The 72,089-nt window shown below is 41.2% G+C and overlaps 1 protein-coding gene across 1 annotated transcript; it reads right to left on the bottom strand.

Moving 5' to 3' along the window:
• Window positions 1-30,254: 30,254 nt before the first annotated feature.
• LOC311041197 (uncharacterized protein) lies at window positions 30,255-57,653 on the bottom strand (the record flags this gene model as incomplete). Its single annotated transcript, XM_084086101.1, has 5 exons — window positions 57,565-57,653; window positions 56,575-56,667; window positions 37,905-37,997; window positions 30,779-30,871; window positions 30,255-30,427 (listed from the first exon to the last, which is right to left on the bottom strand). Exons 1-5 carry the CDS (start codon window positions 57,632-57,634, stop codon window positions 30,255-30,257), a joined length of 522 nt encoding a protein of 173 aa, XP_083942227.1. The 5' UTR covers window positions 57,635-57,653.
• Window positions 57,654-72,089: the final 14,436 nt, after the last annotated feature.

Below are 72,089 nucleotides of genomic sequence, written 5' to 3' on the forward strand. Positions count from 1 at the left end.
AACATAAAAACAACAACAACAATAGGGAAAATAGGGTTTTCAGAAAGAGGCCTGTGTTTCAATGCAGGAAAACACCCCAGCATCATTATATAGTGGCTGATAGAGGGGGAAAAATGCAAAAAAAATATATATAAATATTTTTTAAATTTAGGCTTAATGTTCCCTACAATGCCTTTAAGGTGACATTTCAATGCTCTTAAATGAACACAGGATCAAGGCAACAATGGCCGCCGTTCGAAAATGTTCAGAGCAGAGAGGGGGCGTCTCCCTGCATGAATCCAAGTTGCAGCAACCAATCGGTGGCAACCAAGCAATGATGACGTGTTCCAGACCCTTTTTTAACAAACCTGCCCCTTTTTCCCACAAACAGAGAGTTCCTTACCAAACCCCGCCCCCTTTTCACCTATGCCCCGCCTCTCTTTAAATAGCTTCAGAGGTTAACTCCCCCTTTTGCTCAGATGCCTGACATCTCTTCCTTGGACTCGTGGTGGCGCTAAAACAGCCCACTTTGCGTTTTGAACCGTAGGTCGTACAATAAAACTTTCTTCTTCCCTGGATTCCTTGCTTCACTACGCAACCCCCCATACAGGCCAGAACCATTTGCCTCCAGATAGATTTCTCGCCATTTTTGCCCCTCCTCCTACAGATTTTGTCTAGTATAATAATAAGCATTTAAGTACTTTTAAGGTCGGGTATCATAATACTTCAGAAATGCTAGTCATTCACACACACACACACACACACACACACACACACACACACACACACACACACACATTGTTATTTAGTTGTGTCCGCCAGGCCGGACGGCCCTGCTGTGAAACTTTGCACTGATTTAAGGAAAAAAATGAAAAAGCTGAAAAACAGGGTTGTTGCAATCTTTTGAGCTTTTCATGCATTTTGAACGTCTACCCACCCGACCACCCTTTTACAATTTTGTCCTGTCTCGTGTCTTCAATGAAAACCACACACGTCTCGTTATGCTTTAGTAATCAAAGCGCTATATTTAGCGTGTGACCGCCTCGTCTTCGTCATAAAAAAAAGAGGCATTAACGAAATCACATGGTCATTATCGTCAACATCAACGAAAACAACACTGGCCACATGTTGCCAAAGGCACACCGTTGCTCCAATCTTCACTAAACTTGGCACAAACATTGTTCAGGTGCCTGCCATGACAATATTCCCACAGGGGGCCACATGCGGCCAAGGCACACTGTAAGTCCAATCCGCACCAAACTTGGCCCAAACACTGTTCATGGGTCTGCCATGAGAATATACACCAAAACAAAAATAAATTGACACAAATGGGGAAAAAACAACAGTGTTACAGCAGTGTTTAACACTTCAAATGGACATATACTCTGTGAACATTTCTCTGATTGGCACAATGTAGGTATGGGTGATATAAAAGAACACTCACCAGCAGTAGCAGGAACACCTTGGGAATGCAATGTTGATTCTGGTTGAGTTCCCCCTGTAGCTGGGTCAGCTTGAGTAGAAGGACCTAAGCAGGCATACAGCATAAGAAACAATAAAGTATAGCCGTATAATGCTGGCATAGTGTATCATAGCTGGACAATGGGTATGTGGCTATGTATATGTTTTTGTCTCAAGTTTCCTTGTTGCAGTGTTCCTTTGGCATTTTATCCTTGACGTTTCCGTGAGAAGCATTTACCATGCAATTATTATGTCTAATAAATCAAAACAAATCAAGTGTAGCTTGTAGGGTGTGTCTTACATGTGCATGCCTTGGACTTTCTCATCAACAGAGAATACCTGATCACCTTAATGGAATGCACTACCATAGGCTACCTTGCCAAACCAAATGGTTTAGCTGGTAGAACTTGATCTCTTTCTGTCCTCAAGTAAAACTGTCTTCTGAAAAGCCAGCAATCTCTATATTAGCCATATGATGTATAATACGCACCCACTCACCTTTGCAGCCAAGTGGCCCTTTTGAGGTTGAAGCACTGTCTGTACTGATGAGACTCAACTATTATAATCCAAAATAATTAGGATTTAATTTGTTGGTCGCTCAGTAGTTAAAGCAAACATACTGTACTATTGTTTTAAAATGTGCAGCACATTGGAATAGACCCTATGACACATTAGGAGTCCATTAGTATACATTTAGGGCTAGGCCACTGTGTTTTTGGTACAATGATTATTTTGCATGTCCGTGGCAAAAATGAAATATTAATGAAAATGTCCATCACAATTGCTGCCATGGTGATGACCCCTGCTCCCACCTCATTATCCTTGCAGCTGCAAACAACTTGATTTGATACAGGCAGCAAGCATGTTAAGTTCACTCCCCCATCAATACATTGTTGCTTTAAGTTTTACACTTTCTGTTCTGTGCAGATTAGCTAGCTTTTGTTAGCTTAGATTGTACAGAGTCAGGTTCATTGTTTCTCCCTATTTCCAATCTATGTGATAATTAAGTAAACTGGCTCCTGGCTGTAGCTAGAGAATTATTCCTCCCTGGTCTGCTACTGCTGAAGCATGCATGTTACTGCATGCTGCATTAGTTTCTCACCTCAAATGTTTTGCAGGTACATATTTTAGTACATTTTGATCTTCACCTGCCTAACTGCCTTATCTGTTTTATTTGATCATTAGTATTGAAGAATGCAAATGGGAATGATGGCCAATAGGCTACATAGAGACATGTTAATTATTTAAATTTGTACATGGCAATGAGAACGTAATGCTTATTTTACTGAAATTTGCACTGATGAAAGTCCCACATGGACTGAAGCTGTCAAATGAAAGTGTAGTTACTTTGCCCTCATCTTAAAGTTAACGTGTTAGGCTGTTTGTGGTATGATGCAGGGATAACGGGATAGCTGGGCACTAGGGACATCTGGGCACCTCGATGTAAAATTGGCTATTCTGTCCAACATGTTAAACAAGTAAAATATTTGGAAAATGTTTTAAAATAAAGTGTACATGATTAGAATATGCTTAAACATTCGTCAATTAAGGTCTAACATTTCTACAATTGCTACAAATTGCTACAAAACAGATCCAGCCATTTTGGGGCATAAACAAGAAGTTGAAAGATAATCTGATAGTGATGTACCATGCATGTTCACATCATATACTTTACATTACTTTCAAATATATAAACTTTTAAAATGTTGGTCAAAATAACATGGCCCATGTCATTACTGCCATTACCCTCAATGAGGGTACTGGCAGTAATGACATGGGCCATGTTATTGTGGAACATCTTGCTTTATTAGCACAAGACATCCAACATACTACATTTCTGGTGTGAAATGGCACGAGGGACACCCACAAAAACACCACCCCAAAAATCGGCGTGCGCATATGTGCCCTTTCGTGGACATTTTGAGCAGGACATTGATTAGAACATTACAGTAGCCAGTCTTGTGCACAGTGTAGTGTGTCTGTAGTAGTGGTGGCATAATGGATAGTGTTCTCAACTTACATGTGGTAAACCCATTGAATCCTGGTCAGATTGAAGAAAGTTGAGTATTTGGTAACCAGTAGTTTACAATTTTTTGTCACTCTGCCCTTTTAATTATTAACTACACTGTTGCCTAACATAAAACAAATGAGTCTATCAATTATGGCCAGATTATTCTGGTTTTATTTGTGGAGCTAGGCTGGCATCTATACACAACTGTCCATATGATTATGAATATCCAGTTATAAATTGGTCATTGTAACCTACCTGGTGTATGTAATTCTATGAGCAACAAAAACACACTTAAAAGAGGATATCTCTGTGTTGGAAAATGGGATAATGCATCTCTCCAATATGCCTAACGCCTGTTGAAGTTTTGCTTAATTGTTCAACCACCATCGTTAAGACGCTGATATATTTGACTGGGCTATTTCACACTGGCTGTGCATTGATGGCTTGTTAACGACCGTCATTGATTCTAAACAGACCAAGGTGTACTTGATTTGAATCCTTTGTATCCTTTGAAATAGAGAGGGGTCATTGACCAGAGTTTCTGCATACCGACCACTAGGAGGCTAGCCCAACTAGTTTGCAACATCAATCAACTTTAAACAGTACTGACCTGGGTAGGAAGTATTTGCTCCTTTGGGTTGTTGTGGTGGAGGAGAAGGCTGAGGGCACCTGGCGAGAGATGCAAAATGTTATACTGACTATATGTAAATCTACCAATTCAAATGAATGTTTGGTGTAAATACCAAACATGTGTCAGTAACTCAAATCAACATGTTTTGTCACTTGAAGACCACTTCACATGCACCTCACGTAAGGTTTGCACCACAATAAAATAAACAAACAAGCAAATTTAAAACATTCCTGTCATAATAATGAGGAAGTCCTGGGTAATTCAAATTTGTAAGAATTAGAAACAGAAAGAGGATACTTCAGAATGATACATGATATTTATAGTATAATGGCCTGAAAAGGTGCATTATCTTGTACTAATACAATATTTAGCCTAAACATGAATTTAAATGTACATTACTTACAGTTCATCAAGAAGTAACGGCTCATGTTTCTCAAGACCTTGGTAGAAAATGTCTTTGGCCTTTTTTGTGTTCAGGAGAATATAGAGTTCCCTCATCTTCGCCGGATTGTTGCCCTCTTTTCTCACAGTTTGTTGGTCCTCTTGGTTGATGATATTCTTGTCAAAGAGCTCATCCAGGATGTTATCGACCTTGTTCACTTTCTTAATCAGTTTAAGTCGGTGTTGATCAACAAAGTGTTTCTCTGGAGCTAAGTGGAATGAACATTGAGTTTTGGGTGAGACTATGTGGGCAAAAAGCATTTAAACACGTTTCTGAACATTCTGTGTGAGTGGTAGGACCCTAGGACCTGGGAGCCTAGAGCAGGCAGCGGCAGTATAGTATAGGGCATAGCAGTGGTGGACATTTTGTGGTGCCACTGATGGAAAACCCATATTTTTTTTCCATAGAGATTTCCGAAAATATTTATATAAATGATGTTAATGCTGGAACCAAGCCATCCAGGCTCCTGGTGAATCATGACCATAAAACATTTGATGCTGTGTCATTTTTTTTTTGTGGAAAAGGGTATTTATTAATAGGCATGGGACAAAATATCGATATTGCGATGTGTCACAATACTTCCCCTCGCGATAACTATATCGATATTACACAGCCGGCAAATATCAATATTTTATTACACCATGCATTTGGCTGCCATAACCTATTAAATGTGTCATTATTTTGTTTTCACTGATATCCGGAAGGTCCGGAAGTTGTGTTCTTACGACTTCCGGCCGCCGCCTTATATGGTAGTGTGCCGGTTGAGAGCTCACTATCTCAGAGCGAGTTGCGCTTCCGTGAGGACGGATGTGTTTGTATTTGTTTGTAAGCAGTGTGTCGCATTTTTCCCCTGTAAATTGTATTTGCAATATTTTAGAGAGGGGTTATTTTGTATAATTTCTTGTTTGCAGTCAGTGTTGCATGCATATTTGTGTACTTTTTACTAGGCCAGTTCGTTATGCACAAAAATGTAATACGATTTTGGGATAAATGCATAATTCCAGATTTATGCCTTTAATGGGTATTTTTTTCTTTTTCAGTTACAGATATCGGGATATAATTGTCGATAAAAACCTTTTGCAATATATCGAGTATCGCAGATATCAAGTATCATGATATTATCGTTATCGAGGGCAAAATATTGCCATTATCGTATTGTGAGCTATATCCTTATCGTCCCACCCCATCCATCTTCAACCGCCGGAATCGGGTCCTGGTCCCACCCCTATTAGTATATATTATAATTCAATATTCAAACATTTTTTGACACAGAATAAAATGTTTTATGGTCATATTTCACCAGGAAAAGAGGGGAAGTCTACTCTGCACACCTTTAGCTCCCAGTAGAAAATGATTTAATAGATTCAGCCTGAAACTATTAAATCATTTTCATCATGTAAATCATGTACGTACATATATATATATATATATATACAGTATATATATATATACAGTATATATATATATATATATATATATATATATATATATATATATATATATATATATATATATATATATATATATATATATATATATATATATATATATATATATATATATATATATATATATATATATATATATAAAATATGTTTTTCTCTGAAAGCTCTATGGGGGAAATTAATGGGTTTTCTATCTGTGGCACTACAAAATTTCCGCCACTGCTGTGCCCTATAGTGCGTACCAAATAATCCTGAAGGGGGCGTCAACAAGTGTCATTTGGTAGCGCAGACATCTTTGTGGGGTATAAACCAGGTTGACTTAACATTGCCCCCCCAAGTATGTCTGCAGCTACTATGCCACGCCCCCCGTGGTGACGAGACGTTGGCACGCACTATATGGGAAGGGCCGATCCCGTGTGATCAAACTACTTACTGTAAACAGCGGCGGCCATAGCTGAGTGGTCAGTGAGCACGCCTGGGCAGCCAGAGGCCTTGGTTGTCGCAGGTTCCATTCCAGGCCAGCGATGTGTCCCTGAGCAAGATTCGTAACCACTAATTGCTCCGCACGATGGCTGCTCACTGCTCCTAGTTGTTATAGGATGGGTAAATGCAGATGACAAATCTCACATATGTGCATATTATGTGCAAATATACAGTGACAAAAAAACACCCCAGGGAGTGGGCCCTATATTATTGCAATTTAGAATCTTCACTTCCTCACTTGTGCTGTGCATTGTTCCAGAGGAGATCTACGGTTTGGAAACTACCATTAGTTTTTGGTTACGATGTGGCGAAAAGGGTAATCTACGGACCCTTTGCGGCCGTTCCACAAATTCCAGTAGAGCTCACAGTGGAACCTCATCTCGGAGCTGTATAGCGGAGTGATAGGTTCGTAATAGCCTGGGCAGCATTCCATTTTCGGGTATATGATCCGGTCGGGAGCGGAAGTAAAAAAAAAGAAAAAGTGGCCGGATGGGCAGAACCGGAAAAACGTCTCACCCCAAAATAGGTCCGTGCTAATAAAATCCTTGATGCGGCATTGTTTAATTTATTTTTTAAATGTAAATGTACGTGCACTATCTGGAGACTATTTAGCGTCGGTATTATCCCACGGGGAAATTCTATTCCATTTAAATAGGGATTGGGGAACCAAAACAAAGCGGCACCGCAAAACCGGATAGGCAGAACCGGAAAGAGGATTCTTTTTTCATTTTTTTTTTTCAGTAGGCGTGGTCTAGACCGGATCATATGTTGTCTTCTGGAACGCAGACCAGGCTTTCCTCCGAGGTGGAAAGACTGGTGATGCGAGGTTAGGTTCGTAATGGGGCTAGTAACATTAACAAGCGTCAATGAGCATCAGCTGGACCCAGACACACACACACCTACCCTCTGCAGTGCTTTAAAGGTTTGATGACATTCAGTTTTACAACACATTAAAAGTCTTGGTCATGGTCCTTCAAACGGGTATAAAAAGTTTTAACTGAAAATTCCACTCCAGTTAGCCATTGCAGGTGTTTTTCTCTCACATTTCTGTGAGATTATGATAAGCTTACATTTCATGAAATCATACAACATACAGTAAGAACTCCTATAACTTTCACCGGCATAGTTTAATTAATAATAAAACATTAATAATGAAACAAGACAAAATCAATGTCATGATGTATGACATCATGTATAATGCGTTATACACATGGGATGCATAACAAGTGCTACCTATGCATCCTACAGTATGTGTATAATGCATCATGAACATACTTATAAGGCATTATAATCTGCACATAACCCTGTATAATCATATTTATAAGAGCTCATAAATACTCATAATGCTTTATAACCATAACCATAACACAATTTAAGTCATTTTATAATGACTTATAAGTATCAAGTGTTATAATACTTCATAATTGCTGCCAAATTGGTAACATTTGCTGTGCATCCCAAAGTAATTATCATAGTTATAATCTATTATAATCAATTGATAATGCTTTATTATCACTGTGATAATGTGTCATCATTATTATAATGCAATATACTACGATTAAAGGTCTGTTACTTTATGATCATTTGATAAGGCTTTATTATCACGTTTTTACTTATTATTACTTATAAGGCGTTATACTGTGATAATAAGTTATTATAAAGTGAACATTTGTAACATTATGATCATTTTATAAGGTGTTATTATTACAATTTTATCACCTTTAAATCACTGTTATAATGCATTATAATTACTGTTATAATGCATTACACTATGCATTTATACTTGAACTTATAAATCATTATAATAAGCTTTACAATGTGTTATGGTAATGGTTATAAAGCATTATGATTATTTATGAGCTCTTATAAATATGTTTATAAAGGATTATGATCAGATTATAATGCCTTATAAGTATGTGTATAATGTGTTATGCACAGGGGATGCATAGCAAGTGCTACCAAACTGTTTTTTTCTTAGATGCAACTTTTTAGCCTCAATTATTATAATTATTATTATTTTTATTTTAGGGTTAGGTTTTTTTTTTGTTTTACTTTTTTACTTTTTATCTTTTACCCCGCCAAAATCTACCACCCAAAAACCAGTTAGTTAGGAGCAAGTTTCAGGCCATTTGGAGTCGATTGGTGGTACTTTGTAGTGACACTATTTTGGGTTCATAACATTTCACTGAGTTAAGGACTTTAGAGAAAAGTTTTTTTTTCTCTCTGGGGTGGTGGGCAGGCACTTTACCACTACGCCACCTGAGCGCCCCTCCGTATCATTCTATAGGTTACCATACACCATATGTGTGGCTGACAATCACATACGCACAACACAGCCACCATTTCTACATTCCTGAGCATAACGATCGGCTATGAATCATATTTACACTAAAGCTCGAGTTATACTTGTAGTTCTTGCTGACGAGACAAATACAATTTTAAAATACTGCGTACCGCACATTATAGTTGAGGGTATTCATAAAAAACTCTGGATAACTCGGGGCTTGGCACTGAGAGAGTTAAGACTCTGCAGGGAGTATCTGAGGTCATAGTCACTCTCTGCCAACCGCTGTACATTCCTCTCCTATCGCCACAAATAACTTGTCTTGTTGTGTGTTTGTGTTGTTATGGTACGTGTTGTGTGTCTGTATGACCCTGTTAGAAACTGGGCTATAAGTACAGATATCGTCACATTCATCTAGTTTCAAAATGCAGTAATAATGGAGGAAGCAAATGGCTTCCAAACTGGCCCAAAACTGTAAAAGAATATGAAAGAAATTGCATTTAATGTTCCTATAAAGCAGTGCACGGTTCAAGCACCTTAAAAGCCAGTAACACTAGAAGTCTGTCAACACACATATAACACAACATCAGGGGTCATCACCATGCCAGCTTGTGATGGACATTTTCATTAATACTTTATTTTTGCCACAGACAGACAAAATAAGTGATCAATAATTTTACCAGAAATACATAATGAACTCCTAATATGCCTTAGTGTCTATGGCATAGACACTGAGGCATATTAGGTTCATTTCATTTATATTATTTATACTAGTCCATACCCACAGTAATATGCAGTTGGGTTATGCACTATACCCGTGGGGGGATATGCGCACATGATCTGGCGACCCGGAATGGATTCTTTTTGTCTGGGTTTTCAAATGATCAAACAAATGGTAGCCTACAGCAGAATCTGCTGGTCCATCTTCCATACATGGTTGCTCACCTCTGGTAAGGTGCTTTAAAGACCTGCTTTAAACCCTAGCTCATGTCATTATCTAACTGTTAGAGAGGTTCTACATGTATACTGCCTGGTTGTTGAAGACCCTGTCCATTTGGCTGTTTTAACAATGGCTATCACAATGCTATGCCTTCCGCTGATTCAACTTAAAATATGATGTCATTAATAGAAATATATAAGATGTGTAAACTCCTTTATTTCGTGGTGGATTGTATCCCTGCTGATGAAGGCAAAAATGTATATAATAGGGCCCTGATGCAGTCTGATGCCCAGGGGCCTATGCATGGACTCAGGATCCAGATTTGGTGGATGTGTGTTATGTGTACAGTATGTGATTGCTAGCCACACATATTGCCTATGGTAACCTATCCACCTGTTTCCTAGGCTTTTCACTGTGTTCCACTTCCTGTCTTTTGATCCAATGAAATCCAATGAAACCGGTCAGATGACTAATGATATCCAATGAAATCCGACAGGAAGTGGAAAACACACAGCCAAGAAACAGGTGGATAGCAAGGGTTCCCAAACTTTTCAGGCAGTGACTCCCCAAAATAATCATATATGAACTGGGGACCCCCCCAAAATAATCATATTTGAACTGGGGACCCCCCAAAATAATCATATTTGAACTGGGGACCCCCCAAAATAATCATATGTGAACTGGGGATCCCCCAAAATAATTATATTTGAACTGGGGACCCCCCAAAATAATCATATTTGAACTGGGGACCCCCCAAAATAATCATATGTGAACTGGGGATCCCCCAAAATAATCATATTTGAACTGGGGACCCCCCAAAATAATCATATTTGAACTGGGGACCCCCCAAAACAATCATATGTGAACTGGGGATCCCCCAAAATAATTATATTTGAACTGGGGACGCCCCACACTGACAAGCACTACATATTGTGAAAAAATAGCCGATCTACAAGCTCACAGTGCCTCGCATTGCAAGTTGTTGTGAGCTTGTAGATCGTAAATAAAAAAATAAAAAAACGTCTAACAACTTATAACAAAGGTAATGTTTTTTTTTTAATAATTTGTATTGTACTTTTGACATAGTAGCCTAATGGTCTTATTAATTGTTAGTTTTTTCCTTTTAGAGGAATTAAAAAGGTTTTACAAGTCCTTAAATCAGGGATGTCAAACATACGGCCCGCGGGCCGGATCAGGCCCGCTAACTAGTTTAATCCGGCCCGCGAGATGATTTTGAAAAGCATTAAAAAAAAAAGAAAAGAAAAAAAAATCCAAAAAAAAAAAAAAAAAAATCGGGGGGAAAATGGAACGCTCGTCCAAAAACACACTGCCCCATTTTTTTCGCGGACCGTGGCCGCCGGATTAGACCCGGGGCGATGGTGTTTTGGGACGAGGCTTTCGCCGAAAAACGTCGCCACAAAACACACTCGCCCCATTTATTTCGCCAACCGAGCCACGCGGAAATACCCGGGGCGAGCGTGTTTAGGGACGAGGCGTTCGAATACATCTCACACCGCTGCTTCCAGCGAACACATGTGGACCGGTGGGAACTAACTTGTCAACATTAGCTTACGACCCAACGTGCTTTGGCTCCCAGACTCAATGCTGGCCCAAAATGGCCTTATCAAAGAAGAGAAAAGTGGACTCGGAGTGCAGAGTGTTTCAAGAAAAATGGACATCCTCATATTTATTCACGGAAGTTAATGGGAAAGCTGTGTGTTTGGTTTGTTCAAAAGATATTGCAGTTATGAAAGAATATAACATTCGTCGCCACTACTACACTACGAAGCATCATGCCGACAAATACCAAAACATTCAAGGAGAAATGAGAAAAGAGAAGGTGAAATAATTGTTGGCGGGTCTGAAAAAACAGCAGTCAGCATTTACTCGTAGCCGAGAAATAAGTGACGCTGCAGTGAGAGCCAGCTATGTTATTGCTAATGAAATAGCTGCGTCCTCAAAGCCATTTAGTGATGGGGAATTTGTGAAAACATGCATGCTCAAGGCTGCAGAGATCGTGTGCCCTGAAAAGCGCCAGACTTTTGCAAATATCAGCCTGGCAAGAAACACAGTTGCAGACAGGATTACTGATCTTTCAGCGGATTTGGACAGCCAATTGAAGCGCAAAGTACAGTCATTCATTGCGTTTTCAGTCGCAATTGACGAAAGCACCGACATTACAGATATTGCTCAACTGGCTGTATTCATCCGTGGAGTTGATGACACTATGACAGTCACCGAAGAGTTTGTTGAATTGGTCCCAATGACGGATACAACCACAGCTGCTGATATTTTCACTGCACTCGTCGGGGCCCTGGACAGGGTCGGAGTGGACTGGGCTCGTGCTGTCAGCCTGGCTACAGATGGTTGCCCCTCAATGGTCGGGAGAAAAGCAGGTGTTGTGACAAAGTTCAGGGAGAAAGTGCAGACTGCAAATGGAGGACGTGATTTTTGGACTTTTCACTGTGTTTTGCACCAGGAGGCTTTGTGTTGCAAGTCATTAAAGATGGATAACGTCATGAAGTTGGTCATCCAAACGGTTAATTTCATCCGGTCCAGAGGCCTAAATCACCGTCAGTTTGACAGCCTTCTCAGAGAGAATGACATCAACCATGGGCTTCCATACCACACCGAGGTAAGATGGTTAAGCCGAGGCAATGTGCTGAAGCGTTTCTTTGAATTGCGAGGGGAAATTGAACAGTTCATGGAAAAAAAGGGCAAACCAGTGTTAGAATTCCAATCCACAGAATGGATGCAGGACCTTGCATTTATGGTGGATGTTACAGAGCACTTGAATAAGTTGAATACAATGCTGCAAGGGCGCAACAAAGCTGTCACACAGTATTATGACAACATATGTGCGTTCAAGTTGAAGCTGTCTTTGTGGGAAACACAACTCGCACGTGGTGATGCTGCTCACTTTCCTTGTCTGAAAGATGTGTGCGCGAGCAGCGCGACACGTCGCGGCGCAGACATGAAGCGGTTCAAAGAGAAAATAGCGGGGCTATCCCAGGAATTTGAGCAACGCTTTCAGATTTTTGTTGAACTGGAGAAAGACTTCAAAGTTTTTTCCTCTCCATTCACCGCTAATGCCTCTGATCTACCCGTAAACATCCAACTTGAGATAATAGACTTGCAGTGTGACTCAGATTTGAAGGACAAGTTTGCCACGGCTGGCTTGGACACATTTTATCAGTATCTCTTGCCTGCGCGTTACCCCAACTTGACAGCCCATGCTGCAAAAGTGTTGTGTATGTTTGGAACCACATATGTTTGTGAGCAAGTGTTCTCTATTATGAACATCAATAAAACAAAGCTGCGCTCTCGGCTCACGACCGAACACTTGAGTAACATTCTGAAATTTGCTGCCACTCAGGATGTGACGCCTGATATTGACGCACTTGTGAAAGCTAAAAGATGCCAGGTTTCAGGAGTGAAATAAACAATGTGTAACACCCCACTTAAAATGTTGCATGAGAGACTGCACCCTGCCCTGATATAGTTCTGTGAAAAGTATTGCCTTCTGTGGACATGTAAAGACAGTTAACAGTGTGTGATTTACTGTAATGATGTGATGTCAGTCACCTAATTTCATAAGTTTGGTTTGTTGAAATTGTTCATGCAATGCACAGCTTTTAGTTTTCTAGTGTTGCCTACAAGGCAGGGAGTACTCAAACCTCTTTAATTGTTTCTACCTCAGTTTGTACTTTGTATGGTTTGTTGAGTTAGCACAGGATTAATACCTTTGATACCTAGAGTTATTCATTTATTATTTATTTTGTATTTTTGTTCAATCCCAGATAGGCTGTGACTTAAAGTTTTATGGATTATCATTTGTAGATACACTGACTGAGATGAAGTCTAAGTTTCAATCACTGAGGCATTGTGTTCTTGATATTGCACTTTTTTGCCTACAAGGCAGGGGGTACTCAACCCTCTTTAATTGTTCCTACCTCAGTTTGTACTTTGTATGGTTTGTTGAGTTAGCACAGGATTAATATGAGGTATTTGATACCTAGAAGAGTTGTTTTATTCATTTATTATTTATTTTGTATTTTTGTTCAATCCCAGATAGGCTGTGACTTAAAGTTTTATGGATTTGTAGATACACTGAGATGAAGTCTAAGTTTCAATCACTGAGGCATTGTGTTCTTGATATTGCACTTTTTTGCCTACAACTTAAGGCAGGGGGTACTCAACCCTCTTTAATTGTTCCTACCTCAGTTTGTACTTTGTATGGTTTGTTGAGTTAGCGCAGGATTAATATGAGGTATTTGATACCTAGAAGAGTGTGTTCTTGATATTGCCCTTTTTTTTCCCAAATTATTTGTGAAGTTTACATTTTCAGAATGTGCTTGTACTAACTAAGACTAAGTAAAGTAAACAAAGAAAACTATCTGAAGTTGTTGTTATTGTTATTATTAGTTATTATGCCATGATTTTACCGGTCCGGTACCGGTCCGGCCCTCTGGCCCTCTGGCCCTCCTCTATGTGGCCCCTGAGCTAAAATTAGTTTGACATCCCTGCCTTAAATTGTCACTTTATAAATGTGCAGATATCCTGTATACACTTATACTGCATGTTGTTATGGGGCCAGGCTTCCAGCATGGACCCATATTGTTATTGGCATTATTCCGTTTCTTCTTCTTCTTCTTCCGCCATTTTTGCCAGTTCTGGCTGAACCGTGCAGTCGCTTTTTATAAAACTCGGCCATATGGTAGATGGTCATGAAAAACGATCAAAAAATAAATCTCACAATCTTTCGTCAAAAGGTGGCGCTATAGCACTCAGTTGAAAATGCCAACTTCGAACAGGTACAACTCATGCCCTGTTTCACCTACAGCCATGAAACTTCGATGCACACATGCGTCTCCTCATGCTGAACAACTTTCACACTCTGACTTTTGACCTCTGACCTTTAGATCTCCCACTATTTTGAATTATATGAAAAACAGTTAAAACCTATCTCCTCCTGGGATTTTTGAGTAATCTGCACGAAACTTTTTACACATGAACTTTGGACCTATACCAAAAAACGTTTGCAAAATATCTTCCATAAGTGAAAAAATGAAGCTTTAATGAGCCAATGAATATTGCAGTTTTATGACAATTATTCATCTGCCCCTAACACATACATGCAGACTTACCATTCTTTGAAACTTTGCAGAAATGTAAAGGGCCATTCCAAATATCACTGAAACCAATCTTACTCCAATTGGTCAAACGGGGGCGCTATAGCAATTTTTTGAAAATTGAAACTTTAAACAGGCAAAAGTCATGCCTCGTTTGGCCGACAGCCATTAGACCTGCTTACACATGTGCCTTGACTAATGAGGAACACATCTATCACGTTGACCAGTAAGCACCGCCCTTAGATTGTCCGCAATCTTGAGCAGTTTGAAAAACACTTAAACCCAGGATTTTTCAGCTATTTGCGTGAAACTGTATGATCTGTGTGATCTCCTTTTTCACAGGTTCTTGTCTGTTGGTGGCTTCTCGCTTAAATGTGTGCCCCACAACCTGAAGGTCACCAGTTCAAGCCTCACTTGGTGCAGACTTCATCTGAGTTGCATTTCACACAACATGACTATCAATGAATACATCTGCAATTGTTAAAAATAACATGAAATACTTAATTGAGTGTTTTTTACATACAGCTGATCTACAATCTCACAACTTTTCAGATAGCAATGAGAGTATGTTTTTTCAATGTATAACATACTTCATTGTGAAAATAGCCAATGTACAATCTGACAACTTTTAATGGTTTGTGAGCTTGTAGATCGGCTACTTTCACTAATTTTGGTTCTGAGGAGATGTACAATTTCTTCATTGGTAAATGGTTTGTGAACGAGTGATCTTAGTGTTAGTGAAACAGGGGCTTGGGTCATGACAGAAGGCAAGAGTTTGTGATCCTCAACAGACAATATCAGCCTGGACAAAGATATAGCACTATAGGTAGTGTTGCAGCTACCTAAGAGTGCTTCATGACCGTAAGGTTGCCGGTTCAAGCCTCACTTGATGCAGACTCATTTAAGTTGAAATGCAAAAAACATGACTCAATCTATTCCGTTTCCATGGCGCTCTGTCTCTCTCTTCAATCTATTCCATTTCCATGTCTTTCTTTTCAATCTATTCCGTTTCCATGTCTCTCTCTCTGTCTCTTCAATCTATTCCATTTGTCTCTCTCTATGTCTCTTCAATCTATTCCGTATCTCTCTCTCTCTCTCTCTCTCTCTCTCTCTCTCTCTCTCTCTCTCTCTCTCTCTCTCTCTCTCTCTCTCTCTTAGTGAGCCTGCCTAGGGAGCCAGAGACTCTGGTTGCCCCAGGTACGATTCCAGGCCAGGTCAGCAAATGTGTCGATGAAATGAAATTTGTCCCTGAGCAAGACTCTTAGCCCCTAATTGCTCACAGGCACTCATTGGAAACAAGACCGCAAGGACTTTCATGAACTGACCTGTTAAAGGAATTATCATTTCTCTTTCTCTCTCCTGGCCCCATATTATCGCTGCAAAAAACATGACTCAATCTATTCCTTTTCCATGGCGCTCTGTCTCTCTCTTCAATCTATTCCATTTCCATGTCTTTCTTTTCAATCTATTCCGTTTCCATGTCTCTCTCTCTGTCTCTTCAATCTATTCCATTTGTCTCTCTCTATGTCTCTTCAATCTATTCCGTATCTCTCTCTCTCTCTCTCTCTCTCTCTCTCTCTCTCTCTCTCTCTCTCTCTCTCTCTCTCTCTCTCTCTCTCTCTCTCTCTCTCTCTCTCTCTCTTAGTGAGCCTGCCTAGGGAGCCAGAGACTCTGGTTGCCCCAGGTACGATTCCAGGCCAGGTCAGCAAATGTGTCGATGAAATGAAATTTGTCCCTGAGCAAGACTCTTAGCCCCTAATTGCTCACAGGCACTCATTGGAAACAAGACCGCAAGGACTTTCATGAACTGACCTGTTAAAGGAATTATCATTTCTCTTTCTCTCTCCTGGCCCCATATTATCGCTGCTTGCAGCTATATTTTTGTTTACTGTTGAGTAAACAAACAAAGCTTTTGGGCGACCCCCAGTTTGGGAACCCTTGACCTATATAGTACATGTTCAGGGGTAATCAACATGTCCGTACATGAACAAACATGTCCGTGGCAAGACCTGTCTATGTTCGTGGCACTTTTCTTCTTTTTTTTAATACACAAAATATTGTCTATATTTTATTTTATTTTTTATAATATTCTCACAGGGGCGGACAGCTGGCTTGAGGCTGGGGGGGGGGGGGGGGGGGGGGTCGACCGCGCGTGCGCAAATTGATCTCATTTTTTCTCTAAATATTAAGACGGGAGACGGGCGTCTTTGACAGGTGTCGCAATGTCACGTCGTTAGTAGCCCTGAACGCCTCAAGGCAAAACACAGGCCGAGGCACAGCCAAGTAGGAGTACAACTTTATTTTACCCGATGGCTGCTTCAAATAATGAGCAGATAAATCCTTTAAAATACATCGTGTTTATGGAGTGCATGATTTCAAAAGTGGGTTGAGATTCTACTAAATAAATATTTGTAATTGTTTTAAAATGTATTTTTACTATTCTAAATTACTTGGGGGGGGGGGGGTCTAATCTTATTTGAGGGGGTCCAATCTGGAGCTAGGGGGAGACAAACGCCCCCGTCCCCCGGGCCCCCACCGTCCCCACCGGGATATCCGCGCCTGTATTCACAATCTAATCTTAAACATGTGTTTGAATAATTTTGGTGACTCATAAAGTGTCGGGATGACATGCTCATTATTATGTTATATTATATTAGCACGTTACATTTGTGGTATTGTACGTGATACCTGTACCACAAACGTTGTACAGTGTGAGTTAAAGATCTGTCAAGAGATCTGTGGAGGGCAGAACTGGACAAGTAAAGCAATTTGTTGTCAGTTGAGAGAAAGTGTTTCAAAGTGTCCAATAATAACAATAACGACTAAATTATAATAATACTCAACAAGCATAATCCATGCATGGAAACCCTTGATCCACAGCCTCACCATCAGTCCTCCTCCTCACCTCTGATCAAAGTTAGGCACCTTTGCATCAAACTATTGTGACACTGCATTCCTTTCAATCCTGTCATGCCCTTCATTAATCACTCATCATGTAGATAAGTATCAGTTTTTACACTCAAGTCTTTTCCCATTGTTCCATCTGCATACTTTCTTATCAACAGAGACTACCTACCTCACCTTAATGGAAACCACAAAATAAAAAACTAGTTTAGCTGGAACGTCTTGTCTCCTCGTGTCCTCTGAAAAGCCATCTGTCTATATACTGTAATAACCATATGAAGTAATACACACGCACCCATTCACCTTTGCAGCTAAGTGTCCCTTTTGCTCCTGCAATGTAAGATGGAAGCACTGTCTGTACTGATAATACCCAATTATTGAAATCCCAAACATACTTGGACCATGCCACATTTAATGCCTGTCTCAGGACTGCCATTTGCCAGTATACAGTGATAACCTCCCAGTCAGTTTTCTAAAGTGTACCCTGACATCCCGATTTTGGACATAGCATTATAGGCTATAAAAATAAAAGAGAATTGCTGATCTACAAGCTCACAACATGCCGTGATGTGTTGTGAGCTTGGAGATCGTCTTTCACCCCAAAATAATTTAGTGGCTCGTTTTAAAATGAGTAATGCAGTGGAAAAAAGTAGACAGTAGACACTATGGCACATCAAGAGTCCATTACTTCTGTATACAATTGGGGCTAGGCCTATGTGTTTCTGATAATATTATTGATCACTTGTTTTTGCATGTCCGTGGCAAAAATAAAATATTGATGGAAATGTCCATCACAAGATGACATGGCGATGACCCCTGTTATCTCTCGTACCAGCTTTAAAGTTAGAGACATTATGCTGTCTCGTCTGCAAACATAAATTAATTGCCTAGATCAATTTATTTTTCCACCCACTAGTTTATTCTGAAATGACGCCTCTGCTCCCCCCACCCCCCTCCCTCCCTCCCTCCCTCCCTCCCTGTCTGTCTGTCTGTCTGTGTCTGTCTGTCTGTGTCTGTCTGTCTGTGTCTGTCTGTCTGTGTCTGTGTCTGTCTGTGTCTGTCTGTGTCTGTCTCTCTCTCTCTCTCTCTCTCTCTCTCTCTCTCTCTCTCTCTCTCTCTCTCTCTCTCTCTCTCTCTCTCTCTCTCTCTCAACACACGCCACACTCTCACGCTTGCTCGCACGAACGCATGGCCACACAGTTTATACATTGCATCTTAACACCTTAAAATACGTTATAAATTGACATGTTATGTCAAGTTATATAAAATAAAATGAGGTAAATATATCTTTCTAAATTATAGGAAGAAATAACCTTATAATGTTGAGACAAATAGTTAAGAATATCAATACAAGATTAATTATAACAACAAATAACATTCCCAATTTTCTCCTTGGATGATTACTATTATTGATCAAATATACAGTATGTCTATTAAAAGGCATTTTGTTCAGTTCATTAGTGTTTCTTTTCAGTTGTCTTTACTTACCAACAGATTGTTCCTGCGCCACTGAAGGAAGTAAAAGGATGTGAGAGACCAGCATGTAAACAGGGAGTGGTCTAATAGATCTGTCAGTGTCACGTGTTCATGCTACAGTGTGCATGTCTTGTCTGTTCTCATTTATTGTGCTGTGATCCTTATCTGAGAAAATATTTTATACAATCATAATCCTTGTCTTGCAAGGTTTTGCAATCTCTTCTATATATCCCAAATATATATATTTGAATTTGTCAAATCATACAAGACCTTATTGTCTCCACCAGGCCGAAAGGCATGGCCGAGACTATGTTATGCACCCTGTCTGTCCGTCCGTCCGTCTGTCTGTGAGCAGCTAATCTCCGGCACTGTTGGCCCAGTCGATGCGAAACTGTGCACACACTCTCCCTGGATGCCAAAGCCAAACCTCTGCCGCGATTGGCCTGTTATAGCGCCACCAGGAGGCCTATTTGTGCAAACACAGTTTTGGATATTACTTCTACAGATTTTGTCCAAACATCACACAAAAATACTCCCAGTACTCAGAGCTGACCAGTACAACCACAGTCTAATACTGTTGTACTGGGAGCTGACCAGTACAACCACAGTCTAATACTGTTGTACTGGGAGCTGACCAGTACAACCACAGTCTGATACTGTTGTACTGGGAGCTGACCAGTACAACCACAGTGTGATACTGTTGTACTGGGAGCTGACCAGTACAACCACAGTCTGATACTGTTGTACTGGGAGCTGACCAGTACAACCACAGTCTGATACTGTTGTACTGGGAGCTGACCAGTACAACCACAGTCTGATACTGTTGTACTGGGAGCTGACCAGTACAACCACAGTGTGATACTGTTGTACTGGGAGCTGACCAGTACAACCACAGTCTGATACTGTTGTACTGGGAGCTGACCAGTACAGCCACGGTCTTGTTGGCCACTAAGCAGTTGGGGGTGCGGTGCCTTGCACAAAGGTTCTTCAGCTGTGTTGGGGTAAACGGCGGAATCTCTCAAGACAGATTCAGAGCCCTGCAACTCCCCCTTTTTTTTGAGGATGGGTTCTAAGATTGTATTGGGGGGCGGGGTAAGTGGTGGCCATTCACTTCCCCACCCAGATTTTTCCTGCCGGTCCGGAGAATCGAACCAGGGACCTTTCGATCACAAATGTGCTCCTCTAACCTCTAACTGGCTCAATAGAGACATTTAGGGTACTTCTTGAGGACACATTACATAGTAATTGCACCTGTTTCATGTACCACTATTTATTTGCTTCTGTGATGATTGTAATGTTTGTTATTGATTTCATTATGTATGTATTTCTTATGTTTTATATGCTGTTATCAGGGGGTCTTTGAAAAAGAGAGCTTGCTCTCAATGGGCTTCCCTGAATAAAAAAAAAAAAAAACCTTTAGACCTCCGCTGCCCCAATCCATCTCTTGTGTAGGTTACGTTTAATTTTATCTTGAATTAATTCATTAACCCATTAAAACCGGGAACGCATATGTGTAACAACTTAAACCATTATTTTATAATTTGGCTATTCAATGTAGATCTGCTATTTTTTGAAAAATCTTCAACATTTTTGCAAATCTTTGAATACTTAATTTTTTTGGAAACAACATTTTTAACTCAAATCTGTGTTTCTGGGGGTCCCTGGAACAACATATTTTGATGGGGATAGGTGAACAAAAAAATACAATTTTGGGTGGTCCTTGACATAAAAAAAATCACACCCTGTGTGAAGGAAGCGGTGCCTTTGATGAGTGGCCTCCTGGTGGCGCTATAATAGGGCGGGGCTTCAGCAATTAATGCTCGTCCCTATTGGTGGTGTAAGTCCACATACCAAATTTGGACTTGCTGGCATGCTGCAAACTGGAGTTATAGCTGTTTAAAGCCAGTGGCCTCCTGGTGGCGCTATAATAGGGCGGGGCGGGGCTTCAGCAGTCAATGCTCGTCCCTATTGGTGGTCTAAGTCCGCATACCAAATTTGGACTTGCTGGCATGCTGCGAACTGGAGTTATAGCTGTTTAAAGCCCGTGCTCAAATGGACATCCGTGCTGAAACGGACGGACGGACGGACGGACATACGGACGGACATAGTCAAATATAGAGCGGCTGGCACCGCTAAAAATTGAGCACCACTGATATAGCAACATATGTCTTTGAGAAAAACGAAGACATTTGTTGAGACATTTGACAGTTACAAATGTTCGCTTAAAAAATATACATTTTCAAAGAAAGCAAACATTTGTCAAATGAGCACTCGGTGCCGCGATATGAGCTTGTAGATCTACTATTTTTGAATAGCCAAAGAAATCTAATATGACACAGATGCGTTCGGATTGAATGGGTTAACAGGCTTCTCTCTACTGCATTATTGTGCACACAGCCTCTCTCACACTCTGCCCAGTGTTGTACGACTCCAGCTACTATACAGCATTCTATTTCTGTCTGCAGCCCTGACTATAGTCTATTCATTCATAGTTTTAGGCTATTTTATAGCCTACTGGATTTGATAGGCAAGCTGTGACGACAACCTTCGATTGCTGAGTTGTATGCGAGTTCATAACTCTGCCAACCGCTGTACATTCCTATTGACACAAATGACTTGACCTTCTAATACATGAGGGGACCATGTTTTTTGATTTTTTTATTCATTCATTTAATTAATTTGTTTTATTGCATTAATATATATATATATTTTTTTTTTGCAAAACAAAAGGGAAAAAAAAGAAAAAGTAATTGAAAAAACATGCTCTCCTCACACATTAGACGGACAATATCAGTCACCAGAACCAAGGACGGGTGTTTTCAATTAATCTATGATGGTAAAAATTGAGTTACAATGGGTTTGTATGGGAAGGGGGCGTGTCTGACCCCAAACATGATTGAAAGTGAAATATCACTTTAACCATCCTTAGTATCAGGAGCAGTGGGCGTTATGGAGGCAGTTAGGGGTTAATTCATGTCTTGCTCAGGGACACTTTGACACATAGACCGGGTTCTCACCATAGCACCTCCTCCACCAAGTTAGCACCACCCACCTGTCCTAGTCCCTCCTCCTCCTCATGCCCACACCTGTTGTGTTATGATAATGAGGGGGAGGGTATATTTTTACTATGTCACTAAAGGGCTGTTTTTCTATTGGCACGTTTGACCCTCAAGGTTTCAGCCTCCAGGTAGAAACTCAAAATAGTCAGAGAAGACATAAAACACCATAAAAACACATACAAAAATAGACACATGAAAAACAGAAAAAGTGCAAAACCATGGCACCACCTCTTTAAATAGGGGCACAATATGAACAGGGATGTGATCTAAAGCAGGGGTTTTCAACCGGTGGTCCCTGGCCAAATGTAGATTTTTTAAAACTTTTTTTTTACTTTTTTTTTTACTTTAACTTTAACTTTAACTTTAAATTTAACTTTAACTTTAACTTTTATTTGCTACTCTTGTTTCTTGTTTGTGAATAATTAACTTAAGTCGAATCTAACATTTCAAAAAGTCAGGTGACCATGGCTCAGTCTTACGATGTAAACATCCGGTTGCTGCTCATTACTAGTTTCCAGCATACACGTGTGTATAGCGTATTATTCAATGAATTTGAATTTAGACTTAGACTGTGGTATTGTACTTGGAGATAAACTTGCAACTTGCTAAGTTGATCCTGGAGTCGGCCTGCAGTGGGCCACCATGGATCGTTTTGTGATAAGAAAAAAGGCGGTTAATACATAGGCTGTGGTGGTCGTGGAACAGGAGGAGGAGGAGGGGCAGGCTGCAGCTGTAGCTGCATGCAGCAGCCCAGACAGCAGCAGCACAGAGAAGGCAGACACTGTGAAACGTAAGAGGGAAAGGGCGACCAAGGCCAGAATAAAATACAGTGATGATTATATTAAATTTGGATTTACGTTCTATATTGACAAAGTATCAGGAGACGAGATACCACTGTGTTTCGTATGCTCAACGCATCTTTCAAATGAAGGAATGAAGCCATCAAAACTGCTCCGACATATGGAGACACGTCACAGTGATTTGATGCACAAGCCTATTGAACATTTTCATGAGATACTGCGCATATTCCAAGGACAGCAGACAAAAATGAGAAAGACTGCAAAAGGAAGTGAAAATGCATTAAAAGCGTCATATCAGGTGGCGCTTAGAGTTGCACAATGTAAAAAGCCCCACACGATCGCAGAGGAACTCATTTTACCTTCAGCTATGGACATGAATAAAACCATGATAAATGAAGAAGCTGCAAACATATTAAAAACCATCCCCTTGTCAGACAGTACAGTGGGACGACGCATTGTGGAAATGGCCAGTGATGTCAAAGTGCAGCTGATTGAGAAACTTAGATTGGCTGATTCGTTCTCAATTCAGATTGATGAAAGTACAGATGTCACAAATGATGCGCAGCTGTTAGCATTTGTGCGATATGAGGACAATTGTGCCATGTGTGAAGAATTTCTTTTTTGCACACCACTGCCAGGGCGCACAACAGGTACAGAAATATTCAAGGCTGTTGATGAATTTTTCAAAGACAATGACATTCCGTGGGAGAAGTGCGTGGCATTGTGTAGCGATGGAGCCAGAGCCATGAGTGGCCATCATACAGGAATGCTCGCGCACGTGAGAAAAGCCGCGCCGGGAATAATATGGACACACTGTATGATTCATCGCGAGTCCCTGGCTTCAAAAGAACTAAGCACGGAGCTAAGCAGTGTGTATGATACGGTTGTAAAGACGGTCAACTTCATCAAGCGAAAGGCATTGAATACACGTCTGTTCTCAAACCTTTGTGAAGGGAGCGAGCATACGTCTCTCCTGTACCATTCAGAGGTGCGCTGGCTGTCCCACTGGGCTGTGTTAACCCGTGTGTCTGAACTGCGCAGTCCTATTCATGATTTTTTGTCTGAGCATAAACACAGTGAAGCTGCTAAATTCAACGACAAAGAGTGGTTAACTAAGCTGGCTTATCTCACAGATATTTTTGCTGAGCTCAACAAGCTGAACAGCTCCATGCAAGGAAGAGATTCAAATGTTTTACAGCTGTACGAAAAATTGGAGGGATTTATTAAAAAGATGACAAGGTGGACACAGCGAGTGGAGAGTGGTAACCTGGCTATGTTTCCATCACTTGAGGATTATACTGACAGTACTGACATTAAAGACATTATCAGTGGCCATTTGAGGAGGCTTGTGTCTCAATTTGAAAAGTACTTTGCTGAGTCTGACCAGTGGCGCTGTGACAGCAAGTGGATCTTGCTCCCATTCAGTGATGCAGCAGCAGAGGGTTCAAACTTAACTCCCACAGAGGAGGATCAGCTCATTGACATGTCCACAGACTCTGTTAAGAGGCACACGTATGAAACACAGCCCCTTTCAAAGTTCTGGATGAGTTGTAAGGCAGAATTCCCAGAGCTTACAGCAAAAGCAATGAAGTGTCTGTTACCTTTTGCAACAACCTACCTCTGTGAGAGTGGGTTTTCCACACTGACTTATCTGAAGAATAAGTACAGGGCTAGGCTGGAGCCAGAGCATGACATGAGACTGTCCTTGTCCACCACCATTGTGCCAAGATTAGACAGACTGTGTGCAACTCACCATGCCCAGAAATCACACTAACTGTAAGTGCAATTTATAAAAGTTATTGATGCTCAATTATTTAACTTTTTGCTTCAGTGATTGGAATAGCCTTGAATGAAAATGCTGCATTTTTATGGTTTTATCAAGAAGTCATGAAGCATGTACCTTGTGCTCATAACAAAATATATACATAAAAGAAGAAAAAGAAAAATGAAAAAAAGAAAAAGAAAAGACAAACTTGTATCAAGCCTGCTGTGAAATGTGTCTTCAGTGTTGCATATGTGTCTCACATCACACATGATTGACTGAAAAGAGCTTATTTTGAGAGAGGCCTTAGGCTGTCCTGCTTGGTCCAGGGAAAAAATACTTTTGTAAATAGTTGCATTGAAATTTGTCAGTATATCCAACACAAATGTTGTGCTTTCCAAATGATATCCATGCTCTTTACTGATAATAAAAATGCTTTGAAGACATTTTTTTTGTCCAGCTCATGACTGTAGCCTGTGATAGTGTGATTAGTGAGTAACATGTAAGAAAAAAACAGAATCTTAACCCATTGAATGGTGCATGAAACCCCCACCACTATTGTGTGGGGTGGGTCTATGATGGACCCACCCGACACGATAGTGGTGGTCCCCAGGTTGCTTTTAGTCAGGATGGTGGTCCCTGGGTCAAAATCAGTTGAAAACCCCTGATCTAAAGGGTTAAGAACATGTTTGTTTAATTTTTCATTTCAGCTTTAATAACCTACCAGATACCAGTACACACACTACAACTGATTCATTTGAACAATATTGCCAGATGTGTCAACATATATAATATATCATCATCATCATCAACAACAGAAATATCATCATCATCATCATCATCATCATAACTATTTACATCATCAACATCAAAGTCCTCATAGTTCACAGTTGTTCATTGAATCCTTCCCCATTTTTGATGACATATTTGCATAATGACATATCCACATACACTCATGAATTCCATAATTATTCCACATGAAGCTCTTTTCTAAATAGACCTTCCCATCCCCACACAATCATCACAATCATGTTAACCACTTTCATGCATTTACCAGTTTAGTAGTATATAATGCTACAGAGATTCAAAAATATGGAATTCTCTGTCGTTCATGTTTTGTCTTCACAGCAGTTCAAAAGAGCCCTGAAATCACTTCTCCTATATTAGTCCAGGGGCCAACACTGATATTTTCACAAATTGGTACCACCTAAGGTGACCGTAAAGTTTTTGTATTTTTGTCGTCCTACATGTCTCTAATTTATATTTTGGTATGATAACCCTTCCAATCTTGTAGCTTAATGGCAGTTATCACTACCTACCGGCTAATGTATCCGGTAGGAGACACAAAGTAGAATATTTGTGTCTCCTACTGGAAATACAACCGTGCATCAAATTATTGCGACAAAAACCAAAATATATCCATGTATTCAAGGCTTCATGGGGTGTGCAATTGATAACTTCTCAGATTTTTGGTGTTTGCAAAAATACTTTCCATAAGCTTGTAAAAGTTGACCCTCCTTCGGTCTAGGGTGGTCATAGCTGAATGGGTAGAGAATCCCCCTGGGAAACTTAAAGGAGGAGTTCACCCAAAAAATGATTTATTTCTATCAATTGCACACCCCATGAAGCCTTCAATACATGGATATATTTTGTTTTTTGTCGCAATAATTTGATGCCCGGGTGTATTTCCGGTAGGAGACACAAAGATTCTAATTTGTGTCTCCTACCGGATACATTAGCCGGTAGGTAGTGATAACTGCCATTAAGCTACAAGATTGGAAGGGTTATCATACCAAAATATAAACTAGAGACATGTAGGAAGACAAAAATACAAAAACTTTACGGTCACCTTAAGTGGTACCAAAATATTGCTTGGCCCCTGGACTATATCAGTAGTTCTCAATTGTGTTCAAGTCAAGGACCCCCGAATGTATTTGGACCCACATCTGAAAATGCTTTGTGCCAGGAACCCCCAGAATAGATATGTTTTATACCCTTTAATAATTATCACAACAGCGAAAGCTAAAAATCAGCGCTGATCGTCTGGCACAGCTGTGTGTCTTTCCTTCAACATGCAGGAGCTCAACTGTAGTGTAGCTCCGACCCCAGCCGATCAGCAAGACCACAATCTTGGCTGATGCAACGTGGTGTGGCCTTGTAGGTCAGTTGTGTTCTCAGCGCGACACGTTGTATACCGAAACAAAAACAGGCACTCACTTGTAGGCAGGACTGCAGTATATACGTGCGGTAAGAAGTTGTTGCCTAATATTTCTCTCTTCTTATCAAAAAACCCGAAAATGAACATAAATTAAAGCCACAACCCTAAACTAATATAGTTGGTTTCACTCTTTTGTTTAGCCTGTTATTAGAGCATTTGCATGTGTGCACGTATGTGTTTATTATTGTACTACTATACACTATTTTATATAATTATATATTATATGAAATATTCAAATATATATTTGAATATTAAAAATAATAAAGCATTGAAATTCGAATGGGATTATAGAGGAGAGCTGACAGCCATAGAATGTATACTATACATGTAACCAAATGCACCTGTATGGTCAATTTGGTTACATGTATACACTCTCAGTGTTATTATAGGCTACTACATAATCAGCAGTTCTCAAAATAACCAAATGGACCCAAAGGTCTTTGACTCTGAGAGTGTGTAAATGTAACCCTTGGATACAATATAAATGGACCAGTATATTTTCATACTATATTACAGAAATTGTAGCATGATGAGATATATTTTTGAAATACAGTTTTCTTTTTTTCTTGTTAAAAAATAAAATAAACAAACTAGTTTAATTCTTCTCTCTTTTTTGTTCTTTTTTTTCTCCAGATGATCTACTGGCTTAAACATTCTCTTTCGAGTTCTAAGTTACTTTATTCTTCCCTTTGGGGAATTGTGTCCTGGCTTAAGTCCAGCTGCCACATAAACATACATACAATGGTACTGTTTCACTGTACATTTAGAAATGAAAAGCAGGTATGTCTTATTCAGTGTGTTTCTAGTGTTGACAGTTAACACTAGTGGGGGAGTGGTTAGGGGTGGGGGAGTGATTAGGTGAGTGATTGGGGTGAGTGGAGTTAATACCTATTGTCCCTCCCATTTCTGGTCTCCTGAGGTTAAGAAAACTTTGGGATCTTTGCATGCCATTTTCTCTGCTTTGGGGTTTATGATCTTCTTCAAATATTTTCCAATTTCAATGAACGATCATCACGCAGGACGTGAGAGGACGCAGGCGCTGGTTGTTCGCCGCTTCTCGGTCTGTGACTAGACTAGACCAAGTTTAGTGTGTATCTCACTTTAGTCCAATATTCTTTTTTAACTTTCTTAGCTTTGACCTCTAAACCTCTTCCCAGTCGATCCTTTTCCCTCATGGTTGCAAAAAAACTGCTGCCTACTCACAGCTGCCGACTTTGCCCCAGAGCCTGCCGGCGTAGTCGGCCAACCCGCCTTGACGATCAGCATGCTTGGGATTGTCCTCCTCCTCTGCCTGCTAGCATACCGGCCACGGGTGCACAGCCTACTGACGACCGCCGAAGACGCAGGATACTCGGATATCCTCGCTGTGTTACCCATAGATATATATAAAGGCTAGATGACTCACCCGCGCTGCTGGCCAATGGAGTACGACGTCGCCACATGGCGGCCATCTTGGGACGGTCATTCATAACATTATGTCTATGGTGCATATACTTTGAAATAACCATAGCGTGCTCAATTTTCATCCGATTTTCAAACGGTTTGGTGTTTTGTAAACACCAAAGATGTAGTTATGATATTATTGTATTTAAAAAAAAAACATGATTATAATTATAAGTATGCAGTATCATAACTACATCTTTGGTGTTTACAAAACACCAAACCGTTTGAAAATCGGATGAAAATTGAGCACGCTATGGTTATTTCAAAGTATATGCACCATAGACATAATGTTATGAGTGACCGTCGCAAGATGGCCGCGGTTGAGCTACGCTTGCGCCGCCCCTTGAGCCATCTAGCCTTTATATATATCTATGGTGTTACCCCTGAGCATAGCGGAGCTACCAGTTAACCTCAGGCTAGCGTCGCTAACTTCCAGCCTCAACAAAAGTCACCAACGACCTCCTGCTCTCCTGCGACTCTGGCTGCTTTTGACACCATCAACCACTCCATACTCCTCTCACGCCTCAAAACCACCCTTGGAATCACCGGTACCGTCCTCTCCTGGTTCACATCCTACCTCTCCGACAGACAACATTTAATTTCCATCAATAACTCCAAATCCACGACAACCTCTGTTACCCACGGTGTCCCTCAGGGCTCAGTGCTTGGCCCCCTCCTGTTTATCCTGTACATCCTCCCCCTCGGACAAATCCTCCGTCACCACGGCCTCAGTTTCCACTGCTACGCGGACGACACACAGCTCTATCTCCCCTCCAAAACCATCACTGCCACCACCATCTCCACCCTCACCTCATGTTTGACTGACAAAGTCCTGGATGCAAAAAAACGTCCTTAAACTCAACTGCAATAAATCAGAAATTCTTATCATCGGACCAGATGCCCTCACCCGCCCCACTCATAACTTCTCCCTCAATATCGACGGCTGCACTGTCACCCCCTCCACCAAAGTCCGAAACATTGGTGTCATCCTGGATCCCACCCTCTCCTTCCAATCCCACGTCAATCACATCACAAAAACAGCCTTCTACCACCTCAGAAATATCGCCCGCCTCCGTCCCACTCTATCCCAAGCTGCTGCAGAAACACTCATCCACGCATTCATCACTTCCAGACTCGACTACTGCAATAGTCTCCTCTACGGTACCACTGCAAAAACTATCAAAAAACTCCAATATGTCCAAAACTCTGCTGCCCGCCTCCGCACCAGAACCAGATCCAGAGATCACATCACCCCAGTACTCCATGACCTTCATTGGCTCCCAGTAAAACATAGAATTGACTTCAAAATACTCATCACCACCTACAAAGCCCTCAATAACCTGGTACCCTGCTACCTCTCTGACCTCCTCCAACGCCACGTACCCTCCCGCTCCCTCAGGTCTGGCGACGCAAACCTCCTGGACCCCAAAAAAATAAAAAAAACGCACCTGGGGTGACAGGGCATTTTCAGTTGCGGCCCCCACCCTTTGGAATCCACTCCCACCCCACATCAAAGCTGCCCCCACTCTTGCCATTTTCAAAGCCTCCCTCAAAACCCACCTCTTTAGACTCGCCTTCCCTGCCCAGACCTAACCAAACCTCACTTTCGTCCTCTAGGACAAGTCTTAGCCTTTTGTTTTAACCTTTTAATGTTTTCTTTTCTTTTGTTTTCTTTTCTCCTAATAACATTATTTTTAAGCTGTTTTGTAAAGCGACTTTGGGTACTAGAAAAGCGCTATATAAGTCTGATGTATTATTATTATTATTATCATTATAACGATACATCAGAATGTTCTGTACTCAGTCAATCTGTTAAACTCATCATCAATCAGATCATTGAACTCCCTTGTTTTCCTCAAATCTTCATCTCTCTCCTTCAGTTGAACTGTGAACTTCTTAACTCGGTTGTTCAGGTCCTGCTGGTCCTGGGTCAGTTTCTCTTTCTGTTGCTGTAAGACTGTAATAAGGCAGCATAAAGGCAGTAGTGAGTCAGTAAAATAAGGCATCATAAGGCAGTAGGGATTCACTAATAAGGAAGTAAAAGGCAGTAGAGAGTCTGTAATAAGGGGATACAATAAACTCATCAACTAGATCTCTTACTTTAGATTTCATAGAGGATATTTATGTCCCAGTTCCCGCACACACGCACGCACGCACTCACGCACGCACGCACGCACGCACGCACGCACGCACACACACACACACACACACACACACACACACACACACACACACACACACACAAACACACACACAAAGCCTCGATCCACTGGGAATTGGGGGTATGTACAGTAGTAGACCCCCCTACCTGAAAGTTCTCTCTCCTTCAGTTGAACTGTGAGCTTCTCAACTTGGTTGATCAGGTCCTGCTGGTTCAGTTTCTCTTTCTGTTGCTGTGAGACTGTAATAAGACAGCATAAGGCAGTAGGGAGTCAGTAAAAAGGCATCATAAGGCAGTAGAGATTCACTAATAAGGCAGTATAAGGCGGTAGAGATTCACTAATAAGGCAGTATAAGGCGGTAGAGATTCACTAATAAGGCAGTATAAGACTGTAATGAAGTATAAGAAAGTAGAGAGTCTGTAATAAGGGGATAAAAAAAACTCATCCATGAGACTGCTTACTTCACACTGGGTGTGATTTTACTTTATTCATTAACATAGTTAAGCTTAATTGAATTAAATAGGTGTCTTCTGGCACACAGTGCACATGCATGGATTAAAGTTCTCCAGTGAGGCTGTCACAACCACGCCCATGCCCTCATTCCAGAGGTCCTCATCTCCAGCCTATTAACTTTACACACCTGTTCCTCCTTAGTGGATCCCACTTCATAAAGGTGGTGATCAAGCTGATTTAAATAATTACCGCCCAATTTCAAAATTGTGCTGTCTAGCCAAAATCCTTGAATCCCTAGTAAGTTCCCAATTACGTTCTTTTCTAAATACACATAACATACTCCAACCCCAACAGTCAGGATTCAGACCAGGTCATAGTACGGTTACAGCTACAACACTGGTTACAAATAATATACTAACTGCTCTAGATAATCACCATCACTGTACAGCCATTTTTATTGATCTTTCTAAAGCGTTTGACACTGTGGACCATTATATTTTATTACAGAAGCTAACCTACATTGGCTTGGATAATTGCTCTATCAGATGGTTTGCCAACTATCTAACGGGTAGAACTCAAGCTGTTCTTGCAGATGGTTTCAGTTCCAGTTCTTTGGAAATTGGGAAAGGTGTCCCGCAGGGTTCAATTTTGGGCCCCCTTTTATTCACTCTGTATGTAAATAACATTGCACTCCCTTCTCCGCACTGGGATGTCCATTTCTATGCAGATGACACCATTTTATACAGTACTGGCCCAACATTGGAAGTGTCCACTGCAAATTTGCAGACCGCCTTCAATAGGTTTCAACAGGCTCTAATTGACCTCAAGCTTGTCCTAAACTCCAATAAAACAAAATGCATGGTTTTTACTAGGTCTCCAGATTTAAATCCCTTTACCGGTATTTATACTCTGAAAGGTGAACTAATTGAGCTGGTCACTTCTTATAAGTACCTGGGCATCTGGCTAGATGCCAAGCTCTCATTTAAGGTTCATATCGAGAACCTAATCAAAAAACTAAGAGGACAAATAGGTTTCCTCTATAGAAACAGGTCCTGTTTTTCCTTTTCCAGCAGAAAGACTTTAATTCAATCTGTAATAATGTCTGTTTTTGACTATGGGGATATATTGTATATGCATGCTTCAATCTCCACACTGAAGCCTCTTGATGCAGTGTACCACAGTGCCCTGCGTTTTATTACTGGCGATGATTATCTCACCCATCACTGTATTTTATATGATAAAGTGGGTTGGCCATCTCTCACTGTGCGTAGAGAGCAACATTGTATTTTATTTATTTATAAGGCCTTATGTGGTAAGCTTCCTTTGTACCTATCCTCACTTCTGGAACCTAAGGTTACAGGTCATTCAACACGTTCACAATCCCACATTAGATACACCATTCCGCGTAAGAGCAGTGAACAAGGAAAGACTGCTTTCATGTATTATGCTCCACACAAATGGAACAAACTTCAGGACTCTCTGAAACTGGAGCGACTGGTTTCAATTGAGACATTTAGGGTGCTTCTCGATGACACACTACACAGTGATTGCACCTGCTTCATGTAACTCTATGTTTACTTGCATCTGTGACACTGTAATATGATTCAAATGTTTGTTGTTGTTTTTCATTGTATATGTATACTTTATATGCTGTCATCAGGGCGTCCTTGAAAAAGAGAGCTTGCTCTCAATGGGCTTCCCTGGATAAATAAAGGAAAAAGAAAGAAAGAAAGAAAAAGTGCACTCCTATATCTACCCCCCTCGTCCACTCTGCCAGCAGGCAGTATTGTCTGACTCTAGACTAGACTAGCAGCTCCACATGGTCCCGTCCGTGTTTGCCTTTGTTTCTAGTTTCTCTGAACTGTGTTTTGCACTTGTACCTATGTTGGACTTTATTAAACACCCTTGAAACCTGCGCCTGCATTCAAGAATGTCATTACAGAATACTGCCTCTGAAGAGGATGCAGCAGGTTTGCAGCGTGCTGTTGGTGAACAGGGGAAACTCCTGGGTCAACACAACAACAAGCTGAATCAACTAGCCACTGCCATGGATGAAGTTCTTAAGGAACTCCATAAGCTGAACACCACCATGACGGTTTCTCAACAGTCCGGCCAACCCCCACCAGCTCCAGTCATCAATCTACCAGCTGGTCAGCCTGGTCCCCCTCCTCCAACTGCTAATGCCAAGTGGGCGCTTCCCGATAAGTATGATGGCACTGCTTCAAAATGCAAGGGGTTCCTTCTCCATTGCTCCTTATACTTTGCCCACCAGTCTGGAGCACCCACGTCTGAAGCCGCCAAAGTGGCTACAGTCATCTCTCTCCTGACTGGAAGGGCTTTGGAATGGGCCACTGCTGTGTGGGAGAATGGGGGGCCTGAGGTCGGGTCCTACGACTTGTTCCTAAATCAGTTTCGAGCTGTTTTTGATCATCCACCCGAGGGCCAGGAGGGAGGTGAGCGGCTTCTTCAATTACGTCAGGGTTCCCGTACTGCTGCTGAATATGCTCTCTCCTTCCACACCGTGGCCGCATCCAGTGGTTGGAATGAACCAGCTCTGCGCACCTTGTTCCGAAGAGGGTTACGGAGGGAAGTCCAGACAGAACTGGCATGCAGAGATGAGAACCTTTCCTTGGATGCTCTCATCTCCATGGCCATCCGCCTGGATAACCTCATCAGAGAGCACCAGAGACCCTCTCACTTCCCTTCGACAGCCACCACTAGCTCTGAGCCTGTTCCGGAGCCCATGGAGGTGGATTTCACTCGTATCTCAGCGGCTGAGCGACGTCGCCGAATCCAACTGCATCTTTGTAGATACTGTGGAGCAGAGAATCACCAGCGTGCAGACTGTCCTGTGAGACCTGCGTCGCCCACTAACCATGGAGATCGGAGACCACAAGGTCCCACTGCTGAAGTGAGTACTCCACCTTCAGCTATTAGTACCAAACCTTTTCTGGTCCCAATTACTGGTCATAGCTGCTCTCCATGTGATGTCTCTACAGCATTAGTGGACTCCGGGGCTGCAGGGAACTTCATTGATAAGGACCTTGCCAAGTCCCTGCACCTTCCGCTTCACCGTCTCACCACTCCCACTCCCATTCCCATCGAAGGCCTGGATGGCAGACCTGTGGGAGACGGCACCATTACCTACATCACCCATCCCCTCATCATTACTGTTGGTGCTATGCATCGTGAGAGTATCCAACTTCTTGTGATAAGAGCACCGGTCCACCAGATCACTCTGGGTCTCCCCTGGCTCCAACTTCATAACCCCACCATTTCCTGGACAGAGAGGGAGATTACAGCCTGGTCAGACTATTGTCGTGTAACATGTCTTCCTTTATCTTGTGGGTTCACAACAGTAGAGAGTCCAGAGTCCACTTCTCAGCCCACTATCCCAAAGGCCTACCAGGACCTGAGAGAGGTTTTCTCCAAGGAGAGGGCCACCTGTCTTCCTCCTCATTGCCCCTGGGATTGTGCCATTGACCTGCTTGCTGGCTCTGCTCCTCCTCGTAACCACATCTACCCCTTGTCCATCGCGGAGACCGAGGCCATGGAGGAGTATATCCAGGAGGCATTGAAGCAGGGCTATATCCGCCCTTCCACCTCTTCTGCTTCTGCGAGCTTCTTCTTCGTGGCCAAGAAGGATGGTGGTTTGCGTCTGTGCATCGATTACCGGGGCGTGAACGCTGTCACCGTTAAGTACCGGTATCCCCTTCCTCTGGTGCCCGCAGCTCTGGAACAGCTCCGGGGGGCCCGTGTCTTCACCAAGCTGGACCTTCGTAGTGCCTACAACCTGATCCGCATCAAGGAGGGAGATGAGTGGAAGACAGCCTTCAGCACCACTACAGGCCACTACGAGTACCTGGTAATGCCTTTCGGACTGTCAAATGCCCCTCCGTCTTCCAGGCATTTGTCAACGAGATCTTCAGGGATATGCTCGGTCACCAGGTGGTCGTTTACATCGATGATAATCTGATCTACTCAGCCACCATGGAGGAGCACATCAAACATGTCCATGAGGTTCTCAGGCGTCTTCTAGACAACCACCTCTATGCCAAAGCCGAGAAGTGTTCCATCAATCCACCATCTCTTTCCTCGGTTATGTGATCAGTCCAGGGGGGGTGAAGATGGAGAAACCAAAGGTTGATGCTGTTCTGAATTGGCCAAGACCTACCACGGTGCAGCGTTTCTTAGGTTTTGCAAACTTTTATCGCCGTTTTATACAGGGTTACAGTTCCATAGCGGCGCCCCTCACATCTCTCCTCAAGGGGGGTCCTCGCAGATTGCCATGGAACGAAGCTGCAACGGCCACCTTCAATCGTCTTAAGAACTGCTTAACCACTGCCCCCCTACTGAAGCACCCGGATCCCGACTTGCCATTTGTGGTGGAAGTGGATGCCTCAGAGGTGGGTGTGGGAGCAGTCCTCTCTCAGAGACAAGGTAATCCACCAAAATTATACCCCTGTGCTTTCTATTCTAAAAAACTTAGTTCTGCACAGAGGAACTATGATGTAGGTGACAGAGAGCTGCTGGTGGTGAAGAAGGCGTTGAAGGAGTGGCGGCATTGGTTGGAGGGTGCTAAGGAGCCATTCTTGGTGTTGACAGACCACCGCAACCTAGAGTACATCCAAAGGGCGAAGCGCTTGAACTCCCGAAAAGCGAGGTGGGCTCTTTTCTTTTCACGCTTTGACTTCATCCTTTCTTATAGACCGGGTTCCAAAAACATCAAGGCCGATGCTCTTTCCCGGATGTATGATGCAGCTGAGTTCCCAGCTGTAATTAGCCCCATTATCCCTCCTTCTCGCATTGTGGCTCCCGTGCTCTGGAATGTCGAGGAGGAGATTCGTCAGGCCCAGGTTGGAGACCCTATTCCGGCCAAGTGTCCTCCAGGCCTATGTTCCCCCAAGGGTGAGGGATCAGTTACTGACTTGGGCGTATACTTCGGTGGTAACTGGACATCCAGGTATTACTCGCACAACACAGGCACTCTCTGAAAAATACTGGTGGTCCACTTTAGTCCGAGATGTCAGTAAATATGTAAAATCCTGTTCCATCTGTGCCCAGTCGAAATCCCCGCGACACGCTCCGGCGGGAAAACTCCTCCCGCTTCCTGTGCCTCAGCGACCTTGGTCGCATCTGTCCATTGACTTTGTCCCTCTTCCAAGGGTTAAACCACCGTTTTGGTAGTAGTTGACAGATTCTCCAAGGCCTGTCGTTTTATCCCCCTCACTCGACTCCCAACTGCCTTCCAGGTAGCAGAGGTGCTGTTTGAGCAGGTGTTCCGGCACTATGGCCTTCCGGAGGACATTGTTTCAGATCGTGGTCCCAGTTCACGTCACGTGTATGGAAGGCCTTCATGGGGAGACTGGGGGTTGCAGTGAGCCTCACATCCGGCTACAGTCCACAGTCGAATGGACAAGTGGAGAGGACCAACCAGGAACTCGGGAGGTTCCTCCGCAGCCACTGCATGGACCGGCAGGCTGAGTGGGCTCAGTTCCTTCCCTGGGCTGAATATGCCCAGAATTCCCTTCGCCACTCTTCTACAGGTCTGACTCCCTTCCAGTGTGTCTTCGGCTACCTTGGGACCCAAGCACAACAGAGGCCCCTGCAGTGGATGAGTGGTTCCGTCGATCTGAGGAGGTGTGGAATTCAGCTCATGTCCGACTCCAGCGTGCCATTCGCCGACAAAAGGAGCAGGCTGACCGTCATCGCAGCGAGGCTCCGGTGTACCAGCCTGGAGATCGAGTCTGGCTCTCCACCAAGAACCTCAACCTTCGCATGCCCTGCCGAAAGCTGAGTCCACGCTTTGTGGGTCCCTTCAAAGTCCTGCGGAGCATCAACGAGGTATCATACAGGTTGCAACTTCCTAGTCATTACCGCATTTCACCCACGTTTCATGTCTCCCTCCTCAGGCCTGTGACTCCCGGTCCCCTGGCTGATGCTGTCCCCCTCGATGCCCCACCGCCTCCCCTGGACATAGAGGGTGCTCCTGCCTATGCTGTTAGGACCCTCTTGGACTCCAGGCGTCGTGGGGGTCGGCTTCAGTATTTGGTGGACTGGGAGGGGTTCGGCCCTGAGGAGCGTTGCTGGGTTCCAGCTGCTGATGTCCTGGATCCAAACCTCATCCGGGACTTCCATCAGCGTCGTCCCGATCGGCCCGCTCCACGCCCTCGGGGTCGGCCTCCAGGCAGGACATGCTCGTCCTGCGGCCAGTGCCGCGCGTCAGGGGGGGGGGGGGTACTGTCACGACCACGCCCACGCCCTCATTCCAGAGGTCCTCATCTCCAGCCTATTAACTTTACACACCTGTTCCTCCTTAGTGCACTCCTATATCTACCCCCCTCGTCCACTCTGCCAGCAGGCAGTATTGTCTGACTCTAGACTAGACTAGCAGCTCCACATGGTCCTGTCCGTGTTTGCCTTTGTTTCTAGTTTCTCTGAACTGTGCTTTGCACTTGTACCTGTGTTGGACTTTATTAAACACCCTTGAAGACATTCTTGAATGCAGGATTCAAGAATGTCATTACAGAGGCAAGTATCTGGCAACTAGATCTCTTTCTTTTAGATTTCATAGAGGATATGAGATCTGTGGGGGTTCATCTATGTGCCAGCTCCCGTAGACACACACACACACAGGCGCGCGCACACGCGGAAACCCTCGATCCAATGGGAATTGGGGGAATGTAGTAGACCTAAAAGTTGCCTACCCCACCTCTGATCAAAGTTAGAAATAATGGTCCACACCCCTATCTGGTGTGCATACACACTTTTATTGCAATATTTCCTTTTGCATATTAATATATCTATAACATTACTCACAGCAAACTGCGGCTATTAACACCACAAGCAGTGCCCCAAGCAGTGCCCGCACTCTGATCCAGGTGTAGAAGCTGCCTCTTCCAGAACCAGGCTCTGAAAAAGAGACAAGATGAAATATATATATAATTAAATACATTAAAAGGTTGTGTTTCTTAGGTTGTTTATTGTCATGTGTTTTCTTGTTCATACAATCCTTTAAATGTTCATTCAAAATGAGGATGTCAAAACTGTTGATGAATGTAAACTTTTAGCAGAAACAGAGTCAAATCCTTATGAATACATTAGCAGAATCTGAGAAACAGCAGAATAAACATCAGAATAGTAATGAAAATATATTGTACTTGTACAAAATTCCCTATATCCACATTTATTGTCCTAATTCATTTAGTGCAGGAGTGCTTCAGGCACCCTGTAGTTTTCTGAGGACCCAATTTGCACTTTAGTTGCGGCTAAGGAGCATTAAGGAGCATTCAATCCGGGAACGCATACTGTGTCTTTTTAGATTATATATATATATATATATAATATTGACATTAAAAAGTTAGAGAACCACATATTATAGCAACATAAGTGTTTCTGAAAACTGTTAGGATTTAGAAGACATTTGTAAAGACTTGCACAAATTTCCATGATTTTTCAAAAATAGCAGATCTACAAGCTCATAGTAAGGCACTCAGTGCCGCACTATGAGCTTGTATATCTGCTATTTTTGAATAGCCAAATAAATCTTAAAATGACACAGATGCTTTCCCGGATGAATGGGTTAAATACGCTCTGAGTTCAATTAACACTGAGGATTTCACTGGGCAAGCTCCTGAGAAATAAAAGAAGCAGCTTTGATACATTCATACGTTTTTAACACATATATGATTAATGCTTCTAACTACCAGCATGACATTTCATCTAAATCACTTGCTGCTTCCAGACACCTGACATCTCTTTTCTTTAACCAACTTGCCAATGTCAGGGACCAGTTATTTTCATAACACTGCACTACGTGTGTGTGTGTGTGTGTGTGTGTGTGTGTGTGTGTGTGTGTGTGTGTGTGTGTGTGTGTGTGTGTGTGTGTGTGTGTGTGTGTGTGTGTGTGTGTGTGTGTAGACTGTTAACGACTGTTATACTATATATAGACTGTTAATAGACTGTTAACGAGCCAATCAGCCAGAACATTCCACAGCTGGGAAGAGACAATGCTTCAGTACAGCGGGCCATCAGAGGTAGGCCTACTCGCTGCAGCCCAGTTGCAGCGAATGGGGGAGGGGGGAGAGCTGCTTGGACGCACAGCAAGGCAATGCAAACTGCGACTATGTCTGTTAGATGTAGTATCAATATACTATTTTTATAAATATTTTGCTGGCCGCCATGGACCTTTCCGCGGGCAGCAAAACGCCCGCGGGCCACCAGTTTGACAACACTGGGTTAGAGGGAGACTGCAGACCAACTGCCTGAACCCCTACAACTTAAAAGACTTGTCTTTTAAGTTGGACGGGTGTATCAGGTCAGCAAAAGGGACGGACGGGTGTATCAGGTCAGCAAAAGGGAAGGTAAAGGACCGCACCGACTAGCACCCGATGTCCCGCCTCGTAAAGCTGCCGGCTATTCCCGAAGAGGACGAAGACAGCTAAATGACTAGGGGAATTTTCTTGTTTACATATTAGCCCTACTAATCTGGGGGCGGCTGTACAAAATTCCCTATATCTACATTTATTGTCCTAATTAATTTAGTGCAGGAGTGCTTCAGGCACCCTGTAGTTTTCTGAGGACCCAATTTGCACTTTAGTTGAGGCTCCTCCCTATAGGCACCATAGATAGATGGCTCAAGGGGGGCGTCGCAAGCGCAGCTCAACCGCGGCCATCTTGCGACGGTCATTCATAACAATGGGCCTCATGCAGCAATAAGTTCCTAATGTTTCCTCTTACATTTCTTCCTAAGTGAATTCCTAAGAGAAGTTGAGTTAGATTCATGAAACGTTCTTAAAAGGCAGAATTGTTCGTAACTATGTTCTTGATGATGATGAATCCAAATCCTCGTAACTTGAAGGGGTGTGCCAGTTCATCCTAATTACCATAGGGAGCCTCCCCACCAATCCCCATATAAGGCATGACTGCATGGCTCTGCCTGCAGTCACACCTGTGTGTGATTGCTGCACACAGAAATCACAGGAAATCACACACAGAAATAAAATTGAGAGAATGAAGTAAAGAACACCTAAACTATAAGTCTACAGATGGTGGAACACCAGACTCCAAACATAAAAATAAATAAATTAATAGTTCTGTGGAGGTACTTCTGAAGTGAACAGCAAATTATTTTATTTAATTAATGAATGTATTTTATTATTTCTCTCACATTAATCAACATCACCACTAGACATCAATGTACATTTGCTGAAATTTGCTGTTAAAAATGTTATCCATATTTCATGTTCAGGAGTAGCGTTAGTAGTGGATATAAAACATTTTATTACTGAAAGCTGGTGGGTAGATATGGAGGGTCTTTAAGGTAGCAGCTGCTTGGTATGTAATGGGGTGGAAATAGGGGTGTGGTGGGTGATATGGTGGTGCAAGGAGGGGTGTAGGGGGCTGTGTGGGGGGGATGGGGATGGGTAAGACGGGTGGGTATAGGGGGGCTTTCAGGTAGGAAGGGGACTGTAAAATGGGGGTGTGGCGAATGTCGGGGATATGGGGGTGGGGGTATGGGGGGGCAATGAGGGTGGGTTGGGTGGGGGGTTATGGGGTAGGTATGGGGCTTGGGCTTCAACTCAACCGGGTTTGTTTGGGTTAGATTGTAATTTCAGACCCGTCTCAAACATTTTCATGTCAAGGACCCCCAAATTGACATACATTTGGCTGCAGACCCCCACCTGAAAATATTTTCTGCCAGGGAAAATGTTTCAAGATTTATCAAAATGTCTCGAAAATAGCCAATCTACAAGCTCAAAATGGCCAGTAAAGGGACGTGTTGTGAGCTTGTAGATCGGCTATTTTCAAACAAAGTATAAAATAGGGTTAAAGTGATTAAACTGTTCTTCGTTTGCTGTGGACCCCCTGAAACCCCCTGAAGGACCCCTGGGGGTCCCCAGACCACACTTTGAGAACCACTGCTCTAAAGATATGATAAAAATATTATTGTAATTTAAATCCTATATTATACAACTGTAGAATTGAAAAAACTTCGAGAATTAATTATTTTTGCACAAATATGTCACACTTAAGAACTCAAAGGCCAGCTTAAGAGTGCTCATCAGTGTGTGTAGATTCTGTTCTTACCTGAGAACAGATCATAGCTAAGAAAACATTGGAGTATACCAAAATCTTCTTAAAAACCTCTTAAATGGGTCTAAGAAAAAAAATCGTCTTAAGAAAGTGTGCGTAGATTCTGTTCTTACCTAAGAACAGACCACAGCTAAGAAAACATTGGAGTATACCAAAATCTTCTTAAAAACTTCTTAAGTGGGTTTAAGAAGAAATTTCCTCTTAAGTGCCGTTGCTGAATGAGGCCCATTATGTCTATGGTGTATGTACTTTGAAATAACCATAGCGTGCTCAATTTTCATCCGATTTTCAAACGGTTTGGTGTGTTGTAAACACCAAAGATGTAGTTATGATACTGCATACGTATAATTATAACCATGTTTTTTTTTTTAAATAACATTAAGTATGCAGTATCATAAATACATCTTTGGTGTTTACAACACACCAAACCGTTTGAGAATCGGATGAAAATTGAGCACGCTATGGTTATTTCAAAGTACATGCACCATAGACATAATGTTATGTATGACCGTCGCAAGATGGCCGCCATGTGGCAACGTCGTACTCCATTGGCCAGCAGCGCGGGTGAGTCATCTAGCCTTTATATATATATCTATGGTAGGCACTGCATCTGTACGTCCCTGCTTGTCAATAATAAACCCTAAGTAGGCAAAGGACTCTACTATGAGCATGGTGTCTTCTAGTATGATTCATTCAACACTGGTTGCCTTCATTCTCATGCTCCTTGTTTTTCCATTGTGTATGTAAAGTCCTATTTGTGAGAACTTATCTGCAAGTTCTGTGGTAATATCTTGCATCTCATGTTGAAAGTGTGACAGTAGGGCCAAGTTGTCTGCAACGTCTTGGTCCAGCATTGTCCATTTAGACCACTGAATTCAGTTATTTATTCGTTCAACTGTTTTTTTATGTAATAAAAAAAAAATGGGCGGGGGGGGATTATTTCGCTACCTACCGAAATAATCAACTGAAGTTGAGTTTCCGAACTTTTTGTGGGCAGTTTTACATTGATTAGAAAACTTTATTTACTACTTTGTATATTTGGATTATTATTACATAAAATACAGGAAGCACTTCAGCTATATAATATAAATTTTGGCCATTTGAAAATACGCAAAAGATGCATTGTGAGCTTGAAGATCTTCTATTTTCAAAATATTTGTATACATTTTATAAAAAAATAACTGGACATTCTGCATAATGAGTACTTTTTACTTTTGGCACATTAAGTACATTTTGATACCACTACTTTTGTACTTTTACTAAAGTAAATTAAATTTGGAATTTAATTCTGAAGTTTTACTTGTAACAAGTAAAAGTATCAATACTGCAATATATATAGAAATACCCTAGGTAAAAAAATTTAGTACTTTTCACACCACTGCTATTATATAAAACAAGAATTGGGATAATAGACAACGCCTGACCCCAGTCTTAATCTCTATCTACCTGTAGCTCTATCCATACTGTAAGGTCAAACAAAAGGTCAAGGCCGAATCTCAAGACAATCTAATATAGGGTTTGTCATGGTAATAGATATTTATGCTGGATATCAAAGATCTTATTATCATAATTTAATTAGAGATGTAATCCCTATTTCAGTAAATAGCATTTGAAAATAATAAAACAACCAAAATCAGACATGCAACAATCATACTTTTCATTAAATATTACTGTTAGGTATTACAATTTGCTAATGTAATGACATTTCCCAAATCTAATATTCCACATCTGGTTTTGGGGTTAAGTATTAGGTTGCAACTTGCTCATAAAGGATGCTCATCGTTAACGCGGAATGGGATTGTAAAAAACAGCGGCCTTTCTGTCCAAATTGGCAAAATAAAAAGCAGGTAGTCAAAGTGTGGCAACCAACTGATCAGTCAGTCACTGATCAGTCACTTTGTGGTGAAGGTTCAGAAAGGTTGTTAAAATTAGCATCTCTAGATGTTGTTTTCTTTTACAGGCAGTGATAACATAGTGACTATATATGACATGCACAACGGTTTTCATGAAAGATGGAACACAAAGGTTTATAGATAAATTACATAAAGATTTAAAACCATGTTTACATACACAGATTCTAAGGAATCAATAAACAGATGCAAATGTGTAAGAACATTTTTAATTTGATCCGCTTGTCCTAGAAAACCTCTGTGGGTATTTTCAATATCCACAGAGGTTTTCATATGTGTAGAATCCATTCCTGATGTTATGTTTTTAATATCAGGTCAATCTCACATGTTAAAGGTCAGGTCAAGGTTAAATTTTACCTCTGGGAGAACAAATGGAAAAAACTTGATCTGTTCTGGTGAGTGATTTGATTCCATATACAATGGTGTTCAAACATTATAATTTAATGACTGTTATTGTTATTTCTGATTATTAGATGCTTTTATGATTTATTGACTGTAGATGAGTAAGCAGTTTATGCTGATTGTGAATGTGAATACATAGAGAGTAAAAAAGAGTGGATTTCAACTGTTTCTGATCTACAACCATGATGAAAGAGTTCTGCTGTTTGGAGAGCTAACCCATCTGAGTCCAAACTAACTGTTGCTTTGATCTGGAGAACTGGTAGGACTGACCATTGCAAAAAACACTGATGGAATATTTTCATGGACATTTCATTCTTTCCACTGAACTGAGAAAACTAACAAAAGGAAAGAAAAAGAAAAGAAGACACACTGTTTATTGTTTTAAAATCAATTTCATGTTGACTGATATATTTGAGCATTACGCTGTCATTTCATTTAAGGGGTAATTTTCTTTGTTTAAAGATATTCTGATGCAAGGATACAATATTTTGATAACCGGTTAAAAGAAGTAATTTCTGATTCAAGCTTAAAGGGTATTTTTGATATAAGAAGTGAGCAGTTTTTTGTTGTTGTTATAAAGATATTTTTGATACAAAGGTAAAACTGTATTTTAATGAAAAGGTCAAACTGTATTTTGAAGTGTAAAACATTTCATCTAATCATTTAATTTACTAAAAGGTTAAAACCATTTCATGTCATGCTTTGGGGTTAAAATTCATTCCATTGATACACTGAGGTTAAAAAACTAAATATTACTTAGGCATTAAGGACTAAAAAGTATTTCATAAAAAGCTTCAGGTTTAAAAAGGGGTCGCTATATAAAAAACAAGAACAAAATAAGATTTTGTCAGGATAGATAGATAGATAAACAGTTCAATAACCTAATCTTAAGATAAATAGGAACACTAAAATAAGATGAACATAAAAACTTATGTTCAAGACCACTAGTCTAATTAGGTGGTGTTTTTGTTTTGCACTAATTTTACAAGCTGGACAAAGCAAGTGTTGTCATCCCTCAAATTCTATTTTATTTAATTTTTAATACATTTAACTCTCTTTAAACTTATCTGTTGGTCTCTGAGTCTTCTTTATTGTTGTTGCTCACTCCTTAACTTTTTAATACTCATCCGTCCTTCAACCGAACCTATAATCTCTGATGCGCTAGTCCAAACGAATGCTAATTTGGTAGAAGTCGAAATACACATCTGTTCCGGCCAGTGTCTGCTAATATACATCAGGACTGAGCCCGGGTTACATATAGCATGGAGCATGCATCTTCAGCAGGCACTGGGTTAGATATCAAGCATACTGCACATGGCCAGCATAGAAGAAGTACTTCATCATGTGCGTCATGAGAGAAAAGGTGACAAGTTAATGTCAATGTGTCTCCTTGCATATTCAAACTGGTGAATGTGTAGGAAGAATGAAGTTGTCTACCCAACTGATCAGTCAGTCACTGATCAGTCACTTTGTATTACTATGAAAGAACACACAGTAGAACATTTTTTTTTAAATGCAAAGACTGGTTGCCCTAAGTACTGTGTTGCAGCTGTCTTGAGGAATACAAATACGAAACATATGGTTCAACATTTCACATGCTTTCATGTCAAAAATGAAAGCATTTTCTTTGGAAATGTCCTCTAAGGAGGCCTGGCAATGTGAAATGAAAGTTTAGGGTTAATCAAAACATTGCATTCACAATACTAAGGTTATGCCCGTTGGGAAGGATGCCTGTTGGAAATTAGCAGAGGCCTAGGAGGGGTCAACGTGCACCCCCTTATTTTTCTTGTCTGTTTTATATGCATCCATAGGACCGCTAAAATAAAGATTTTGATTATTTTCACTGTTTTAGAGTCCTGCGGGATTGCTGGCTGGATCACCAGTGAGACTTTCGGAGACTGTGGCTTGTGCGAATGTAGACGTAGTCCAAAGATAGAGATACCATTTGCTTCTAGACAACTTAATGTTTCCAATGGGACCAACCGTGTCATGCTACCTCGTTGGGAAGGGGGCTAAATACCTAATGATTCAAAGTTAGACAACATTTTGACGAGGGAAAAACGGCCATCACCATTTTCCAATTGGTCCCTTGAGCTGTCACCTCGTTATAAGTGAATGAAAATGGGTTACATGGATACCTACAAGCCTCCCCTGTACAGACATGCCAAATATACATATCTCATGCAGTTTTGGGCAAGAACCATGCAGGTTTTTGCATGCAGTACAAACATGTAATTTCCACCTATTGTATAAAGGAGACCCCTTTACTGTACCTATAGCATAGCTGTATGAGATCACTGTTGCATCTAGAGACCACTGTACTGTATCTAAACCACTGTACTGCATCTATAGCTATATGAGACCACTGTACTGCATCTATAGTATAGTATATCTGTATCTATAGACCACTATAATGCATATCAACTCAACACAACTTTTAATGTATTTATACAGCACATTTAACATGACCAGGTCACCCAAAGTGCTGTACAGGTTAAACAAAACATAACAATGCAATATAAATAGACATTAGCATAAAATACCAATGAAATAGAGGCAAAAACAAAACATTAGCACCAGTAAGGAAACAAATCTTTAATAAAGATTGAAAAATATCAATTGACTGGACAGCTCTGATGTGTAGGGGAAAGCTGTTCCAGCTGTAACAGCTTACCCCCAGTGCAGTGGGGGAGGCTCGGTAGTTGCAGTACAGTGGTCCACAGATGCACTGCAGTGGTCGACAGATGTACTACAGTGGTCTACATATGCACTGCAGTGGTCCAGAGATCACAACAGTGGTCTACACATCACAACAGTGGTCTACAGATGCACTAGAGTGGTCTTCTGTAACAGATCACAGTGGTCTACATATCACAACAGTGGTCTACAGATGCAGAGTGGTCTACAGATCATAACAGTGGTGTGACCCTGTCAGATGCACTAGAGTGGTCTACAGATGCACGACAGTGGTGTGACCCTGTCAGATGCACTAGAGTGGTCTACAGATGCACGACAGTGGTCTATACAGTAGATGCACTACAGTGTTCTACAGATCATGACATCATGACAGTGGTCTATAGATGCAGAGTGGTCTACAGATCACAACAGGAAGTGAGGGAGCCAGGGGTTCCATTTTAGGTATTGAAAAAGAGTGTTGGGTGGTGTTTGAGGAAGAGACTCTTGTAAGCCAATACTAAAACAAAATCAGGAATTGATAAACCACTGAATAGTGGGGCCAGAGAACTTTGGGACCTGGAAGAAGAGAAGTTTGATAAAGTAACATTTCTGAGGGTTTAGCTCTGAATCAATCCAGAGCTCTTGGACAAAGGAACCCACCGTGGCCTCCTGACTTGAAGGTTGGGTGAGGAATATAGTTTTCCCCTTTTTGTATGCAATGCATTGCCTTTTTATTTGATGAATTTGCAAATTATAATAGTGTATTAGTCAGCACAGTGTGTGTGAGAGAGAGAGAGAGAGAGAGAGAGAGAGAGAGAGAGAGAGAGAGAGAGAGAGAGAGAGAGAGGGAGAGAGAGAGACCTTGTTTATCCAGTCTTTTCAGTCTGATAGAGGAGGATTTCATCTTTACTTCAGGTGGAATATCTACTGGAAGATATATAATGTTATTAGACACTTTCTCCCAGGCCCGGGTGAGCCAACGCTGGGAACGCCAGGGTCCAAACCTCAAAGAACGTGCAGGTCGCTTTGCCCAAGGTAAGATGGGTTCCTCAGCACACTATATTTCAATAAGAGTCTGTATGCTTACTGCGATACCGTGATCTAAACATGCTAAATGTACCTACATGAAGTAGTGATGCGTTGTACATGTTTTCAATTAGTCATTTTGACATACCAAACAGTATATTGTTTACAACAAACTGCTGCTAATTCTGTGGTAGACGTGCTGAGGCTTGGGTGTGTTACACCAAAAAAAGTGTCTGAGAGACTTGTCTATTCTTACCAGGTACATATTGTTTTGTTTTATTTCATTGTATTGTATTGTGTTATACTAGAGGGTCGGGGCGCTGCGCGCCCCTCCCCCCTATCCGCTGCGCGGTGCTTTGTGTTTGTTGGTCTCTATAATATATAAAGCCATAATAGGAGATGTTCCCAATGGAGCTATGCCCAAATATGGAGTGTGTTGTCTGACCTCACTTGGGTCTCGTTGGGCGGTGGTCGGCGATGACGCTAAGGAACAACATGGCCGACTGTAATGTTGTGAGTTTGTGTTGGCCGCAATTAATTATGCTGCGAGGGGGCAGATGTGTGCTGAGCAGTATGAAGTGAGTAGTAGTATAAGACACTTGGGTAGCTAATGCTAATGCTAACAGTTTCTAAAAATAGAATAGGCTAACATCTAAATATGGCTATTCTAAATATAGGGTTCTATTAATACATATGATATATATATATAGATTTTAATCCAATCATTTTAATTCAATCATTTAATTTGTTTCTTTTTTTTATTCGTTTCATTAATTAATTTGTTAATTAATTAATTCATTCTTCATTTCATTATAAACATTATATATCTTTCTCTCTATTCTTTATCTAATTCTCTTTTCTTTCTCTCTGGGTCTCTGGGTCTCTCTGTCTTTTTCCAAAAGCCCAGATGCAGAGTGTCAGTTTTGACACCTGCTCAAATGTTTCCCTCTCCCCCCTCCCTCCCTCCCTCTTTTCTCTCTCTCTCTTTTCTCTCTCAGGGTTTCTCTCTCCCCCCTTTCTGTTTATTCTATTCCCTCCCACTCCCTCCCTCCCATTCCCTACCTCTCTGTCTCTCTCTTGGGCAAAATTGATGGAATTGGGTAAAGGGGAGATGGGGTGGATAATGTTCATCAGTGTTACTGCAGGCACACAGGTTGGTTTAAACTCTTTTGTCTTATTATAGGCTTATTTTTTTATTTTTTTATTTTTGAACAATATTAACTTTATAACAGCTGCCGTAGTGAAGAGATGGATTAAAGATGGAGTATAGCTTACCACCCCCCATCGGGGTGGTCCAAGCCCCTGACTCAGATTTCAAGGTAAAATGGATGAGAGGATTGGGGGGTAGGTAGGTATTAGTCTATAGCATTATGCCCCATGGTTTTAGAAGTTCACTAATACAGTATGGCATGATGGGAGAATACTTCCTAGCCAATAGAATCCCATAAGGACAGTGTGAGTGGCTCCTCTGACAGCGGCGCATCTAGGTGCTAAAGCTTTGGGGTCCCTACCCCACACCTCCAGCCAGGGACATACATAGTGTGATTGTTTTGTTTTTACTCCACTACAATTATTTGAGTGTGAGAGAGAGTGTAGTTATAAATGATTACATTATAAAACATTATTACATTATTAACCACTTATTGTCATACCTTATTTTATACCTAGGCTATTTGAAAAAATAGCCATTCTACAATCTGTGGTGATCCTCTCCCAGGGACCTTGTTCACACCTGAGGTGTTTTGAGCTATTGTTCTCCCGGTGGGCCACAGCTGTAATCAGGAGGGACACATTATATTTGTTTAATCATTATTTGTATGTAGCATATTTCATGAACACATTTCATGAAACCTATGTTTTAAGGGTTCTAATTATACAAAAAATGTAAAAATTATCTGAAAATAGCAAATCTACAACCTCAGATGAGACTAGGGGTGTAATGAAAAACTATCAGAGAGGGGGGATTCCACTAGCCCCCTACCTCCATCCATCATTGTTATTGGCTTTTCACATCTACTTGCAAGGAGTTGGCTCTCGGCAGCCAATCCCAGCTGTCATATGACAGCTGTCACACTTTCTCTCTCTCTCTGTGTGTGTGTGTGTGTGTGTGTGTGTGTGTGTGTGTGTGTGTGTGTGTGTGTGTGTGTGTGTGTGTGTGTGTGTGTGTGTGTGTGTGTGTGTGTGTTTGACATGCCTGTACATGTTTGATCGGACTGTCTGTCTGTCTGTCTATCTATCTATCTATCTATCTATCTATCTATCTATCTATCTATCTATCTATCTATCTATCTATCTATCTATCTATCTATCTGTCTCTTTAGCTCAAGTGGTGTGCTTGTACATGACTTTATAACTTATGTCCACTATCTGTGGCAGATAGGCTAAAATAGATCGGGGGGTTCGACCTGGGGGATGCATCTGCCTTTCACGCATATGTGATAGAAGATAGTTCTCGGCAGCTACCCCCACCTGTGTCTATCTGTCTATCTGTCTATCTGTTTGTCAGCTTTCTCTATCCCTCTCCCTCTCTGTATCGCTATATGCGATCTGTTGATTTCCAGGGGTGTGCGAGCCACTGAAACCAGGATTTGATGAGACATTATATGAGATTTGTTATCGTTGGATACGATTTTGTCCACGATTCCATGCTTATTGATGTGGGTTAGGGTTAGTGTTGATCAAATAGATATAGATAGATGTTTAACAATAATTTAACTATTGAGAGTGTAACATGATTAAAAGATCTATCTGGGTGCCCATGAGGGGAAGGGGGTTCCAGGGGGCCCCCCAACTAAACGATGGAGAGTTGGTAACCAAATGGACCCTGGACAACTGGGTTGAGACCCAATGACTTTCAATTGTCAGGTATCGTGTGTGTAACCCCCGGTCTCATGTGTCACTTTTAAAACATATGATGATTAATGATGATTAAACACACTTAAACCATTCTGATATTAAACACTTCAGCCCATTATACATCCAGGGTTAGGGTTAGTGGTTAGTAGGTAACGGAGGGCTGTCTATCTATCTATCTATTTTACTCAAGTACTGTACTAGTTTTAATGAACTGAGAAAAACTGAGTTTTCAGAACTTTTACTCTACCTCTGTATCACCATACAAACGTTGTACAGTTTGTATCCCTCAAACCCCCCAAACCCCCACACACCAAGTTTAAACATGCATAACTAGATGAAGCTTTACATTAACTGAACCCCCGGCATATTATAAGTACATAGATACATTACAATTATGTTTTAACACTAAGGCCAACTTGCAAGGGTATTCTGTCCAGACCCCATTCTCCCAGTTATATTGTAAGGCTTTCTATGTCAATTTGAACATGTTTTTGTTCATTACGGTGTATCTAACATAACGGTGACTCTCCAGGGGATGGTGAAAAAACAGGGTAATTTAGGACAGGCCCAGAGGATTGGGGAGCAAAAGGGTTTTGGATCAATTACATATAGACTAATCTGTTCATCATAGGAAAGCATAGTTGTTATAGATTGTCTCTAACATAGCCACCATGTGCATGGAGGGTTAGCTATTCAATGCATCATTATTGTACCATGCAATTTTAAAACCCTAAAAACAAATACACAACAACAATGACTAAACCACAAACAATATCAATACGTCTACACAAAACAAAAATATTAACCACTTTAGCATTACTGAAACACTTGGTTATTTTTCAAAGACTGTTCCATCCCAAACATCTCTGAGTACATACTCTGAGTTGACTAGTGTTTGATTGTCAGTGTTCCATCCCAAAACATCTCTGAGCACATACTCTCCATGTCATACGTATTCTCTTATTCAGATCTAGGCCATTGGTACATAATCTAGCTTCCAGTTTTTTCTTTTGCTACAATCATAATCAGATAAATAGGTTGAGATTCATACTTCATATAACGAAGAGAAACAAAACAAACTAGAAAAAGTGCTCCTCGGAGCACAGGTCTCCGCCAGGTCAGGTAGGTTATTGTGGCCTCCTGGTGGCGCTATAATAGGCCAATGTGAAAAGGGTGGCATTTCTTCTTAGGCCTTTCAATGGGACACTGCATTCATGATTTGAGGCATTTTGTTCCAAAATTGTGTTTTGCTAAATTAGACCTGCTGGTGGCGCTATAAAGGCCAATGTGAATGTGAAAAGGGGGGCATTTCTTCCTCGGCCTAGTGGGAATCTGCATGCAAACTTTCACGGAAATTGCACACTGCATTCATGTTTTGAGGCATTTTGTTTAAAACTGACCAATCCTGCAAACTTTGGAAGCCACTGTAAGCCAAATAGGATGGAATATGAAATATCGGACAGATCCATCAGAATCACATGACTATGGAGATGCAGTGTACCAATTTGCGTGTTTTTTGGACAGAATCTGAAGGAATAATCTCCAAAAATGTATTTTATATAAGTCGGCCTCCTGGTGGCGCTATAACAGGCCCATGTGAAAAAATTGGGGCAGAGGTTCTGAATTGGCATCCAGGGAGTGTGTGTGCACAGTTTCGGAGCGAACGGGCCAACGGTGCCGGAGATTCCTGGACACAATTGCGGTTATTCACTCACTTTTTAAGGTTCATGTTTTGTCTGTCTTATGTCTTGTGTTTAGTGTTTTATGTGTTTTTGAATACTTTATTAACAGTTTTGCGGAGATAAGCACAGGGGTGTACCGTATTGGGTTCAATCTATTGAACATGTAACATGTTCTATCTCCCAATAGGTCAAATATTTTACACTATATACATGTTTCCAAATAACTTTCTTGAAACTAAGATTTGTATTACTTATTGTAAGTAGCCGATTTGTAAAATATTATTAGTTTATCCTAAATATTTTATAGTTTCTCAACAGCCTGCCAGGTAAGCATACGTTTTCACTGTGGATGAACTATCTTCGGGTCATGGTGTTTCCCCTGCCTGCCACGTAAGTATGACTTCCTCACGCTATTTGTGGTACAAGTCACACTTACGGTTCTTACAACACACGCTCAACCACACATTACTATGTTAACGTACATACATTTGGGGGGTTTGAGGGATACAAACTGTACAACGTTTGTATGGTGATACAGAGGTAGAGTAAAAGTTCTGAAAACTCAGTTTTTCTCAGTTCATTAAAACTAGTACAGTACTTGAGTAAAATAGATAGATAGATAGACAGCCCTCCGTTACCTACTAACCACTAACCCTAACCCTGGATGTATAATGGGCTGAAGTGTTTAATATCAGAATGGTTTAAGTGTGTTTAATCATCATTAATCATCATATGTTTTAAAAGTGACACATGAGACCGGGGGTTACACACACGATACCTGACAATTGAAAGTCATTGGGTCTCAACCCAGTTGTCCAGGGTCCATTTGGTTACCAACTCTCCATCGTTTAGTTGGGGGGCCCCCTGGAACCCCCTTCCCCTCATGGGCACCCAGATAGATCTTTTAATCATGTTACACTCTCAATAGTTAAATTATTGTTAAACATCTATCTATATCTATTTGATCAACACTAACCCTAACCCACATCAATAAGCATGGAATCGTGGACAAAATCGTATCCAACGATAACAAATCTCATATAATGTCTCATCAAATCCTGGTTTCAGTGGCTCGCACACCCCTGGAAATCAACAGATCGCATATAGCGATACAGAGAGGGAGAGGGATAGAGAAAGCTGACAAACAGATAGACAGATAGACAGATAGACACAGGTGGGGGTAGCTGCCGAGAACTATCTTCTATCACATATGCGTGAAAGGCAGATGCATCCCCCAGGTCGAACCCCCCGATCTATTTTAGCCTATCTGCCACAGATAGTGGACATAAGTTATAAAGTCATGTACAAGCACACCACTTGAGCTAAAGAGACAGATATATAGATAGATAGATAGATAGATAGATAGATAGATAGATAGATAGATAGATAGATAGATAGATAGATAGATAGACAGACAGACAGTCCGATCAAACATGTACAGGCATGTCAAACACACACACACACACACACACACACACACACACACACACACACACACACACACACACACACACACACACACACACACACACACACACACACACACACACACACACACACACACACAGAGAGAGAGAGAAAGTGTGACAGCTGTCATATGACAGCTGGGATTGGCTGCCGAGAGCCAACTCCTTGCAAGTAGATGTGAAAAGCCAATAACAATGATGGATGGAGGTAGGGGGCTAGTGGAATCCCCCCTCTCTGATAGTTTTTCATTACACCCCTAGTCTCATCTGAGGTTGTAGATTTGCTATTTTCAGATAATTTTTACATTTTTTGTATAATTAGAACCCTTAAAACATAGGTTTCATGAAATGTGTTCATGAAATATGCTACATACAAATAATGATTAAACAAATATAATGTGTCCCTCCTGATTACAGCTGTGGCCCACCGGGAGAACAATAGCTCAAAACACCTCAGGTGTGAACAAGGTCCCTGGGAGAGGATCACCACAGATTGTAGAATGGCTATTTTTTCAAATAGCCTAGGTATAAAATAAGGTATGACAATAAGTGGTTAATAATGTAATAATGTTTTATAATGTAATCATTTATAACTACACTCTCTCTCACACTCAAATAATTGTAGTGGAGTAAAAACAAAACAATCACACTATGTATGTCCCTGGCTGGAGGTGTGGGGTAGGGACCCCAAAGCTTTAGCACCTAGATGCGCCGCTGTCAGAGGAGCCACTCACACTGTCCTTATGGGATTCTATTGGCTAGGAAGTATTCTCCCATCATGCCATACTGTATTAGTGAACTTCTAAAACCATGGGGCATAATGCTATAGACTAATACCTACCTACCCCCCAATCCTCTCATCCATTTTACCTTGAAATCTGAGTCAGGGGCTTGGACCACCCCGATGGGGGGTGGTAAGCTATACTCCATCTTTAATCCATCTCTTCGCTACGGCAGCTGTTATAAAGTTAATATTGTTCAAAAATAAATAAATAAAAAAATAAGCCTATAATAAGACAAAAGAGTTTAAACCAACCTGTGTGCCTGCAGTAACACTGATGAACATTATCCACCCCATCTCCCCTTTACCCAATTCCATCAATTTTGCCCAAGAGAGAGACAGAGAGGTAGGGAATGGGAGGGAGGGAGTGGGAGGGAATAGAATAAACAGAAAGGGGGGAGAGAGAAACCCTGAGAGAGAAAAGAGAGAGAGAGAAAAGAGGGAGGGAGGGAGGGGGGAGAGGGAAACATTTGAGCAGGTGTCAAAACTGACACTCTGCATCTGGGCTTTTGGAAAAAGACAGAGAGACCCAGAGACCCAGAGAGAAAGAAAAGAGAATTAGATAAAGAATAGAGAGAAAGATATATAATGTTTATAATGAAATGAAGAATGAATTAATTAATTAACAAATTAATTAATGAAACAAATAAAAAAAAGAAACAAATTAAATGATTGAATTAAAATGATTGGATTAAAATCTATATATATATATCATATGTATTAATAGAACCCTATATTTAGAATAGCCATATTTAGATGTTAGCCTATTCTATTTTTAGAAACTGTTAGCATTAGCATTAGCTACCCAAGTGTCTTATACTACTACTGTGGTCTACAGATGCTAATTAAAAAGCATGTGTAGAAAGGGGGGGAGGGAGAGAGAGAGAGAGAGAGAGAGAGAGAGAGAGAGAGAGAGAGAGAGAGAGAGAGAGAGAGAGAGAGAGAGAGAGTTAATATCAGTGATCCAAAAACGTCCCTTGAAGTTCATACTGGTTAACTTCCTTTCTTTCTCTTACTTGCAACCCGTAAAGAAAAAATAAAACAAATACATTCTATTCTCAAAAATAAATCTTGAGATTAGGATGGGATTTGGAACCGTAGGTCATACAATCAAACTTTCTTCTTCCCTGGATTCCTTGCTTCACTACGCAACCCCCCGTACAGGCCAGAACCATTTGCGTCCAGATAGATTAACTAGCAATAATAGGAGTATAATTGCATCTATAATGCATTATAAATACACTTATAGTGCATAATATATTTTGTGACACTATCACATTATAATAATAATAAGCCCTCAAACCATAATGATTGATCAAAAATAAATGTAGCAGATTATAGCATTTTAAGTACTTTAGTTTGGGTATCATAATACTTAAGAATTGCTAGTCATTCATACAGTAGATATTCTTTTGGCAAGGATCATAGTGTAATATAATTAGCATAATTGTAATTATGCATAATTCTAGTTTCACCGCAATCGGACGCTGCGTTCATGATGTGCGACATTTTGTTCAAAACGGGCCACTCCTGCAAACTACAGAGGAGCACAGGTCTCTGCCAGGTCAGGTAGGTCAGTGTGGGCCAGCAATGTTTGGAAATCGGCAATCAGGCTGGAATGTGAAAAATTGATAGGACGGATCCGTCTTGATCACTTGACTAAAGAGATAATATGTACTGATTTACGTGATGTTTAGACAACATTTGTAGGAGTAATATAAAAACATTATATTCTGCAAAAATCGTCCCTACTGGTGGCGCTATAATAGGGCAATGTTGAAAGGGTGGCATTTGTTCCTCAACGTAGTGTGAATGTGCGTGCAGAACTTTCACCTTAATCAGACTCTGCATTCATGATTTGCGGCATTTTGTTCTAAACGGGCCACTCCTGCAAACTTTAGATGTCAATCTTAGCAAATCAGGAATATGACAAATCACACAGATCCGTCTTGATCACATGACTATAGAGATCATGTGTACCGAATTGCGTGAAATTTGGATAAAATCTGAAGGAGTAATATAATATCCCTGCAAACTTATAGGAAGCCATTCTTAGCCAATCAAGATGAAATATGAAAAATATGTAAGACACGTTTCGTTTAATGACTATAGAGATACTGTGCACCGATTTGCGTGATGTTTGGATAAAATCTGTAGGAGTACTGTCAATTAGTTTTGTACTTAATGTAATGTAATTAAAATAATTGTGTAATCCACAATAAATGGTCATTGGGTGCTTTAAGTAAAGTGAAAAGAAGCATTCAATCACTGAAAAAAACACACACAAAATATGTCTGCCTACACTCCAAGAATGTAATTTACTTAAAGCAGCATATACTGTACATAGTAAAGCAGTATACTGCATTGTAGCACATTATATTACACATATAACACACATTATAACACATCCTTGCAAAAAATCTCTGGGTTTCTAGCAGTTATGAAGTATTACAATAATTGACCTTAAAAGTCATTATAAAATGCTATTGCTATGATTGCTACATAGTTATGATTGTTGTTGTAAAGTATTATGAATATGTGCTTATGACTTAAACTATACAGCATTATGAACAGCTTACAATACATTATACTTACTGTCAGTAGGAGGTGCACCTTTAGACTGGTCACTGACTATATCCACATCACTGGCTGTTGGAGACTCCATGCTGTGAGACTCAACGTTTTGAGCTACGGAGACATGAACACACGCACGCGCGCGCGCACACACACACACACACACACACACACACACACACACACACACACACACACACACACACACACACACACACACACACACACACACACACACACACACTTTTAGTTAGTTGTCTCCGCCAGGCCGGACGGCCCTGCTGTGAAACTTTGCACGCACAGTCCCAGAAAGTTAAGGACAATGTGCGACTTCACCTTCATCTTCCCGTGATCCCAATTAGGGTCCCAACCCATGGTTTGAAAACCTCTGTTAAATACTTTTGCCCGAACTGGATGCACCGCAATGGATTGGAACCCCTGAACTACGTGGTGGAGGGCAGAATTATTCTTAGTATAGAAGTTGTATAGTAATATTTGTATCATTCTTAGTGTAATAAAAATATTATTCTTAATAGTAGTGTGTTAGTATAATTGTTTGTATAATAGTAGTGACTACAGAGGAGCACAGGTCTCTGCCAGGTCAGGTAGGTCAGTGTGGGCCAGCAATGTTTGGAATTCACCAATCAGGCTGGAATGTGAAAAATTGAACGGATAGGACGGATCCGTCTTGATCACTTGACTAAAGAGATAATATGTACTGATTTACGTGATGTTTAGACAGCATTTGTAGGAGTAATATAAAAACATATTATGCAAAAATCGTCCCTATTGGTGGTGCTCTAATAGGGCAATGTTGAAAGGGTGGCATTTGTTCCTCCACCTCAATCAGACTCTGCATTCATGATGTGCGGCATTTTGTTCTTAACGGGCCACTCCTGCAAACTTTAGATGTCAATCTTAGCCAATCAGGATGGAATATAAAAAATCACACAGTGCTTAGAACTTAAAAATGTACAGCATTATGAACAGTTTACAATACAGCATACTTACTGTCAGTAAGAGGTGCATCTTTAGACTGGTCACTGACTATATCCACATCATTGGCTGATGGAGACTCCATGCTGTGAGACTCAATGTTTTGAGCTACGGAAACATAAACGCGTGTGCACACACACACACACACACACACACACACACACACACACACACACACACACACACACACACACACACACACACACACACACACACACACACAGTTAATTGTCTCCGCCAGGCCGGACGGCCAAACTGGATGCACCACAATGGTAGTAATATTTGTATCATTCACAGTGTAATACAAATATTATTCTAAATAGTAGTGTAATTGTTAGTATAGATTTTCTTTTGGCCAGGATCATAGTTAAATATAATTAGCGTAATTCTAATTGTTACCTTTTGCCTATGTTGCACGAATATCATTGGAGTCGGACAACTTCTTTGAATGCAATTAAAATCATTTATTTTCCTATAAGTTTAGCAATACTAATAAAATCAGGGGAAAGGGGAGGTGGAACAATGTGTTGGCATTTCATTCTCCAAACAATTCAAATCAGTCCATGAAGGCAGGTGTCTCTGTCTAATAAGCTACCTAATAAGCAGGTAGCCTGGTCTCTCTGACACAGATGGGCTCAATCCCACTAATTAGGGATGACATTGGGCACTGCCCTGTAGTCTTAAAGTGTCCTATAGTGCTTTAAACATTACATAAAAAATGTCCACAATATATCTTCAACAAACTCCGGCCCGATGAACGTATGACATCAATAGTTCATCAATCCACTTCAAGATGGTATAGGAGTTGAATAGATCTTCTGATGAACATCTTAGAAGATAATCTGATAGAACAAGCTCTGACATTATTGTCTCTTCCATGGAAAACCTCTGCTACTCGTCCCATTTTCCACATGTGACGTGGTAGTCTGTCTTCATGAATAAGAACTAGATCTCCAACCTTGAATAGAACTGGTTTTACCATGCTCGTACAGTGCGCTGAGCGCAACTCCATCAGATATTCTGTTTTCCATCTGTTCCAAAAGTTGTTTATTAGTCTTCGTCTGTAATTCCAACGTCTTGTCAGTTGCTCTCCGTCCACTTTTCTTGTCTCTGAAACATGAATGGGTCCTGAGGGCAACGTTGTTATTCTTTGTCCAATTAAGAAATGAGCAGGAGTGAGTGGTGATGGGTCTTCACTGTCTGTGTGCAGGTAAGTGAGTGGTCTTGAGTTGATCACTGCTTCCGCTTCTGTCAACACAGTTTGTGATAGATAATTTCTAATCAATAGTTTATTAGATTATAATTATTGTATGATTATTGTATTGTATCACTTTGGATAATTGCATAAAGTATGATGTATTTGCTCAGAAGGGACAGTTCTATAACTGCTAAGATAAGATGTCCTTGCTCCCTGGCCTACTCTTTCTTACCCATGAAAGATGTGGCTACAGTTTATCTATGATGCCTTAGAACAGGTTACCTTGCCCCCAAAATGAGCCTTTGCCCCTGTTCATGTTGATATTATATTGTGGGGTGGGCTTAATAAGAGATAAACTGTCTGTTATAATGCTGAACATTTTGTATTACCAGTAGAGAATATTTTGATGCCTGTTCCACCTTGTCTCTCCTGTGAAAATAATAAGTAAACCTGATTATTATTTGAGACTGACTCCGTGTTACTTCTTTTTACGGTAATCCTTTTTGAAAGCGTACCAAACCTGGTTTTCCTAAGTTATCAGTGGTCCCACGAGCCTAAGAAACAATCGGTCCGGTTCCGCCTTGGGAGAGGATATCGGTCCGCGCAAACCTGTCCTCCTCCCCGGAACCCGGATTCGAGACGTTTCCAGAAACCAGCTTGGGTTAGTACGCATTTTTTTTTTTTTCCTTACATTATTTGCACAGCAAGGTGGAACTAGAATTTATTGGTAGTTTGCATGTGCCCTGCTGACTCTAGCTGGCTATAGTCTGTCGGGACACATGTTTAATTGCCATCACTGAATTCTAAAGTGCATTCCCATGGTACCATATTTCACTGCTTATCAGTATACTCTCTCTCTCTCTCCCTCTTTTTATCTTCCTTCTCCGCGGTTAAATTTATGCTGCTTTAGCAGCTACTCTAGTGCTATGATTACATAGGCTAATGAACAGGTTAACTGTTGTTATTTATTTATATAGATAACTATGTGATGTTTCGCCATGCATAGGTATGTATATATGCAAAATAGTTGACCTCTCGATCAATCTGTCATTTTCAATAGTTGCTTTTGTGCTGCGTTCCCATGTATATGCTATTACTCACAAGAGTCTAGCTATGTGAACGTAGGTTAATGTCTGTCGTGTAAACTGTTCTTATCTATATTTATTCTATATATGTTGTACAACCCCCATTTCATTCTCAGGGGTGTACGAATATATGGATTGGATGTGTTAAGTTAAGTTGACTGGCATTCTCATGGTAATTCTTTGAACTATGTTCTCGTAGGCTATTGACCAGGATCAATCACTAGAGCCCCATTCGTCTGATAATCAGACTAAGTCGACTGTGTTCTGCCCGTGTGCAGTTCTTGAAATATATATTGCCTGTGGTTCTGCCCAAGGAAATATATACTGAGACGTCTCGCATCACAGCTCCTCTGCTGTGATTTAAATCTTTTACGTTGCAACTCTTCATAGTTTCTCAGTATTTATTACTATTCATTTTGTTGGTTGTTATTGTTTTTTTGTTTTGTCATTCACATTGTCACAGTATGCCAACTTACTGTACAACATGTAGTGGAATTTTATTTTATTTTAAATCTTTAATCATCTCTCTCTCTCTCTCTGTCTCCCCCACATTCCTTCTGGCCTCATCACTGTAGTGTAGCTGACCTTGGAAAACTTCCACTAGCCCTACTTGAAACACCCCCACAGCCAGACTCACTTCTCATCGCTACTCCTCTGGTGTTAATTCCCCATCACTACTTTTCATTTTTGGTGCTGAATAGAAATACTATTTTTTTTAAAGATCCACTTAGACATACCTGCTGTGAAGTACACTCTGATTTGTTTGATTTTATTTTATTTTTATATCATTTCATTTAATTATTTTAATTTCATTTTTAGATTTTTGTTTTTTTTAACATTTAATCACGCCCAGGTAAACACCATTTCCCCCTTCTACTTTGCCACAGACAGAAATATTTCACCTTGGGTAGGGCTGACATTTCTCTCACTCTCTCTCTCCCTGCAAGTAATTTAATCCGACACACAGATACATTCAGTGTGTGTCAACCGTTCCCCCAATGGCGGTCCTGGGATCCTGGTGTTGGACAGTGATGACGTCATGTCAAAACACTTCTATTCCCTGGATCTGCTGAGTTCGCAGCCCCCATTCACCCCTGGAGAGTTGGTAAAAACCCTTGACCAGTATCTCCCTCGTGAAGGTAAGAGGATTTATCACTCTCCTTCTGACCTACATGTCAACCTGTGGTATCTTTATCATGACAATGTAGGCAACTTTACACACGAGGAAGATATCGTCCACTCACTAAAGACCAAGCAGCATATTACTCTGTTACATCTGTACTGGTCATCCCATTGGAACGCTGCATTTGCTACTGTGCAACTGACGGCCACCCAGACACCTTTTCACCGCACAGATTATGTTCCACACATATCTATCGCTAGGCCAACACGCTCCACATGGCAGGACATTGGCGAGCTAGCTTCTCGCGCGGTGAACACTGGTAGATTTACACCCCACCCCACCCACTATGGTGTGGAACAGGACCTGACACTCCAGATGTGTCGCATCCCTTTGACGGGTTGGACACGGGTTCCAGCCCTACTCCAAAAACATGTAGATGACTGACCCCCTATGGGTCAGTCTGCAGACTCATTTAATCCTTGACACACAGATACATTCAGTGTGTGTCAAATAGAGGGGATATTTAATAATAATTATAGGAAAACAGGTCAATTGTCTACACAAGCCCACTCACTTCTTGAAATTCAAAATAGAGGTCAACATGTATGTGTAGTATTTATGAGTACCCACTTTGAAATGATCTGATATCTGTCCCATTGGTTCTGATTTATTGTATTTCTCATTTCTGTTCACTTTCTACCCCTTACACAGTCTCTTAAGTTTTAGTCTGAATAATTATTTTTTTGGCGTTATGGGAAATATCCTCTGCCCGTCACAGGAACCTGGACAGCCCAGGTTCAGACAGGGACCCACCAGTGGTAAAAAAAAAAAAAGCACCACACACCCAAACACAGCACACCACTCACCCTGGCATACAAACTTCATTTGATACATACATTTTTGAAAGTAAGGATGATGAGGAGGTGTTGTTGGACCTAACAAAATGTACTCTTTCTCCACGTTCTCAAGATGCGGCCTGTTGGACCTGCTGTCGGCGAGCCTTCAGGATTTTCACCCCGGCCCGACGTTCCTCCATCTGACACAACCACTAGTAAGAAATCCAAATCTTTACCTGAACGTCGGGTTTACACTAAAGCCCACCATACACAATCACTTACTGCACAACATAACAAGAATCTACATCACACATGGGGAGCCGGGGCACGCCGACAGCAGAGCCATCTAGGACCAAATCAAGGTAATACTACACACCACACCCAGAGCACCCCTGGTCTCTCTACACAGGGCTCACAAAATACAAGTCAAGCTCCACGTCGAGATTATAGACCATGCAGTGTTACAGTTGTGGAAAATATTACTATATTTTTTTTTTGACCATGTAGATCTGATATTTTTGAAAAGTTTCACCATTGACAGACAAAAGGTGATTATTTCCTATCTCCCATTACTATTAAAAAAAAGATATATATATATATCTGTATATGAGAAATTCAAATTAGAGGTTCTAATATGATATGTGTCAATATAGTATTTGTTATAAAACATTATCCATGTCTGCTCTATACCTTACAGCATCACTGTACCCCGAAAGAAGGCAGCCGAGATCCATTCAGATCCAAATTACTGATGTAAAGATTTTTTGCTGACCCAAGACCTATGGGATCAGAGGTCAGTGGATTTCAGAGGGGTCACAACAGAGGTAAGGTGTACATTTTAACATCTTAAGCCTCCTGTGCTCCTCTGAAACTCCAAAGAAAAGATTTACACATTAATATGAATCCTGGTACAATTTTCTCATTCTTTTTGAATAATTCATATCCATTTACCTAAAAAGGAAATTCATTTCATTTTATTTTATAATCGGTATTTAACTGTCTTAAAATATTTTGCTAGGTTCTCAGAGTAGTCTCTCTCTCCCAGATGCAGCCTTCCCCTTATCTGCTTACATTCCATAGTAGGACTCACTATCAAACTAGCTACTGTAGGAATGGCCCGTTCAGTTGCTCAAAATAACTTTAACCCATTCCTTCCAATTATAACAGTGTGAGTTCCTTATAATAATATGTATATCTATCTATCTATCTACATATATATAGATATAATACAGCTTTATTACTGTCAGCCTATCTTATTAATATTATTTCCTTTATTTTGCTATAATGTCAGCGCAGTCTAGATAGCAAAGTCCTAACAAAAAATGGTTAGAGAAACATGTGCTGTACACTTTTCTAGGTGACTTTATCAACTGTCATCTTAAGACTTTTATTACATTTTTTTGACATCAATCCAAAGTCACTAATACTAGCCAAACTCCGTTTCTGACTCATGAGCTGCAGATCATGAGTCACAAAGGACAGAGGTTAGATATTACCCTATTTAGAGACCATATTTGATTATTAATATTTGACCCATATTGGTCCAAATGTTGTTTGTTCTAATTTATCATAGTTTTATTTTTGACCACTCTAGTGTAAACCATCCAACCACCAATACATTTTGTTCTAATAATAAGTTTTACATTCAAAGAAATATATATATATATATTCAATATAATTTAAACTAATAAGTAATACTCAACCCAGTCAGTATAAAATATTTCTCATTCTAAAATTAGTTTGACGCTGAAATATATATGTTCTGTACGTGTATGAATGATTGAGTTTATGAACCCCGAATGTCTCTCTCTCTCTCTCTCTCTCTCTCTCTCTCTCTCTCTTCGCCCTGTCTCGTTGAGCGCCTGTTGTTTATGGTGTGTGTGTGTGTGTGTGTGTGTGTGTGAGTGAGAGAGAGCGAGGGAGGGTAAAGGAGTGTTAGTTTCTATCTCTCTCGTCTTATCTCTTGTTCTCTCCCTCAGATGCATGTGTGAATGAGTTTGATCGTCTAATTTAGTAACTTTAACTGTTGCGCAAACTTCAATGTCCACAATCCCTTGTGGAGATTTCTGTTTCTGTAACAGGCCACTCATTCCAAAATTACCTCTTATCTGGTCTCTTAGACTACCCATAATTCCTTCAGCAGGAAGTGTTAGCTACTGAGTCTCAAGTGAATTGCATTTAAAACATAGATCGGTTAAATTAACCCTAATAAGATTCAATATGTTCTAATATCAATATTGGAAAACATTAACTATAATATTAAGAATATTGTAAAGTCATTTTGATTTCTTTTAAAAGTTTTGAAAATATTTTATCATTTTAACTTAAGATGTTTTTGAGCTTGTAGATCTGCTACTTTTTTAAATCTTTAATTTCGATTTATTTTGGTATACTTTATCTAACTCTAATTTACTCTTCAGAACAAAGATGTTTATTCCTTATTTTTTATTGTTATATTTTAATTTTAAATATTTTAATTATAACTTTAACATTTTTGAAATTTTATTTTTTTTTCATTTAAAATTTTCATCAACAAATTCATCCTCTGACACACACTATATTACAGATATATGGGTGTCAAATAGAGGGGAGTTTGATGAATATTTGATTTAAATATGATTTGATTTAGCTGAATGTGCCCCATGTCCCCACTAGACAAGCTCACTTGGGCCCCTGAAGCAGAACTCCAATTCACAGATCTCAAGAAAGAATTAGCCTCTACCCCTTAGCGTTCCCTGACTATAGCAAGATGTTCTTACAAACTGTAGACTGCCGCCTGTGTGATAATGCCTCTTACATGTCTTCTGTTGTCTTACAGAAATTAGGCTCTTCTTCCAGGCCTGTGGCCTACTATTCTACTCGCCTTGACGCTGTGGCCGCAGCCATGCCCGTCTGCGACAGACATGTCATCGCTGCTGCCCTGGCGGTCAAGAATTCTTCCTCTCTCTGGTTCTCCCATCTCACTACCTTGCTGGTGACTCATGCGGTATCTCTCCTATTGTTAGAACAGAAGCTTAGTTTCATGTCCCCTGCACGACACCTTTCCTGTATAGCCATCTTACTGAGCTCCCCTCACATCACAGTAGAGCGCTGCACATCACTTAACCCTGCTACCTTAATTCTACTTCCATGTGACGGCACTCCACATTTTTGTGATTGCCTTACTGAAGTTGCCCAAAACACTCTTCCCAGGCCTGACTTTAAAAAAAAGTGAACCCATTTCTGATTGTGATCTCACTTATTTTGTTGATGGTTCTTGTTCTCTTGACTCTCTAGGCAAACGGTGTTCCGCGTACTCTGTGGTCTCCGCCAGCCACGTCATAGAGGCCAAGCGCCTGCCCCCCCCCACTTATTCTAGTCAGATGGCAGAGCTGGTGGCTTTGACACAGGCCTGTATCCTGGCCTAGGATCACAGCGCCACCATCTGGACCGATAGCGTGTATGCATTCAACACACTGCATGTCTTCGCCGCTCAATGGAAGCTGCGTAATTTCACAACCTCTTCTGGAGGGAAGATCGCCCACTATTCTCTTATTTCATCTCTCTTAGATGCGGTCATGCTCCCATCAGCGCTAGCGGTATGTAAATGTGCTGCACACACTACACCGAGAGACCCGGTCTCTCTGGGCAATGCATTTGCTGATCCTGCGGCGAAAGCCGCTGCGAAAGCCACCCTGTGTGAACCCTCTGATGCTCTAACTCTGTCTCTTGTCACCCCTTCTGTTGTTGATTCCCTAGATATGCACGTCCTCTTGCGGGCCCAGCAGAACGCACCTGAAAAGGAAAAGCTCAAATGGGTCCGTATGGGGTGTGCCTTTGATCGAGAGGGCTACCGCCGTTGCTCTTCTCCCCCTTCTCTACCTTTTCTTCCCAAGTCGCTGTTTCACCCCATCGCACTTCTGACCCATGGACCTGGCCATGTGTCCGCAGAGGGCATGAGAGGTTTAATTAAGCGTAACTTCTGTGCACCAGGTATCACAACTTTTCTTCAAACCTTTTGTAGAGAGTGTTTAATCTGCAGACAATACAACCCTCAGGGGGGAATGAAGATTTCCCCTGGAACCTTCCCTTCTCCCACGCGGCCATTTCAAACTCTTGAATTAGATTTTGTAGGACCCCTGCCAAAAGTTCAGAATTTTCAGTATCTCCTCAATTTCATTGATCCGTACAGTAAATGGATAGAAGCCGTAGCCTGCGTCAAGACTTCACCTGAAATCCATTTATAAAACATTTGTGTACAACAATGTGTACCTTTAGCTAGGTTGATTATGCATGTGACTCCCACTCTGAACGGGCTGTCACCTTATGAGATTCTTTTCGGGCGGCCTTACGTTGTCCCCTCACTAAAACCTTTCTCATTACCTCAGAAAGACCAAACCTTTCCCGATACAATGAATCGCATCGCTTATGAAATGAAAAGATTTCTGTCCTCAAAACCTGTTGCTTCTACCCTTAGGCAATCTGCCGCTGTGTCTGCTGATCCACCTCACACTATCTCTCCGGGAGACTGCGTCCTCCTTAAACCAACCGTGAGGACGAAGGGACTCTCACCGACTCCCACCGACTCCCACGTCATCAAAGTATTCGGGAGAGGAGGCTGGACCCTGTCTGACACGTGAAACTTTCTCCTCCGCCTTTCAAAGACACTACACTCACTTCTTAGAATTACATTATCTGGCAAAACGTGATTATTAATTCCATTTGATTATTTAACATTCATTAGTTCAGTTTCTGTTGGGTTGGTTTTAAAGTCTAATGTTTTATTCCTTTCTCGTTAGTGATTAGTCTTAGATTTTATTCTTTGTTTTGGTAGCTGAGGGGTTTCTGCTTATGGCGACGAGAACATATTTCTTGGCATAACAGAATCCCACCTTTTTGTTTATTTGATCAACCCATCATTTTGAATACATGTTAAATTTCCACCCTATAGTCTCAAACCCTGGTTGGTAGTCATAATCTTAAAGCGTTTTGCTCCTAATCTAAGCTACTCTTCCCTGTAAAACTGATCATGCACATACTCTCTGGTGCGAAAAAGACACATTGTATCCCCCTCCTGTTACCCAAGTAGACAGCACAAGGTATTCTGATGACAATATTAATTTATCCACGTTATTTGGATATTCCCCTGCTCACTCTCGCACACACCGGGCTTTAGAGCTTTGTGAAGATAATATTGCATGTCCTCATTCAATATCACATCACCAAGCCCTATTGCCTGGACAGGATTGTTGGGTGTGTCGTCGCATGAGGCAACGTTTCTCTGTCACGCCCCTGTCCTCCCAATTTATACATCACCTACATTATGAACAAGCACTAGGTTCTGATTCTAATTGTTCCCTGTCACATGCCATGCTAATGTTACTACAGATAGCTCTTGCTCATTCTAATGACGATTTCTCTCTGTTTCCTCCTCATAACATTTCCTGCATGGACACTGGTAAAACTGTGACTCACTTTGAAACCTTATTAGTTCCTGTTAAGAAAGCGGAGACATGCATTTGTGGGATTGAGGGACACCATGTTGGTTATTCTCAGTGTGATATTAACATTATTGTTAGGAATATGACATCTTCAACCTGTCTTATTACTTGGAAAAACACCACTACTTATAAATTCCCCTGTCCATTTTCTAAATTGACATCAAACGCCCGGCCTGTTTTGGGTCTGTGGTAAACATGCCTTCGCTAATCTCCCTCTCTCAGGATGGTCAGGCTGCTGTTATCCAGCCATAATACAACCTGCAGTGACGATGTATGCTGCAGAGACAGAGGAGCGCCCTCACGGGCCTCGTGTAGACTACCCCCCACCGATCGAAGAGATCTGGGAACAAGTACTTAGGGTACATTCTGGCCAATCCGTTTACATCTCAATCTGAGACGGTAGGATGGGGCCTTTTCCCCTTTGGTGGAGTGGTAGCTGCTTTCCAGAAAATCAACCAGCTTGCTGTTGAGCTCCTCACGTTGACCAATGAGACGACCGCCAGTGGCGGCCCTTAATTCGGAACAATTTCAGATTAGGGAGGCCGTCCTCCAGAACAGAATTGATACACTGGAAGCGAAGGCCAGAGGCGTTTTTAAAGTAATTGGGACGGGTTGCTGTTTTTATATTCAAAATAATTATGATAATGTCTCTTCTGCCATAGGAAGGATGCAAGATGCAGTCCGTGAGCCCCTCCCTGCTGACGACTTCGCCTCGTACCTCCAAAATCTGGGCTGGGGGTGGCTCACATGGACTGCTGGAGTGATACTTCCCATCTTGATCCCTCTGGTACTATGTCTCTTAGTCTTACAATGCTGTCTCATCCCCCTGGTCAAACAGTTTGTCCACCGCCTGTTCTCTAGAGAAAGGGACATTCTTTTGACGTAGCCTATCTCTGACCCCGATTGGTTAGAGCTATACCTACTTCGAGATCAACATTCTAACATTCCATAATACAGTCCTTTAGCAAATCGAAATAAGAAAAAAAAATGTATTGCATTATTGAATTTGTCTATCTTGTGCTCCCTGTGTTCTCTCCCCCTTCCCCCATCTCCTTCACCTCTATACTTCGTTTACTCGTTAGGAGATAAAGTCTGCATATTTTGACTTGCCCCATTGTTGTCATTTCTGAATAGAGTCACAGGGTCGATAACTTGATGATGCTTCAAGGTAAAGCTGTAAAGAAGCCTTGCTTAGTTGACTGCGAACCTGACACCCTTTGACCCTATCCAAACTGATAAACAAGATGAGGGATTGATAGATAATTTCTAATCAATAGTTTATTAGATTATAATTATTGTATGATTATTGTATTGTATCACTTTGGATAATTGCATAAAGTATGATGTATTTGCTCAGAAGGGACAGTTCTATAACTGCTAAGATAAGATGTCCTTGCTCCCTGGCCTACTCTTTCTTACCCATGAAAGATGTGGCTACAGTTTATCTATGATGCCTTAGAACAGGTTACCTTGCCCCCAAAATGAGCCTTTGCCCCTGTTCATGTTGATATTATATTGTGGGGTGGGCTTAATAAGAGATAAACTGTCTGTTATAATGCTGAACATTTTGTATTACCAGTAGAGAATATTTTGATGCCTGTTCCACCTTGTCTCTCCTGTGAAAATAATAAGTAAACCTGATTATTATTTGAGACTGACTCTGTGTTACTTATTTTTACGGTAATCCTTTTTGAAAGCGTACCAAACCTGGTTTTCCTAAGTTATCAGTTTGCATCTCTTCATATGTCAGATAGGCTCTCCCAAGCACTTTTCTGATACATGTTTTTGTAGATCTAACTAAACGTTCCCAAAATCCGCCCCACCAGGCAGCTCTTTCCACTATGTATTTCCATGTGATTTTCTTTCCTGAAAAGAATGTTTGCATTTCCTTTCCTTTCATCACATTCCACATTTCCTTTAAGTCTTTGTCAGCTCTTTTAAAGGTTTTTGCGTTATCTGAATAGATGGTACTACACACTCCTCTTCTGGCAATAAATCGCCTGAATGACAGTAAGAATGAATCAGAAGTCAAATCTGAAACTAATTCTAAGTGAACTGCTCTTGTAACTGCACATGTGAATAATGCTATATACACCTTTTGACTGTGCGGTTTAACATATAATGGTCCAGCAAAATCTATACCTACTACATCAAAGGGCTGAGTCTCTGTAATGCGGTCACGTGGTAAGGGTGCTGTATGTTGTTGTCCAGCCTTGACCTTGTACTTGCGACAGATAAAACAACACTTGACAATCCTCTTGGCGAGTTGTCTGCCTCGTACAATCCAGTACATTTCTCTGACTTGACTCCTGAGTGCATTACCTCCATATGGCATCTTTTGATTAGCAACTCAGAATACTTGTCCTCAGATGGTAGAATCCATGGGTGCTTTTGTCCATATTCCCAGTTTGTTCTCTGAAGTCGGCCTCCCACACGCATGAGGTTATCTTCATCCAAAAAGGGTTTCAAAGAAAGCACTTTAGATTTTCTGTCCAATTCTTTTACATTTTTGAAGTCTCTCATTTCTTTTGAGTAGCTTTTGTTTTGCGTCACTTTGATCCAATATTTCTCTGCTGAGATTATTTCTTCTGTGCGCAACTCTCCACTGCGCTTCTCCGTGCTCCGTGCGTTGTGACCAAATCTCTGAATCCAGGCTGTAATTCTAAGCACTCTGGTTAAACTACTGTATTTCTCCAACAATAGAATAGGTTCAGTTGTTAACTCATTATTTGTGTTTTCTGTACAAATTTGATTTTGTGTAACACTATTATCATCAATTGTCTCTTTAATTGTCTGCGCACTGTCCGCCTCACTCATCAGCTGTGCGTTCGCTCCCAGCCAGTGCGGTCCATTCCACCACAGAATTTCATTTTTCAGTGAGTCTGCTTTTATTAAGGTTTCGAGGCCATCAGGCTCGAAGCCTTTCTTGGGATACTAGGCTTTCACTATTATTCTTCCGCCGCTTTTGCCAGTTCTGGCCTAACCGCGTGGTCACTTTTTATGAAATTCGGCAATATGGTAGAGGGCTATGCCAAACGGCGAAAACCCGAAACTCACAAACATTGGCCAAAGGGTGGCGCTGTAGCACTCAATTGAAATATGCCAACTTTGAACAGGTACAACTCATGCCCTGTTTGACCCACAGCCATGAAACTTCGATGCACACATGCGTCTCCTCATGCCTAACAACTTTCACTGTTTGACTTTTGACCTCTGACCTTTAGATCTCCCACCATTTCGAATTATATGAAAAGCAGTAAAAAGCAGTAAAAATCTAACTCCTCCTGGGATTTTTGAGCAATCTGTACGAAACTGTCTACACATGAACTTTGGACCAATGCCGACAGAACTAAGCAAGCGGATTTTCCATAAGTGAAAACGTTAAGCTTTTATAAGCCAATGAAAATTGCATGTTTTATGACAATTATTCATCTGCCCCTAACACATACATGCAGACTCACATTTGTTTGACACTTTGCAATATTGTAGAGGGTCAATCCAAGTATCACTGAAACCAATCTTACTCCAATTGGTCAAAGGGGGGCGCTATAGCAATTTTTTGAAAATGCAAACTTTAAACAGGCAAAAGTCATGCCTCGTTTGGCCGACAGCCGTTAAACCTGCTTACACATGTGCCTTGACTCATGAGGAACACATGTATCACTTTGACCAGTAAGCTCTGCCCTTAGATTGTCTGCAATTTTGAGCAGTTTGAAAAACATTTAAATACAGGATTTCTGAGCAATTTGCATGAAAGTGTGTCATTGAACTCCCTTTTCACTAGTTCAGGTCTGTTGGCCCAATAGCTTGATCGCTTAATCATCTGCCTTGAAACCACAGGGTTGCTGGTTCGAATCCCACCTCATGTAGAATTCCTTTTAATTGCATTGCACACAACATGACTGTATCAATGAATGCATGTGCAATTGTTAACCAGTAAGCTCGGCCCTTAGATTGTCTGCAATTTTGAGCAGTTTGAAAAACATTTAAATCCAGCATTTCTGAGCAATTTGCATGAAAGTGTGTCATGTGTGTGAACTCCCTTTTCATCAGTTCGGGTCTGTTGGCCCAATGGCTTAATCATCTGCCTTGATACCACAGGGTCGCCGGTTCAAACCCCACGCCATGCAGACTTCAACTCAATTGCATTGCACACAACATAATTGTGTCAATCAATAAACATGCAATTGATAATTGAAATGCTTATTGAGAGTAGTTATTTTCAATATATGACGTACTTCATTCTCTCTTTTGTTTTGTTTTGTTGGATTCTCCTTGTTCACTGACTAAGGCTGTGGATTGAATAGCTTGATCAATACACTGTTAGTCTCATGTGCCAGATGTCCATGGTTCAAACCCCACTTGTCACAGTTTACATTTAAATTGCATTGTACAAAACATGACCCTGTTAATTCAGACATGTGCAATTTGATGCATGTTCACTTCTTCTCTCACGCTCTCTCACTGCCTCTCTTTCTCACTACCTCTCTTTCTCTTTTCTCTCTCTCTCTCTCTCTCTCTCTCTCTCTCTCTCTCTCTCTCTCTCTCTCTCTCTCTCTCTCTCTCTCTCTCTCTGCCTCTCTCTCTCTCTCTTCTCTCTCTCTCTCTCTCTCTCCTCTCTCTCTCTCTCTCTCTCTCTCTCTCTGCTCTCTCTCTCTCTCTCTCTCTCTCTCTCTCTCTCTCTCTCTCTCTCTCTCTCTCTCTCTCTCTCTCTCTCTCTCTCTCTCTCTCTCTCTCTCCTCTCTCTCTCTCTCTCTCTCTCTCTCTCTCTCTCTTCTCTCTCTCTCTCTCTCTCTCCTCTCTCACTGCCTCTCTCTC

This window comes from Gymnoscopelus microlampas, assembly GCF_963454915.1.
Source record: "Gymnoscopelus microlampas genome assembly, contig: SCAFFOLD_104, whole genome shotgun sequence".
NCBI classification, from domain to species: domain Eukaryota; kingdom Metazoa; phylum Chordata; class Actinopteri; order Myctophiformes; family Myctophidae; genus Gymnoscopelus; species Gymnoscopelus microlampas.